General features: G+C 38.9%; 1 protein-coding gene across 4 annotated transcripts; it reads right to left on the reverse strand.

The window, feature by feature from the left end:
• Nucleotides 1–23928: 23928 nt before the first annotated feature.
• On the reverse strand, nt 23929–51413 carry NUAK2 (NUAK family kinase 2). Of its 4 annotated transcripts, none has more exons than XM_039320537.1 (7): nt 51016–51413; nt 34851–34971; nt 33131–33282; nt 30903–30968; nt 29533–29652; nt 29008–29140; nt 23929–27173 (listed from the first exon to the last, which is right to left on the reverse strand). In XM_039320537.1, exons 1-7 carry the CDS (start codon nt 51223–51225, stop codon nt 26038–26040), a joined length of 1938 nt encoding a protein of 645 aa, XP_039176471.1. In that variant the 5' UTR covers nt 51226–51413; the 3' UTR covers nt 23929–26037. The 4 variants fall into 4 exon arrangements, with proteins under 4 accessions (XP_039176471.1, XP_039176481.1, XP_039176490.1 ...); XM_039320547.1 differs by lacking the exon at nt 51016–51413 and adding an exon at nt 50104–50366; XM_039320556.1 differs by lacking the exon at nt 51016–51413 and adding an exon at nt 38964–39018.
• Nucleotides 51414–51643: the final 230 nt, after the last annotated feature.

Here is a 51643-nt window from a genome sequence, read left to right on the forward strand (position 1 = left end):
GAGGAGAAATTGAAAAGTGGCTAACAACTGGGAAAACCTACCTAATAATAAAAAATCCAGCAAAAGGGGCAACACCAGGCAACTACAGGCCAATTACCTGCTTACCAACAACTTTCAAATTACTAACTGGTGTGGTAGCTGATGCAGTACAACAGCATCTAGTTGAAAACAATCTCTTTCCACCTGAGCAGAAAGGAAACCGCCCCAATAGCAGAGGAACAAAAGATCAACTCCTAATAGACAAAATGATCTTGGAAAACTGCAAGAGAAGGAAGACCAACCTGAATGTGGCATGGATTGACTACAAAAAGGCATTTGACTCTCTGCCACATGACTGGATAATAAAGTGCCTAGAAATAACAGGAGTCAGTAGAAACATCAGAAAATTTGTGCAAAGATCGATGGCACAATGGAAGACACAGTTGCAGATCAATGGTGAGAGGCTGGGAGAGGTTAATATCAAGAGAGGAATATTTCAAGGAGATTCATTATCACCATTACTATTTGTCATTGCACTGTTTCCTCTGTCAACAATACTGAATAACTCAGGACATGGCTATCAAACATCAAAAACATCTGCCAGACTATCCTACCTCCTTTACATGGATGATCTGAAGCTGTATGGAAAAACATCATCTGAAATAGAATCGCTGCTCAACACTGTCCGTATATATAGCCAAGATATTGTAATGGAGTTTGGCTTGGACAAATGTGCCACACTTACTATCAAACAAGGAAAAATAGTGAAAACTGAAGGAATCAAGATGCCCCACGAAAATAACATTAAGAGTCTGGATGAGGAAGAGTACTACAAATACTTGGGTATCCTTCAAGCTGACAACATCAAGCACACTGAAGTCAAGAAAAAGATTAGAGGTGAATACATCAAGAGAGTGAAGAAGATCTTAAAGTCCAAACTCAATGGAGGAAATACCATAAAGGCAATCAACACCTGGGCAATCCCAGTCATTAGGTACACAGCTGGAATAGTGGACTGGACTCAAGCAGAACTAAAAGCAATGGATAGGCAGACCAGAAAAATAATGACAATGAATCATGCCCTTCATCCACGCAGTGACATTGATAGACTTTATCTACCAAGGCAAATAGGTGGGCGTGGAATGCTACAAGTACATCAGATGGTTGAAGAAGAAAAAATGGCTTTGGAAGAATATCTGAAGAACAATGATGAAGATGCACTGAAATTAGTATATCAGGAAGGCTTACTAACTACTGGAGAGACCAAACTGGCCTACAAGAAAGACCAAATGAAGAACAGAATAGAGGCATGGGAAGACAAAGCACTACATGGCCAATACATTAAAAAAATAGCTGGGAAAGCAGATAATAATAAAACCTGGCAATGGCTAAGAGCAGGAAAATTGAAGAAAGAGACCGAGGGATAATTCTAGCTGCACAAGACCAAGCCTTAAGGACAAATGCATACAAAGTCAAAATTGAGAAGACAGCAAAAGACAGTAAGTGCCGCCTATGCAAAGAAGCTGAAGAAACAGTGGACCACTTGGTAAGCTGTTGCAAGAAGATTGCACAGACTGACTACAAGCAGTGGCATGACAAAGTAGCAACAATGGTGCATTGGAAGATCTGCAAAAAATATCATTTGCCTGTAAGCAAAAACTGGTGGGATCATAAAATAGAGAAAGTCATAGAAAATGATAAAATTAAACTGCTCTGGGACTTCAGAATTCAAACAGACAAGCACCTGCAACATAACACCCCAGACTTAACAATTGTCGATAAGAAAGACAAAAAAGTCTGGATAGTGGACGTGGCAGTGCCTGGAGATAGCAGAATAGAAGAAAAAGAACTGGAGAAGATAACAAAGTACAAAGACCTACAAATAGAAATAGAAAGACTGTGGCAAAAGCAAGCAAGGGTAGTACCAATAGTAATAGGCTCCTTGGGTGCAATCCCAAAACAACTGGAGCACCACTTGAACACCATTGGCATTGACAAATTCGCTATTAGTCAATTGCAAAAGGCGGCCTTACTAGGAACTGCTTCCATCCTGCGACGATATCTGTAATACCATCAAACATCCACATCTGCCTATCCCAGGTCCTGGGTAAGGACTCGATAGGTAGACAAAATGCCAAATCCAGTCTGAACATCTGGCTGACTGTGCGATGATCCATAATAATAATAATAATAATAATAATAATAATAATAATAATAATAATAATAAAGTTGGAAGGGACCTTGGAGGTCATCTAGTCCAACCCCCTGCTCAGGCAGGAAACCCTACACCATTTCGGACAAATGGCTGTCCAGTCTCTTCTTAAAAACTTCCAGTGTTGGAGCATTTACTGCTTCTGGAGGCAGGTTGTTCCACTGATTAATTGTTCTCACTGTCAGGAAGTTTCTCCTTAGTTCTAGGTTGCTTCTCTCCTTGATTAGTTTCCATCCGTTGCTTCTTGTCCTGCCTTCAGGCGCCTTGGAGAATAGTTTGACTCCCTCTTCTTTGTGGCAGCACCTGAGATATTGGAACACTGCTATCATGTAACCCCTCGTCCTTCTCTTCATTAAACTAGACATGCCTAATTCCAACAGCCCTTCCTTATATGCTTTAGCCTCCAGTCCCCCAATCATCTTTGTTGCTCTTCTCTGTACTCTTTCTAGAGTCTCAACATCTTTTTTACATCGTGGTGACTAAAACTGGATGCAGTATTCCAAGTGTGGCCTTAGGAGAAACTTTCTGACAGTGAGAACAATCAACCGATGGAACAGTTTGCCTTCAGATGTTGTGAAAGCTTCAACCCTGGAAGCTTTCAAGAAGAGACTGGACTGCCATCTGTCAGAAATGGTGTAGGGCTACTGCTTTTAGATGACCTACAAGGTCCCTTCCAACTCTGTTATTCTGATTCTAATTTTAATGTAGTAGAGCCTGAACATTTGCTGTTTGATGATAGTGCCATCGTAATATGTTTGTGTTGGTGGGCTGTACTCATGCATACACTCACCTACACTACACACAGACACACCCAATCCTTTCCCCCTAAAATCCTCAATTTGATTTACCTAATCTATTGAGCTTCAGAATAAGAGGAAGCACAAGAAGACCAAAATCTGACAGGGATTTATAAAATCTGTAACACAACAATTCAAGTCTTGCTATTTATTCTTCATTTGGCATTTTACCTTAGAATAGTTTTCCCCAAACTTCATGATACTCTCCATAAGGGATAAAATAGAGCTTCTATGATTTTTAATTACTGTAACTGGAGATGATAGTTACTAGGTGAGGAATGAGTGACTTTGAGCTTCATGGTATGATTTTTTTTGTTGCTATAGGGTTTAAACTTCCAAATAACCATGAAGGTTCTTCTTTTTCAAGTGGATTAAACTGAAACCTGAAACCTACGAAAATACTGTGGGTCTGCCAACACAATGTAGAAATTATCAATATAAACAAACAAAGAACATTGTGAAATGTGACTCACCTTGACTTAGCACATATGCCAACACAAAACAAAGTTCAAGAAAGCATATTTATACTCAAACACACTCTTCTTTTAGAGATCAAAGCGAATGAAATCACAGTAGTCAGTATCAGGTGACTGAATATTCCCTCACTTTCTCTCTGGATAGTTGACACCAACTTTTACTTATCCCTTTCCTACATGAACTGGCTTTTCTTCAGGATTATTTTCTTTATCAGTGGAATTCACTTACCTACCCATAATTTTACTTCACACTCCTTCCAGAGAATGGTTGACCTATTTTCAATGGATTGGTCTCCCTTGCAGAAGACAAGATGTTAAACTGAGACTGAGAAGGTCCAGATTAAGTCCCCGCTGCACCATAGATGGTGGCTTTGGGTCAATCATTCTCTTTCAGCCCAACCTAGGTCAGGGGACTGTTGCAGTGGGAATAAGACAAGAAAGCAACTCTCTCTCTCTCTCTCTCTCTCTCTCTCTCTCTCTCTCTCTCTCTCTCTCTATATATATATATATATATATATATATATATATATATATATATATATATATAGTATGGAAACTCAAGGTGATATATATATATATAGCACATATATATATATATATCACCTTGAGCTTCCATACAAAATATGGAATAGAAATAAAATGAATAAATGAACATACACACACATTGTACCCTGATTCCTTTGCTGTGTTTAATGCCACATGTAGAAATGACAAAAGCATTTACTGATGCTTTAACTAATCTCTCCATTTCTATATCACCTATATACATGCAGGGGGAAAAAAGGTGACAGAAGCCACAAAAACCTGAAGTCAACATTGGATCCGGGCTCTACTTTATCAAAGGTATATGATTCACCTTCCAGTCATTTGCTCAGAGCAGTTAAAGGTTATTTCTCTTTCAACCTTCCAGTCTGGAAATTCCCTTTCTCATTCAAACAAACAGAGTAATTGGCAGGAGTGTCTGAAGGAGGCAGATGGAGCTCTCTTTCATCTATTTTTTTTTCTAACTTCCTGCCCCCATCAAATTATAAGATTGCACAACCCACAGATACTATGGCCAATTAAATTTCCTTCACTTAGAGTGTCAAAAGAGAAATGCTAGCTGTAGCCTTTAAATTATAATAGTGTTATAATACTGTAATGTCCAGATGTTCTGACAGCTATGCAGGATTTACAGAGAGTACATACATATATCAAGAATCAAGGAGTAAGAGAAAGGATTGGGGTGCATTCATGTTCAAGATGGAGGGAAATATATCAAAAAGGCCTTATAGCGTTTGCACTATACAAAAAGTATATGTCTTTTCAGTTTCAATTTTGGTATTAAATGCAAAAGACGTTGATCATAAAAACTGGTACAAAGCAGCAGATGTTTGTTTCTTTCCTGGAACTTTAATCTGCTCTAAATGTAATGATTTAAAATGCTAGTACAAATAAAGATACATGACTCCTGTGGATGTTTGCCATTTTCTGGGCTTTGGCTTTTGTTTTTCATTTCCTTGAAGAAGGAAGTTTTGTTTGAGAAATTACAATGTGTACTTCTGTAACCTTGAATTCTCCTGAGTGTGTTGATACAAATTACTCTTGTTTCTTGGTAATCCTATTTTTAGCTACAGTCCTATTGATGTTTGTCACCTGAATTGGCTATCCGCAAGAGCCATTATGATTGGGTAAGAAAAAAATGATAACAAACTGTTCATCAAGAAGGGCCTAAAGTACTCCTTATTTCTAGGTAAGTGTTGAAGGAATGGCAGCTCTACAACACAATTTTAATTAAGATTACTCAGAATGAGTACCTTTGAGTCAGTTCTAGGGGTTGACATTCCAATATATCTGAAGGACAGCAAGTTGAAGAAGGCTTAACTATATCATGGACTATTCAAGCCTTTGTAAATAAAAGCAAAATCCTCTCACTGACTTCAAAGACTGCTTTGCTGGGATGGACTGAACTTTGGAATAACAAATGGAAAGATGTCTTTTCACTTAGGGTGCTTAAAGGACATGTTGATGAGTTGACTGCACTTTTATCTATTTTCTTTAAGCAATCCTGGAGAATAGATTAAGTGCACCCTTTTCCAAAAGGAAGACTACAAAGTAGTCTGACATCAGTACTTGGAAAGATGCTGGAACAGATCATAAAGCTTTGCTTGAAAAGATCATTAAGTACTTTAAACACAATGTGATTGCCAGTCTTCAGGATGAATTGGTCAAAATTAAGTCTTATCAGATTATCCTTACTCTTTTTTTCAAATATGGTACCTTTAGTATATTATTGGATAATATTGAAATATTTGGATTCAAGAAAAGCATTTGATGAAGTACCCAAGACATTTTGATTAGCAAGCTATTTAAATGTGAGCTAAGGTTGCATAACAATTAAGTGGATCCATAGCATGCTCAAAATTATACTCAAATGGTGCCCATCAAACTGGAAAAAAAGTACTGAATGTCACAAGATTTGACCTTGGACATAAAACTCTTTAGCATTTTTATTAACGATTTGGATGAGGAGTTAGGGAAATACAATATTAACCAAACTCAGATAAGAAACAAAAGTGAATTGGATATGTTATACCTAAGAGGCAGAAATACAATCCAAATGGAATTGATAGATTATAGTAAATTGAAAGCAACAGTCTAAAATTTAATAGCTACAGGTTTCTTTATTTAGTTAGGAAAGAAGAAATCAGCTACAAAACAATGGAATATTAATAGGTTGGCAATAATAATTGTAAAATGGATTTGGAATAAGAAAGATTATAAATATATAATGATTATAAATATATAATTCAATATAATATGGATTCAGATAGTCTTTGACTTACGACCACAATCGAGTCCAACATTTCTGTTGTTAAGTGAGAAATTTGTTAAGTAAGTTTTGTCTCATTTTACAACTTTTCTTGCCACAGTTGTTAAGTGAATCACTGAAGTTGTTAAATTAGTAACATGGTTGTTAAGTGAATCTGGCTTTCCCATTCCCATGTGGCTATGGGGATGCTGCAACAGTCATAAGTGTGAAAAATGGTCATAAGTCACTTTTTTCAATCACAATCCACAAAATAACTCATATTGCTACAAAAATAGTTAAATGCAATTTTAGGCTGCATTAATAGAAAAACAGTTTCTAAAACATAGGGAGTAGCACTTCCACTCTCTTCTACACTACTCAACCTCTTCTTTGAGTCTTCTATTCATTTCTGGGCATCCCTCTTTAAGAGTGTTTATGCAGGTTGGAACAAGTTCAGAGAAGGGCAACAAAAAAGATTGGGGACAAGAAACCAAGAGCAACATTAAGACATTGAAGGATACGGGAATATGTAGTCCTCAAAAAGGTATCTGGCAATGTTTATATGTGTATGAAAACATAGTTCAAATATTGGGAAAGGAAAATACACAAAAGAAAAACCAGACTGGATTTACATACCATAGGAGGACAAATTATGCATTGTAAAGATCGCTTGGAGGTGGGAGATACTTCCAATATAATCTACCAAATCCCCTGCATGGATTGCCCCGTGACTAGGTAGGACAGAGAGGGAGGAAGCTAACCACCGGATTGCAAGAACACAAGCGAACAGTCAGACGAGGAGCCCCTAACACTGCAATGAACAAGGACACACATTCAGTTTTGCAGCTACTAAGATTGTTGGGCAAGCAGGCACAAAAGCAACCAGGAAAGTGATTGAAGCCTGGGAAACAGGCCCCTTGTCAGTCAACAGGAGTGCTGATTTACCACAAGCCTATCAAGTACTTAGAAGGTGAGGGCTGTGCAGCATAAGCAAATGACAGCCAACAACTTAAAAACCAGCCATCAACATACCCCAATCAACATCTAAAAAGCCACATGTAACAGGCACTATAAATACACGGAACAGCTCACACTCTGCTAGAGAGAAGTTCCCTGAGTATGGGCTCCGGCACGAATCCAAAAGCTTGAAAGACAAAACCTCTGAGGTCCCTGTGACCGACCCAGATTGGATCCTGCAACATTATCCTGGGACATGTATATTTGCCTTCATTCATAATGGATTTAGGTCACAGCAAAATAGATTCAATTCAATATTAGGACAAATTTCTTTAATAATGGATAATTTCTTTAATAATGGATAATGAAAGAAACCAGTATCTTAATTAAATTCCCCTTTTCTTGAAGTGTTTAAGCAAAAACCCCCCTCATCCATTTGCTTAGGATGTTTTAATTTGGATTTCTGTACTGAGAGCTGTTAGACTCAGTGGCCTAAATGACTCCTTCCAAATGTATGATTTGATGATTCTATGAGAAAATGACATGCATCTCCTATGTTTGGAGAAGACCACAGGCGATGAAGTAGAGCTCCTTATTAATACAGTGGCTTAGTGACTGCAGGCTGAATTATTTTAAAAACAGTGGTGTGGTAGTGATGATGAAATAATTTATTTCCTGTTCTTGTGTCAGGCTGCAAAAATGAATCATCATCCCACCAGGTGATGCTCCCCCACCCAATTTTTGCAGACAAAATCCCTGATCTAGTTTAACCAGTTGGACTGGGATGAAATACTTAAAAAGTCTGAGATCAATAGATGCTTCAAGGATAATGCACCATCATAGGATATAGCTCATTAAATTGATGAAAAGATACATTATTGTGTTTTCCTCAAATAACAATATTTTTTGTAGATGTCTTTTATTTTTTCTCTCTCAAAGCATTATGTAAGAGCTAGGAAAGATTATTCAGAAATTTATCAATATGCCAACATCCAACTTCTTTTTTACTTGGAAAGTGCTCCTGGATTATTGTGCTTTAAGTAGAAAAATATAGAATTTTGACTTTGGGTTTTGCTGATTATTTAGGTTTGCTGTTGCAGAAATGGCTAGTATATATTAAGTATATAAAGTAAAAAGTTGTGGCTGTAATGTTATTATTTTATTCTATTGCATTGAAAAGAGTGGAAGTCAATGTTTTTCTTTCCTTTTTTCTCCTTTAACACTTCTCTCTCCCCTTTTCCCACTATGTTCAATGCTATTTGTAATTTATATTTTGATAAGCTTAATAAAAATATTTTTAAAATATGTCTGTGATATCCTCTTTTCTTTGCTCTACCACATTTCAGTCTGACTTAGAGCCTGAAAGCAGAGAGCCTGGTCAGTATGTAACTATTGTATTTATTGGGACATTTAGGGAAATTGTAGCTCCTTCAGTAGTTATTGGACCTTTTAGTCTCAATCATAATTATATACCACCTTTCGTAACAATTATCCTTAGAAGTGTTGGACTACAATATCCACCATCCTTGTCTAGCCCTGATTAGATGATGGATATAGTAGTCTAACTTGTCTGGAAACCATAAGCGTGGGGAACTATTGATTGGTGTTGATATATGAATCCCACATCTGGGGAACCTCAAATCCCTCTCTTCATTTACCATAGAAAATTAATTGCTCAATATAGGAACTTTTTGCCAGGGCAGAATAATATGCAAGAAAGCTTTTATTCCTATATTTATACAATAAGGAAAGTCATTGGTAACAATATCAACTGTTCATTATTAACCCACATGGAGCAAAGAAATTTTTTTTTATTCTCATTCTTTGAGGATAAATTAATCCTTTATTTATTTAGCTGTATTTCCATTCCAGTTAGTAGAATGACTAGAAATATATACTGTATGAACACAGGTTATTTTTTTCATCATACCTGGTTGTGCAATGATCATTTTTTCCTTTGTGTGCTGTTTGGAAAAGAAAAGCACAGTCAAACCCTGATAATGACATGAATTGAATAGAACTGCCTACATGAAATATTCCAGCCATAGTTCATAGATGCATGTACCCTTTCTAGCGGTGTTTTCTGTGTTCATTTTTTTTGTGTTTGTGTATAATGATTATTGGCTCAGGGGTTATGCCACAAAAGAATGCTGATCAAAAGGAAAATCTTTGTTATTATACAAACAATGGAGATGCTGGGCAAGTGTCACAGCTGTAATTTTTATTAGTCACTGGCATATATGCTTGTGTTTATCACTTCTGCACATGAGGTCAAATGTCTCCAGGAGTACAAAGTTCATGCTATTTTATCTCTGTCCTTCTGATGAGACCTTCTTTTCTCTCTCCCTTCCCTCTTTTATCTAACAGGTCTGGAAATTTCAACTTGCCATTTAATACAATAAGCTAAAACTTTCTCAACAGACCCGTCCAGTCACAACCAGAAATATTTCACCTCATTTGTAAAATCATTCTCTAAATAAACCAAAATAAATCAGCATATGCAAGGAAGGACCAAATTTTGGAAATGCTAAACAAAAAAAAGAGGGTTTATTGGAGGAGGAGGAGGAGGAGGAGGAGGAGGAGGAGGAGGAGGAGGAGGAGGAGAAGGAAGAAGGTATGTCTCCAAATCAAATAAATGAAAACTAAATGCACACAGTGCCCATGAAAACCTGGCTATTGGATCAGGAAGGATAGACAATTCAGAGGAAAGATGATGGGATGAAACGTTGATGTAATTGACAGGCAGGCAAAGAAAGAATTCCATATTGCATCATTGTACTTCAAATCTCAGTTTGAAATGTGAAGTGATTTACATTGACTCATAGATGACTAGATTAAAAGTTATTATCAGAATATGTCTGGAAGAAAGTGATCTTTCAGAAGTCCTTGAGTAGATCCAGTGTGTAAATCCATGAATACATCAGTTTCTCTTTAAGTCATAACTCTAGCGAGTATCCTGTTCGTTATTCAGCCATTCCAATTCATGCAGGGGAGAATGGATATTTCTTGAATACAGTATTTTACTAATAAAACTCTGAAATTAAACTTATATTTCAGAGAATTATCTGGAATACAAGCAAGTGAATATCCTGAATATCCTGTGCAAAGGGGAAAACATTAAACATACAATGATTAGTAAATAAAAAGATATGTCTCTCTCACATAGGCAAAATATCTAATGATTGCAGGCTCTATTTCACCCTCCCAACCTTAAGAAGGATGGTACAAATCCATATTCTGCCACCTTAAAAAGTGAGTGTGATTTTCAAAATCTATTCCTAGGCCACATAGGTTTAAGAATCAAGATAGAAGCAAAAGGCCTCCAAAAATACAACACTAGCCAAACCGGTGGTGGAATTCAGCCAGTTTGCAGCAGTTCGGCAGAACCGGTAGCTAATTTTTTGTTGCCCAGGCCCAGAATGGACTTCCAGAAATGGCATCCACACAGAGAACCAGTTGTTCACATATTTGAATCCCACCACTGACCCAAACCAATAAAATAAGTTTAACTATCCAGAAAGCAAAACAAGAAAAAAAAATCAAAATTGTGATTTTGAAATGAAACTATTTTGCTACTGAATTTTAGAAGCTGAAATCTCAGGCTTCAATCAAGCTCTCCAAACATTTGACCCCTTACTTGGTTTGATTTGAAATAAGAGTCTGATGTCCTTCACCTAGACCAGGGGTATCAAACTCAATTTCATTGAGGGCCACATCAGCATTGTGGTTGCCCTCGGGGGGCCAGGGGTGTGTGGCCAGGGTGGGTGCGGCCTACTGGATGAGCGTGGATGGAGTGGGTGTGGCTTACTGGGTGGGCATGGCCAGCTCTACATTGTTCGCATCAAGGGTGGCTGTGGGGGCCTGAGCAGGAGTGGGACAGATCTGAGGGTCTCTGGCAGAAGGGGGTGGGACCGGGGCAAGCGCCAAGGCATGATGCATTTCTTCTTCACAAAGGGTGACACCTCCCCAGCATGCACCCAGGGGGCAGGGCCAACACGGCAGGGGCTGGTTCCTCGCTGTTTCTAGACGGCCTTGTGGAGCTAAGACTGAATGGGTTTCAGCATAGATGGCCACCACAAAATTGTACATTGGCTCCTGTCCGGCCGGCCTGGGCCAGGGCCAAGGCAACGGGGACCATTCCCTCACTGTTTCCAGGATGGCTTCGCGGGCCATATGAAACCACTTCATGGGCCACATCCGCCCCCCGGGCCTTGTGTTTGACATGTCTGACCTAGACTAAAATCTTTAGTATAGACAAGAATGAAGGCTTAACACAACCGTGATTATGCCCTGCAGTTAAAAAAGTCAGAGTGTATGCATATAATTTGTGTGTGTATATGAGTGTCTGTCTTTCTATCTGTGTGCATTTCCTCTTGTCCATCTGAGAAAGTGAATATTTGCTTGTTCTCTTGCCGTTCTTGAGAGGCAGCTAAAATTTATCAATACAATATTCTCTTTAGCCAGGAATCACCGTTTCCCAATTCCCAAGATCCAATCCTTATACTGGAGAGCCATAAATTGTATTCTGAGGGCTACAGGTGGCAGCAGAGTTGTCTCAGCTTGTAGTAATCTGTAAGATGCAACAAATTGTGTTTTGTTTTGGAAATATGATTTTCATTCTAAAATATTCACTCAAGAAAAGAAGTTGTGAGTCCAATTGTGTGTCCTGCTTTTTGAATAGACAAGGTCTTGGAAGAACAACTTTTATAGTCATTGTTTGGCATTTCATTACATTTTTTCCGTCTGTGGCATCATCCCAGTTTACAGCATGTTGTTCTTATTCTTTCCCAAACAATAATTTCCTAGACAATAGCAATATTTCTCTGTGATAAATCATAGATTGCACTGAATAAATAGTAAGCCCTTTCTTGTGAAGAGTGCTGTAGAGCATTGGAAGAAAGAGCAGTACCAGAAGCTATTGCCCTTGAATGAAAGGTGTTTTCAAAGACAAAATAGAGAATCCTGGGATGTCACCTTTAACTGCATTTGCTTATTTCCCACTTCTTTTTATCTTGAACAGATGTGTCTTAAGCTAGGAAATGTAAGACATTTAATGGTTTTGGAATAATTGCAGTAATTAGATTGGGCAGCAATAAGCAGAACCAGGATCCACTATGTAGATTTTTTAAAATATTACTGCCATAAATTTACAGACTCTTTGGGTCAGACTGGGAATGTACCAAGACCTCAGCCATCCTGACATTAGCATAGGAAGAAATTAGTAGTAGACCATCTATCAATTAACAAATTACCTTTCTGTGTTTGTTTGTTTATTAAATTTATATAACCACCTTCTCATGAAGTGAGATTCTGGGCAGTGTACAACAATAAAGTGTTATCGTAGTTAACATTTTTGCATTGAATACAGACCAGTTCTATACATTGTTATGCATACATTTGCCCTGGTGATTTTAGTATAATTTAGTGTAATTTCAAATACATTGGCATTAGATGGGCATTAGGTTTTTATCTCCTGATTATTCATTATAAAAGAAAGCTGGATTTTGGAACAGTTAAACTGAATTCTTCTCTCCCCATATCCTTATTGAGTTCACTGAGCCTAAGTACTTTGGGCAGCTTTACAGAAATACTGAATTTGTATATTGTACTCAAGAATCAACTCAGAGGAAGGGCTACTACAATTTTCTATGTATTCCAGATCTTGCTAACAAAATATCAGAGTCCCCTACACAATTGAGGTCCTGGTTACATGATGCCACTTTAAGCATAATTAGCCTCATTGATTCCTACCTGTTTAAATTCTCTTTAAGATTGTTTTTAACCATGTGTTAGCTCGATGATCTGCAGAAAAATATGCTATTACTTTAGTCTTTTTGCCATTTTGCAAAGGAAAAAAAGGAAGAAATTAATCCATTTGAAGATAGCAAATGGAAGACAAGATAGAAAACCATGTGGGAATAATCGGATCACCATCACTAATGCTAGCAATCATCCTCTTCCTCCTCCTCTTCTTCCTTTTCCTCTTTTACTGCTCCAGGTGCTGAGAGAGATACAAAGTTTTGGTTCTTACTCTTGTGGCTTGCCTCATCCATTGTTAATTGATGCTGTTGTAGTGTGTCTTTGATGTTGTCTCTCCATCTGCTAGCATTTATTCACTTATCTATAACAACAAACCACAAAAGAATTGATGAAAGATGGACTGATGGCCATAGTACACACTTTGATCAGGCACTGGCAGGAAATAGCATATATTTTTGCACTTGTTGCATGGATCACATTTTAGTCAAGTCAGTAAGAAATAATGGAAGAATTCAGGCAACTATAAACATTATGGGGAACTAGCCTATGTCTTAGCATGCTTTGGCCCCAAAGGCATATTCAGTTGAAAAGATACTTGGGCAAGAAGAATGATACTTGGTGGAGTATATGAATATGAATGGTGAATGGTTTACTGACACTGTTTTAAAAAGTTCAACCTATCTTTTCAGATAAAGCTAAATGATAATAGATTCATTGAATATGTGTCAAACATTATGATCGAGATCCCAAAAATGATTTTAAGTGCATTTATGTCATATCTTTTGGTTTTTAAAAAACCTTTAAAGAGCAAATTTCTGGGTCATTTCATGAACTTGGATTTACATATAATTTGAAATGTTCCCTTTGCAGTTCAGTGGCATTGAGTAGGAAAGCAAGCCTGGTTCATCCTTGGGATACTGTCTGGGTCTTTGAATTGTACACATTTATGTGACATGCAATGATATATGCAGTGACTTTGTTTGCCCCTCTCTAATATCTAATATCTAATATGTATGGTTCATATCTTACTGTACTTTGATAGGAGTTTTCAGAGAAACTGATAGAATAAACCATAATTAAAAAAATAAGGGAAACTAGCATTGTACATTTGCACTGGATATGTTATAGCTTTGCCAATGGATAAGACTGCAGAATGAAATATAGAGGATCATTCATGGTAATTGTCAAGTGGCATGGTGGCCTAGTGGTGAAGATGCTCACCTCCCACTTGGAAGGTTGAGACTTCAATCCTAGGTAGCGGCAGATGTTCCTCTCCTAGGGTGCAAAGAAAAAATATCTGCTGTGAACTCCGTGTAGGTGTCAGGAAGAGCATCTGGCCAGTAAATGGTCAGCCACATCCAGTCACCCTGAGTCTACTCCAAATTAAGGGTTTACAGCAGGAGTCTCCAACCTTGGCAACTTTAAGACTTGTGGACTTCAACTCTCAGAATTCCTCACCCAGCTTGGCTGGCTGAGGAATTCTGGGAGTTGAAGTCCACAAGTCTTAAAGTTCCAAGGTTGGGGACCTCTGGGTTACAGGTTAAAAAAAAGGAATTATTCATGATAGTTGTTAGCTATTAAAGGAAAAATATAATTTTTAAGCTAATTTGTTTTCTTTTATTGGCCAATATATATAAATACCTATTTTATTATCTATAAATACAGCCTTTACTGGTACATGATTGCAACAGGATTAAAAAAAAAAAAATCTGGATTTTTCTGTGTAAGCTGCTATTGTGCTATTGGAAAGAAATCTGGTTTTGTTGACCAGGCAGTTGTTCTGGGTACACATATACTTTTTTACTAAGAACGTTTTGTGGGAAGTCAAGGCACACAGCACTTTTTGGATTATTTAGAAGAAATGACTTCATGAATTGGAAAAAAGCATAAGGAAACAGTTATGATAAGCTAGCAGTACTGTAGTGATGATATCATTTTAGGTATAAAAATAAATATATTGGAGAAAGGGATATTTGGACTTCAAAATGGGATAAATGTTAACACTCAGTGAAGACCTATGTAGTACTCTGATTATATTACTGGGCCAGAGAGACAAGGTTCAAGCCCATTCATAACCATGAAAACTCAGTGAGTGGCTTTGGACCACTTATTTTTGACATCCCAGAGTTTGTTGTCATGAGAAGACTAAGAATAAAACTCTAATGGGTAGCTCTTCAAATTACAGGAGCATTTATGAAGAGGCAATGACATAAAAGGTTAAGATGAGTTTCTTTCTTAAAATCAGTTTGGACTCAACTCTGATTTGGACCCAAAAGGAATTTAAAATATTACATACTATTATTGCCCGTAATAGATAATGGTAAGTATCCACTTCCTCACAGAGACATGGCATCAGTTTGCAAATCAAACAAATCAATTTATATTTTTCTCTTCTGGTATGGAATAGCTTCTGAAAAGATTGACTGTTGGCAGAGACACAAAATTTGATGAAAGTGTTTTCTTGGCAAACCCAACTACGGCCTTGTCCTTTGCCATTTTTTTTTTTGATAGAGTGGCTTTGGGATAACGAGAATTATGAAATTTAAAATTAGTGTGGGGTAAACTCGTTCAAAAGTGTGTACTTGAGCAATGATAATAGGTACTGAGTTTGGGGTGTTATATTATGCTCTTCCTTTTCAAAAGGTTGGTGTGGATGATTTAGTAATTGATACACATATTTTAATACTGGATTGTGCCTTGATATATTGTTGTTTTCTTTTTTATTTTAAGAATTGGCAATCTCCTGTAACCACCAGTCCTATGACAAAGTTCTGGGGACTGGGTGCTGTTGACTAGCCAACCTTAGCCACCTGCTATTGATTTAGGAGATAACTGTGAGATTAATGCTATCTCTGTTGTTTGCATAAAACTCAAGTATGACGTTAGAACAGGATTCTCATTGCTTTGGTGAACTTCCTTTTCAGGTTGCTTCTTCTCCAAAAAAGAAGCCTTGCACTAAATTGCCAAACCACAAATGAAGGTCCTGTTTGTGTAATCCATCTGAAGAATGACACTAGAATTACGCTAGTGGCTGGGTATATAATTAGAAAGAGAATTTGGCTATATCATTGCTTGCTTACATTTAAAAAACCCAAGGAGAAGTATTTCATGATAGACAAAGACAACTCCTCAGAAAGGCTTCTCTACCCAGCAACTCAAGAGAATTGTGGCCTGGCTTGTATTTTATTACCCCTTTTCTGAGCCAGCCACAAACAATTTGTATTAGGAGAGGGAATTTCCCCCCCTCCCCCTTTTGGTTTCACAGTCATATAATGGTGGTTTAGCAATCAATCAACAATGCAAGGTAAGATTTTCTAGGAGTGAGCAGAATGGAACAGCCAGGCCTCAGCCACAACATTCCTGCCTTTCCTCTGTTCCTTCTTCCAGAAAGAAAATAAGAAGAAACCACAGTCCTTTGTTTCCAGCTGCTTGATCAGCCACACTCCTTAGGCTACAGACCTAGCATAGAGGTCAGCACTAGTTCACTGGAAACCACCTAAGGCTGACTAGGAAACACCTTCTCTGTGACACAGAATTTGCCTGTGAACCCAGATAGAGCAAGGTTAATGGTCTGGCCTGAGATTTTTCAGCTTTTACCTAATATGCACAAGAGAGAGGGGGAGTTTATAGTAAAAACATGCTAATAGCTGCTTTACTTAAAATTGCCAGACAGCAGAATTGCATCCACTGGCCAAATTTAATTGCATGAAACCCCAAGTCAAATCCTGCTTCTAAGTAACAATGTTAATGTCAGATCCCAGTCTTCATTGTTTTTAACCTTTATTTAATTGCACAAAAATCTTATATGAAGTTGAATACACATCAACAGAATCTTTTTGCTGATCAAGCTTTTATTTAAGTGATTATTTAGTCAATTTATATCGCTGCCCATCTTGCAAGAGAAATTCTGAGAGTCTAAGATACTTTTTAAAAAAATCAGTATAAACAACAAACCACCAACAATAATCAAGAACTATAATAATAAATATACAGAGAATGACTGGCAAGGTCAACACCAGTTCTGCCTCCTTCACTTCTCTTCCCATGCCTGGAGATACAGCCATGTTTATAAGACTTTCTGGAAAACCAGCAGAGTTGGGACTTACTATATATGATCACTTTTGTAGCTGTGTATCCATTTTTGTTTATAGAGAACCAGAGTAGTTTTGTTTGACTATAAACTATGTTTTGTGGAGACTGGTTTTGGTTGTGCATGTAGCCATGAAGCTTACAGAGAGCCCCTTACTCATTAAAATATATTTAAGGATTGCTGGGAAGATAAAACGGGTTTCCTCTAATCTACTTGGATGAAAGAGAAGGTTAAACGATTATCAATAACATAGGGATTGAAATATAACCTGGCTCTGAAACAGTGTACTGAGGTCAAGAAAAAGGCAAGTTTAGAAATCATCTCTGCTTTGTCATTTCCTCTCAAGTCTTCCTGAACCAGTCTTACTACATGCTGTGTTTTGTAATTTCTGTTGTACAACTTAAGCATAGAGACAGATTTTTCTTTTGTTTTTATTTGTGCCCATAATCATCTGCATACTCTAAACATCATTGGCACTATTCTGTTAACTGACTTTTTCACCTCTACTTTTCTGGCTTCTAAGCAATCCACTGAAGACTCAGAGTACCTGTATTAATTGCATAATTTTGGTGTGACTGTTCTTGTCATCTTTTTCATCTTATAAATGTAGTGGGTTTTTTTTTTGGTGCAATAATGATAAGAACCCCACACCATATGACAGAATATGATGAAAGTTGGAACTCAACATATCTGAAGGAAATATGTTTAAGGAATGCTGATGAAAACACAGCCAGCAATATTACTAGTTATTTTCCTAGTGTTATTGGTCATGCACTGAACCTTATATATGGTGGAGTATCCTTAAAAAGAAATGTATAAATACACTTCTGCTATCATCTAATTTTATTAGGATTCTTTGAAGTTTGCACGCACATTATATATAATCTTGTAGAGGAAAAGATGCAGATGTATTCTTACACTGAACTCCAGACTGCATCAAATCCTGAACAAAACATCACTTCTGTTCACCAAAGGGACAGAGCTGTTAAAAAGAAACACACTGTATATAATTTAAAATATATTAAAAGGAACATGCACTTCCTTAAGCATCCCTTTGCCCATTTTTAATGAACCTGTTTTCCTTCCTTTGTTTCATTCTTATCCTTTCTCTAGATAAATTAATATTGTGACCTAAATGCTAAATGCTGAGAGCAAAAATGTACCTCAATTCTTATTGAGCAGGAAATCAAGAAGGAGACTTGGTGTCTGCAAACTTTGAGTTAAAAGTTCCCAAGAATGTAATGATAATGATCTGTTTGGCATTTATGGAGACATCTTCCTACCTCCACTATGTACACCTCCTTAAAGGATGGTACCAGCTGTAGCAGTATGAGAGAAAATTCCAGGGACCACAGAGGGAAAGAGTAATCAGGAAGATTTCCATACTTTCACTTTCCTCAAACAGAATGGATCCCCATTTATTCCATAGATGGAAGGAAAGAAGGAAAGAAATTTGGGTGATAAAATTAATTGGAAAAAAGAAAACTTTGGAGCTTTACTGGGGAGTTCACCACTAAGCACACTTTGAAATTATGCTGGTGCAAAAGGAGATGCTGATCTATTTCCCTGTCTCAAGTTTTTTTCCAATTCTTGCAATAATAAATCCTTGTGCAGTATCACCTAGGGGATAAAGCAAGGGGGAGATGGCATGATCTCAGGTGTGGGGAAAGTTCAAAGGCAGATGGGGGAGGATCTGACAGAAAAACTTCTTGCTTTGAAAGGACACCCTGCTAATCCTTGGTGCACACAGTGCAAACACATTTCTCCCTTTACACTCTATCAAGGCCAGGATCCACTCTATTAACATTCCTGTCCCAGATGAAAGCAGTAGATATACAAATCTGAGAGTAGAAACCCCACCTGCTACAGTGTGTGTGTTTGGTCTACTTTGCAAAATAGAAATTTGGGATTGGGAGGGGGATTCTTACAGATTCTTACAGAATTTCATTGTTTTGTAAAATACCTGGATCAGCATTGTGGCCCCTTTTTAATTTCTCCATCCTTGAGCCACTAAGGAAGGATGAAGCTGACATTCTAGAGTCATATCTATTCTTCGTCAATGTATACCAGGGGTAGCATGGCTGGCTCAGGAATTCTGGGAGTTGAAGCCCACGAGTCATAAAAGAGCCAAGGTTGACTAGCCCTGTATATAATGTTCTTTTCCATGAACAACCATTACCTAAATCTTTTTGAGTTGGTGGAGGATGCAAATAGTCTTCAAAGCAATCCTATTTCTATTCCATCAGTATGGTTACCTGTAAAAAAAAAAACCCTCTCAGCATAGGCTACAGGAAATAATGTTCTCAAATTTAGATAATTCAGATAGGCTTGATTACAACTAATGTCACTGTCATCACTATAAGGTAGACCAGACTAGGAAACAAGTGCCATACTGGTCTAAAACTACTTGTATTAAAATATCTGTAGACTCTAGCAAGTTTGACTTTTCTTCCTCTCATATTTTATCTTTGTGCAAATTAGGAAGATGAGGTGTTTTCTGAAGTTTGTTTCTTGGTATGGGCTCAAGCTGTATTTGCATAATCATTCCCTCAGAAACAGTTCTTCCCACTGTTCTTCAAGGTCATTTTCTAGTCTTTGCATAATTATCCCCATTCAACAAGTTTTGTTGTCATTGAGGGGCAAAGGACATAAGATGGTGAAAAGATCACTCTGGTGGAAAGCTCACTTGGAGAACAACTCTGAAGTTCACCTCCCTTCTGTGGGATGGTGTCTGCTGATTTGGCAGTGAGCAACATTTCTGTGCTCTCCCTACCTTGAGATTCTTAGGACTTTGGACTGGCCAATCAGTTTGTTCTCCCAAAATGGTTTTAATACTCCCAGGTTTTCTTAATGGATTTGGAAGCATGTGGGGAATTCTCTGCAGGGAGGCAAATTGCACAATGACCTTGATAATTTCATCTGAATCTGAAAGTGGAGGGAGGGGGTGAATTCCAGCCCTGCATTCTTTTCATTTCAGTCTCAGTTTAATAGCTACCAGTAGGTTAAATGTAGGCGATTTTGTCAAGGCATTTAAAAAGAATTAGTATTAACCAAATGGAAATAGAAGAAAATATTACAGCATTTTATAGTGTTTGGGTACAATTTCAGAAACTTAAATGAGCACAAGAAGACTGGCCTGGAGAGAGCATATAGTTCATTTCTTCACAGTTCATAAATTGGTCACAATACAAAATAACAGAATTAAAAGAGGCCCTGGAGATCTTCTAGTCCAATCCCCTGCTCAAGCAAATGACCCTATACCATTCTGGACAAATGACTGTCCAATCTCTTCCTAAAAGCTCCAGTGATGGAGCATCCACAACTCCTGGAGGCAAGCCATTCCACTGATTAATTTTGTCACTGTCAGGAAATGTCTCCTTAGTTCTGGGTTGCTTCTCTCCTTGATCAATTTTCATCCATTACTTCTTATCCTGCCCTCAGGTGCTTTGGAGAATAAGTCAACTTCCTTTTTTTCTGTGGCAGCCCCTCAATATTGGAAGACTACTATCTTGTCTAATCCTTCTCTTCATTAGACTAGACAACCCAGTTCCTGCAATCATTCCCTAATCAATTTTGTTGCTCATCTCTGTATTTTTAAAGAGCCTGGCTAGTCCTGGCTTTTATTACATTTGAGATACAACCACCCCCCCCCCAGAAGCAAATGCACACATCACATCGATTTTCTAATGGGCTAAATGTTGACCTTCACAGACTGTTACAAACTCATTCTCATTCTCCTGTAACTTGCCAAATGTATGGTCTGACTTGCAGACTTAATACGGTAGATAGCCATGCAATCATTCTTAATCTGAATCAAGTCATTCTGTTGCCCTGGGAGACAGCAAAGATTGCACTGTCTCCTCTCAGAAAGGAAATTCACTCACAAGTTGATTCCTATTTCAAGGTAGTGCTGGCATCATTTTTCAAGAGGACAGTTGGCCACTTTAGGGTTGTAAGACATATTATGGCACATACACTCCAGCAACATACAATCATACATTCCAACAATACAACAGATGGCTGCTATCTAAAGGGTATTTCCTCATTCTGATTAGCAGCAGGGTTGATTCTGGTTTGGATTGCCTCTGACAAATATTGGGGTCATGAAGCACAATAGATTTTGATGCAGTCTTTATTATGTACGTTTGCCTCATTCCTATGCACTATTGCTGAAATGAAACACTCCAGAAAAAAATCAAATATTTCCATAATTAGGATCAATAACTACCAGGAAAATGCAACAATTGTTGAAGTCATTAAAATCAGATGGAGTCAGAAAGTTCCTTTTCTCTAAGAAATGTTATTGAAATGAACTACAGCTCATTTTATCAAACTATCTAAAATGCTGGAGTTATGTGTATGCATGTGAGTATTTGTGTGAGAGCAAGAGACAGAGACAGACAGAATGAATATACAGTACGTGGTAATGGTAAATGTCAACAGATATCTCAAATTATAATAGTTGCATGTGGAATTTTGCAAAATATTATTCCATTAGTTTGATGTTCCAAGCTTGTAAAAATAAATGTCAACTGACTTGACAAAAATATTATGTGTTAGTGTGAAATATTCCAAACATAAATGTGAGAAAAGCAAGGTGAATGGACTATAAAGAATAAAATGAAATCCATGCTATATATGTTTAATGATGCTTTGCAGTTGGGAAAAGATAGGAAGGATAATTAATTGTAATTGCAGCTTCCCACCTTCATATCAATACTTAGGAATTTAAAGACACAGCATCTAATTTGACGAAGTAAAGAGGATCAAACAAATGCCTTGGCCCCTATACCAATATCTTTTGTACTTATTTTTGCAGATTTGGGATTGACTTAGTTCAGAGTTCCACATAGTAGGTTCATGAGTTTCCATAAATTGACACTTCAGATTGTATTAAAGAGTTGGGGATTATTACTTTTCTCTTTCTTTCTCTTTTTCTTTCTTTTCTTTTTTTTTTTGGAGCAGTTACTCAGAGACCATGTACTTATGGTTTAGAGCAGGGTTTCTATATTTCTCCTCCAAGCAATTTGTTAAAAATATGTATTATTCTTTTCTGTGATATTATTAATATAACATCTTTTCTTTGGTAGCTTAAGTGGTAAAAAGTTACAATTTGAAGAAAAAGCAGTATGGTTCTGCTTTTTGTTATTGTTGCTGTTTTAGCCTGACATAGAATATATGCCTCCCCAGTTTGGGACTTAGGAGTGAGCAATGAGGTGACAAAATTTGCTGGTAACACCAACTTATTTCAGATAATAAAAAAGTGTAAGAAAGCTCTCCAAAGTGAAGTGAGTAAACATTAAAACTGCAGGTACAACACTTAGTGCTGGGAAAACTTCGATTTACAGTATTTATATGGCATTTTTTAAAGATTTCATTTCATTTCATTTTTAAAAAATGCCTCTTGAGAATTGCCTATATAAAAGTCTATAATGTAACCACAATTGGTATGCTGTTAATACCTGTGATTGCCACACCTCAGAGTATACATTACTGTAATTCTGGGAAAAGTTCAGAAAAGAGAATCTAAAAATATTATGGAGCTTGAATGCCTCTGTGTCGAAAGGTTACAGTATTTGCATCTTTCTAGTTTAGTAAACAGAGACACCTGACAGAAATGTGGCGATTTGTGTTTGTTGAAAGCGAAGTAGATAAAGTCAGGTTTTCCCCTCATTTTCATATAACTCAGCCCTAGATTCATCTAATGAAGCTGACGGAGGAAAAAGGCTGCACTTCATTTTCTAAATGCAGTTACTGTACAATGGTTCAAAAAATAAGATATTTGGAAAATTCTTTGACTATTTCTTGTTAAGAGTGGATAATATTGAAATTACAGAATTGTGGATAACGGGGTCACAATGATAATCTGAAATGATTCTCAAAATCATTTTATATATTTTATGTACCTGAACATTAATATTTTTCCTGAATCTTTTCTTCAGACACCTCACATTCCTTTAGCCTCACAGATCATGTTCACATGTCCCTATGGAGTAATTTTTGTTACCTTTAACTTTCTGCCTAAAATTCCTTTCTGGAGCTGGTTAGCTAGCTGCCATTCAAATATAGGTAGTTTTCAACTTACGACCACAAATGAACCCAAATTTCTGTTGTTAAGTGAGACATTGGTTAAGTGAGTTTTGCCCCATTTTACAACATTTCTTGCCACAATTGTTAACCTGGTTGTTAAGCGAATCTGGTTTCCTTATTGACTTTGCTTATCAGATCGCAAATGGTGATAACATGATCCTGGGACTGGAACCGTCATAAATATGAACCAGTTGCCAAGCATCCAAATTTTGATCACGTGACCATAGGTAGATGCAAAGGTTGTTATTGTGGAAAAAAGGCCATAAATCACTTTATTCAGTGCTGTTATAACTTTGAATGGTCATTAAATGAACGGTTGTAAGTCAAGGGCTACCTGGATGTTCTTTCTCTTTCCTGAACTTCCTTCTCTACAAATCAGCCTCTTCTCTCGAAATCTGTATTGCACTTTTGTCAAAATGACAATAACAGCATTGGGCTAGTGATCATGGCATAAGTTCATCATAATGCATATGCAAGGGGGGTAGGTGGAGCTTCTGTTATGGTAGTATAATACTTTTATTATTTGTCCCCCTTATCCACACTGTGGATACCTCTGAACAACAGCACAAATATGTCAAAATAGATGTAACAGGCAGGTCCCTCCTCTACATGTGTGATAAGAGCATGAGCAAACAAAAGGATGAGGGGATTGTACCAAAATATTATATTTGCTATCTTTCCTCTTTGAACCCTGCCCCCTTCACAGGTACGTCTGAAGAGACTGGCCTGGGCAGGAAACAATGGAAACAGTAACTGTCAACATAAGCACACAATTCCTTATTATTGTTTATTATTATTTCTTGTGTAACCATTGCATCAATTTATGAGCAGACAAAAAGTTCTGGTCCCACTTTTCTAGAAATGTATCTTCTTTGGATGGAAGAACAATACTTTATAACACAGTACTTTGAAGTTTAATCCAGAAAATACATGGCAAGATACGGCAACTGGTACTTAGAATCCAAATGCTACAATATGGACATGTTTTGCAGCTCACCTTCTGATTATGAATTCACTATATTGCCTTTAAAAAAATACCTTATTTATTTTTTAAAAATTTCTGTCAAGTACATATTGGTCAAAAAGGCAGTATTTTTTTAAAAAAAACAAAACAAAACTTAAAAACAATGATTTCACTATTTTGACAACAGAACCAGATTTATCCTTCCACTAAAATCCAGAAATAATTAGAAAATAAAGACATTTGTTTTCCTGTTTTTCCAATGTCATTTAGCAATCATACTGATTTTTTCAACCCAGATATAGAAGGCACAGGCATTCAGAGAAAATATAAGGACTGGATTTCTAAAATAGGCTAATTTTTAGGAGACAACCCCTCCCCCAGAATGAGACTTTCTGCCCTTTCCTTCTTTCCAGTAACTCTCAGGAGGGCCACTTGAACAACAAAAAGACCCTCTGGGACATGTGGAGAACATCAGGAAGTTCAAAGAAAGGTGTCTTCCTATGTTAAGTAAGCATCTTTTGAGCTTCAAATCATAGCCTAACATCTTTTCAAAGGCAACTGTACTTATTGTATTTGGAAGGACTTGATACTCACTTATTAAAAAACTTGCTATGCTTTACTATTCACAAACATCTATTTCCCCATTAAACAATTTTCATCTGGCCCTCATTATCTTGACCTTTTAGATTGCATATTCTCCTTCAGTCCTAATTAGCTATACATGTACACATTTCTGGAAACACAAGTGTCTATTTGAAAGCTACAGGAAAATTCACTTTACAACATAGTTGGGTTACAGCAGTTATATTTTGCATTCTTTTTTGGCAGGAATGAAAAATGTGCCATATTTTAGTTACTTTTTAAATCAAGGTCAAAACAAAGGGTCTTTCTAGTATTCTAAAAAGTAAAACAAAACAAAAATGAGAATAGAATTTTGAACTTTTCTGTTCCTTTACTATATCCAGACTTTACCAGAACATCTAACTTCTAACAAGTCAGTCTTTCCTGCATGATTCCCTCCATATATGTTGGGCCTTCACTTCCATTTTCCTCAGCCAGAATGTCTATATTGATTGAAGATTATGGGAATTGTAGTCTAACAAGAGGAAGCTACTGGAGAAAACTGTTCTACATTTTATCAAATGTTTTGTTTCTTAACTGAATGTTTTTAGTGAGCCCATTTTCTCTGCCTTTTCAATCCAAGTATATTGGAATTCTAAATAATATGTAGTGCAGATACCCTCCAATAAGCCAGAAGTTGAATCCTTAGTTGATCCTTTCCAAGTACCTTGCTTTAATCTTTTTTCCCTTCAGAGGCATTTCTAACACATTCTCTTCTTTGTGCAATTAAAGAAACACAGTGCAAATAAAATCATTACTCCAGTCACTAAGATTAGAGATGATCATCAAGGTCTATTTGGAGAGATAAAGGCTGTTCAGGAGAATGTTATAGAATTAGCTGCTCGTGATTCCAGTTCAGTATTTCTTTGTTGATGGTATTGAGAGAATAAAAAAGTGCATCCCTTTTAGCCCATTATTCTGTAGAGAACAGATGCCTTCTCATTCTCCCCTCCCCCTATTATTCGAGGCCCATTACACTGTTTTACTTTTTTACTACAGCTACTGCCCTTCTATCAACATATTTTTTTCTCTCCAAACACACATCCATACCCTGTTGCACCATTTTACAGGCAATGATAAGAATGTAAATGCTCCTTTACATCATCAAAGAAACAAGGAATATGTAAAAATAAATAGCCTCCCAACCCTGTCAGGGTGAAGACAAAGACTGCTCCTTTAGTTCTTTATCTATCTGAATGGGAAGTGCAAATTGTTTGGAGAATGCCAGAATCTCGGCTGTATAACATGTTTGCCACGATTAGCAAACATGTGTCAGTGGTCCTTATTGGCAATGAGTCCATCAACTTAGTTTCATGCTGATAGTCACAGCCCGTTTGTAGACTTCAGTAACATTATCACAGTCTGCCAGAGAGAAACAACTGTCTGCAAGGGGTTTTTGGCACTGAGTCACTGTCCAGCGTCGGAGTCGGCGGCCTTTGGTTTCCCCATCTCCCTCCTCCAGCTGCAAGAGGTCATCTGCAGAGACAGAGCCACGCATGGAGACCCCTCCACTTCCTGGCATTCGATCAGGCAAATCAAGCTGGTCAAAGGATTCTGTGGAAAGGATGCTATCTTCACTCACAGCGCTGGATGGGCAAATGCGAGAGGCTAGGGACAGCTTGGGCAAGATCACCTCAGGGAATGTTGGGAGGACTTTGTCAGGCACATCGTCTGACTCGGTGCTGCTGGAGGAATACTTGCCATTATGTTTCAAAATACCTTTCCGTCTGGCCTGATTGCCACTGGAGTTCTGAGAGGAGGAGGGAGTGCCCACAAAGACACTGGAATTGAGGTCTATGTTTTCAGAGTCTAAAACATCTACAAATTCACTACGCTCTGAAGATGAGTAATAGCCAGACTCTCTCTTCGGTGTCTTTTTCAGAATTCCTTTCTTGGGCACTGGAGGGACAGCTACAACATCCTCTGTATTGCAGGCCAAGGATCTGGAAGACAGGACACAAGCTAGCTCAACTGCAGGTCTAGTATTGTCTTCTTTCTGCATATCAAGAGGAGCTACCACAGTTGAAGGACCCTGGGACTTCTCACAAGAGTTTCTCTTTTTCAATATGCCTTTAGGTCTCTTTAGGATTGATTTGGATTGGTTCTCTGGTGCTAAGCCTGTTTCTTGCACAGCATGAGACACGTCATTCTCCTTTTTGGACTTTTTGAGTGAACGCTGCTTTTCCAACGTGACACCAGGGATATGTTGTTTAAAGAAGCAGCGCATCTTGGAGCCATTTTCAAACAAAGGCCTGGAGGAGCGGCGAAGCCAATCTGCAACAGTAGCCAATGGAGATTCATCCTCTCGCAAGGACTCCTGTTCCCCAACTGGTACTTTGTAACCCCAGTTGATCCACCAATGGCTGGCTATGTCCTCAACGGTAGCTCGGCGTTCTGGATTCACCATTAGCATCCATCGGATCAAGCCACAGGCATCTGCAAACCAAAGAAATCATATGAGTTGTACATGCTTCATTTTGCAGAACTTTCTAATTTTAGTACAAGAGGAAAAGGTCTTATTTCAGTTAATGACCTGGATCTGATATCCATCAGTTACTCTAAAGCTGCAAATATAAGAATATATTTTTATAGACCTCACATTCACAGAAAGGGGTAATTCAGGACATCAAGCCTAGCCTTCTGCTCAGTGCAAGAATTCAAATTAAAGCCTCCCAAACATGGCTGTCCAGTCCATGCCTCCCTTAAAACTGTTTTACTGTTAACCTACTATGCAAAATTTTTCTTAGAAGAAATGACAAATTAGAAATTGCTCTGAGCTAAAGCAGAGCTGATGATTATGATGGAATGATATATTTTCAAAGGAAGCTTGCTAAAGCTTTGAAGAATTTTGTTAGAAGGAACAATAAAATGGAAACAAATCAAGTTCTAGAATATAATTTGAAGAGGCTAAAATCAAGATTATTAAAAGTAAAAGGAAGGAATATAATGTTGGTTTGTTTGATCAAGATTAAAATTGATATGTTATCTCTGGTAACCTTTAATCAACTTTTGCTGATCACAACTGAATGGTGAGGTTTTAAGGATTTGTTTCTAGATAAGATAGGATATAGGAAGAAGAGATCATTTGTTGTAGTTTAAGAAAAGGTGATAATCAGTTTGCACAATCGGCAATTATAAGTAAAATAAGAATGCACAGATTTTTGTCTTGGAACTCTCTCCTTATTCATCAAATTAAAACTTAGATATTAAAGCCTTCGTAAAGAGAAAATCACTCTGAATATTATACAAGCCTATATGTAGAATTACAATTCAGAAATATCTGTTTTTTAGATATGAGATTTTTTTACCCTGATGCCTATTCCTACTACTTAATTTGCCATAACATTACCAGTTCTATGGAAGGAATTATAATTGATTTCCAGTGGAAAGCATAAAACATCCTGGCAGCTATCTTTTATAAAACCGACTTGATATATTTTGTGAGATTACATGGTTTGCTAATGTTTAGCAAAGAAATAAATGATTGGCAAGTAATTTCAACCTTTACATTTTTTCCCCCAACGTACATAAAATCAGCTTCCAGGACTCTTGGGTTTTACAGTGTGGGCATCAAATATGAAAAATTGTCTGACCTGATTATTGCATTTACAATATTTTTTAGAAAATGAGTTAGCTATTTTAACAATCAGTACTACACCATCAATATAATATCTTGTACTAATTTTCACTAAATGGAATATTCTTGGTGAACTTAGTATTTATTTGCCCCTGTGATCCCCACAGCAGCATGTCAATTATTCTATTTAAATTCAGTCATACAGTATTTCATCAGCAGTTTGTAAATAAGTCCCAACAAATGTTCTGAATTTTGTGTTTTTCAAATTCAGTCAAGTCTTTGAGTATTCTAATTTGTTTTTGTAATTCCTCTAGGATGATATTTATGCAAAGCATCTGAAGAGCTACCCCTTCCACATAAGCAATCCAGCCATAAAATGGCAAAAACTAATCTGTAATCCAAGTTAAGCAGCTGGCTGGATAATACAGTTTGAAAGGTGGTACTGCCAATCTACCTCATTTTTTTATTACACTTAATCCTTGGCCTTTTTGAATCATAAAGTTTTCTCTGCCAACTATTTTAATATCTTGTTTTCAGTTCTTCCTAGAATTATATGAAATAGAAATGTAAGACTTGGAAAAATATTCAATTTTATTACTGCAATAAAAACAGTACTCAAAGTGGTGAGTGATTAATAAAAATAGAGTGGAAATATTCCCTAGGGAGAATACCCCTCATCCAGTTTCCACTTACCTGAAAGTTTGGTGGGCTCTTTATAATCTCCTCTTGTAATCTGTTTTACCAGTGTCTTATAATCATGGCTATCAAATGGCATTGTGCCATGGATCAAAATATAGAGAAGAACACCAAGAGACCAGCTGTCAACCTGCAGATATAAAAGCCAACTGTTAACTTGCAATCTGTCTACCCAAGGAATAAAACTCTTCCTTGATCTTTATGTTGGCAACAGCTATAAGCATCAGGAAGTGCAAATAAGAATGTCTTGGCCTAATCACTGTCAATAAAACAACAATGTCATTCTCTCAGAGTGTACGTTGGCTGTAAACTGCACAGTAGTTTCTGGCCATCAGTTTGCTCTTAAAACATCCGAGGCTTAATAAACACAATATGCACAACCAGGTGCATAATCTAGCAACAATTAAGTATTCAATAGGAAAAGCCAGGAATTTTTGCTATGTGTTTTGCGGTCGGACTATTATTAATAGTCCAAATGCTTCTCTAGTACTGGAAAAAAATGTATTTTATCAGTTCTCTTACCTCAGGTCCTTTGTAAGGCCTTCCGTTAACTATCTCAGGAGATGCATAGAGGGGACTGCCACAGAATGTTTGAAGAAGCCTATCTTGTTGGAAAACATTGGAAAGGCCAAAGTCTGCAATCTATGATAAAAAAGAATAATCTCAGATTAATGCTGTTTAATACTACCAGAAAACAAATAGCAAGGACTTCCTTTAGAACAAGTTTTATTTTTCAACCCCAAATCAATTGTACTTTTACAGAAAGTCTTTTAGTTTCCTGCATTGTTCACATAAACACAAGCTCTCTGGCCCTAGATTTAGAGTTGTCCAAATGCTAAATTCGGCAACAGAACAAGCACCTTGTACTTACAGTTTACCTAGTACAAGCACCTTGTACTTAGAGTTTACCTTGGTAAATATGTATGGTGGTCTTTTAGTCAGGCTTGAAAATATTTGTCACAAATGTCTAGCTACTCCTTTTCCCTTCAGATAAATAGCAAAGATAGGTGGATCACACTAGCTCTCCTTCCCTCGACAATGAGAAAGCAAGATGGATGGAGTATAAATTTGATAAATAAAATCATCTGCTTTTCATAATTGAATGGCAGCAAAAATAAAATAAGGTCACTTTAGTGTTTTCCCCCACTAAAAAAATGTTTTCAAAGGCTCCTTTCATTGTCCCACAAATGTTGCTTCCTTTTTCTTAAACAAATCACATCATTTTCTTTTTGTATTCTGTTTTGCCAAGAATATTTTAATTCTTCATTATCAATCTTCTTGTTTAGCAGAACAGAAGATAAGCTAAACTTTTTGGCAACTAGTTGTTTTTAACTGTCTTTTTCTTGTTAAAGGAGCCAGGTAACCCACACACAAGGGTTTAGATAACAGCATCTTTTAGTTTTTTGACGATATTAAAAAAGGCAGGACTCATATTTCCCTTCTGAAACTCTGAAATCTAATAGATGTCAGTGGATAAAGTGGCTGAAGCTTGAAGGCAGAGAATGTATCAACCTTGCTGAAAGTAGCCACTTCTAAAGCTGACTGCTTGTGAAACTTAGTCATGTTTTGAATTCCACAAAATAAGGGAACTTAAATGTTCAGTCTTGTTGCCTAACTAGCCTAATCTGCAATGATGTCATGCAAACTCTAAGATGATTTAAAACATTTTCACACTGGAAGCCTTAACATACCAACATTTCCACTAAAATTCATTCTGCCAATATAATTACCTGCATTTGTGGAGGGGGATGGGAAGGATGGAAATTCATCACATACTATCCAAACATTTCAAAATTGCTACTTCAAATTGCCCTTGATCGTGTTTTAAGTTCTCCAATAATTACCATAGGAAAGAAGTGCTCAAATGCTATTTCATGCCAATTCCAACTTACCTTGATGTTTCCATTTGTATCCAAAAGAATATTTTCTAATTTCAGATCTCTATGAACAATTCCATTCTGTTGGGAAAAAAACAGAAGCTTGTTTATTTTTTCCTGTTAAAAGAGGAAACAAAGACATGCTGGAAAGCTATCTCAGTTCATCCCATCTAGCTGTGTGTCATATATTAGTAATTTGCTTAAAGATTTATTTATTTATGAAGCAAAATATTAAACCAGATAGAGGTAGAGATGTAAGTGAAACATAGACACGTTGTATGCATGCTAAGTAAAGAAGGCAGAGTAATATGGAATTCCTGCAGTCTTAGTAGCACAACTCACACATGACAACTAAAGCACCAGAAGCCTCCTGCTAAGAACTATTTTGTACCACTAAATAAAGATGTTTGAATTCAAATCTATGGTTTTCTGTGCAAAAAATATGTGTTGAAGGTGTAATTGTGTGGAAGTAGTGGGAGTAGAACCTTCTGCACATTTGTTGCTAGATAATGCAGATGAAATCACAACAAAGGAAAACCCTCCCTCTATAATCCCTGTACGATGCTTTGGTGACATATTTCCTTTTGCTGCTGAGAATTCCCCTAATAGGGTGATATGGCAAAATGCAAATTTCCTAACTTGTACATTTTGTTGCAAAGAGCAAGTTGTTATCAGTTTCTAACTATATCCTAAGACAATGGAATTAGTTGCAAAGGAATGCAGTATGTTCCCACCGACTCTGCCCATCTACAGCCCTTAACATTCCTAAAGCCCCAGCATTATTTCCCGAGATAGAGAAAGGACTCTAAAACCTACATTTCTTCCCTCTCTTCCAAGAACAAAGCTTGCAAAATAAGACCAGTAAATGTCTAGAATTCCAGACTGACAAGCTGTATTTGTAGCAGGTTGTTCAAATTGTACCTTAGTCTGTTACATTAAGCTTTCCCCTTGACTTTCAAGTGCCATAAGCTTTGAATATAAAATGAATGGAAGCAGGTGCTTCCCAATATAACAAGTGACTTATTTTGGGCATGTAATTTGAAAGTAAAGGAATTAATGTGATTGTTGCAAGGTTACTCTTTCTAAGGAAGATTGCTCAGGCTCCATTATCCTGAAGAGAGCTCATTCTCAATGATGGAAAGGTTTGCTATCTGCTCTCTTTCTCTTTGTAAGTAAAGTAAAGGAAGAGTCAAGACTTACATTATCGGTTTGGAGAAGATGGATAGATTATATTCAGAATAAATATGGGATTAAAAAGTTTCATTTAGCTTATGAGTAAATTTTAGATTAGTACTGATAGTATAACTCATTTTAGATTTGGTATTATTATGGTTTAATTAATATTGACGTGTTTATATTATTCTTTTTGTTTTAATTTGCTTATATTTATCTTAAATGGGAGTTAAAGTATTTTAAGGATTTGGTTACTTATATAGTTGGGTAATGTTAATTAGAATTTGATTATTAATTTGTAACCTTGTACTCAGCTCTGGGAAGTGGGGGGAGGATTAGGGGTAGGTGGGTTTGGGGATATTGAATACTGTATAAAACTTTTCAATAAAAAAAAAGACTTACATTATCAAGTTTTAATCCACTATAATGTCATGCCAGTATGATTTTCCTGAGGGTAAACTTGAAATTCATACTACTCTAACTATCCTTATTGGGAAAGCCTACTGCTTTAAGTAGTGCCCAAAACCCAGCAGACCAAAATCACCCAACCTAATAATTTTGACTGTTAGATATGTGTTTCCTAATGTAGCATCTCACAGTTGCATCCCTAGGACCAGATGGGACATTTCAGCAATCACTACAATCAACTCAGTTTGTACATTTATTGTATGTAACAGGAATCTTAATACACAATTTATTTTCCACTTTGAGGTAAACATTCATCCTCTAATGTTTACATCCTCCATAATGGAATGAGAAAACTCATTCTATGAAAGCTAGGGATGAGAAAAAAGTTCAATTATGTTGTCCATATACATAAAACGATATTAATTAGTCCACAGAGATGTGTTCCATATTAAATTAATATAGCATTACAATGCTATAAGAGAAAACTGAAAAAAAAATCCTTATTGTACTTTTGATAGATTGCAGGAAACTCATGCATCCCCACTGTGATAATATTTAAACCAGGCAATTATATTTTGGCTTCCAACCATCTTAAATAACTAGATGTAAAACATGGATTTGAAAATATAAATTGAAATATTTAGAAATTTTTTTCCACTAACCTTATGACAATAATAGATTGCCGACACCACTTGCCTGAAGAAGTGCCGAGCTTCCTGCTCCGTCAATCTCTGGCGCTCACTAATGTAATCATAAAGATCTCCCTTGCTGGCATATTCCATCACAATGACAATCTTGCTACTGTTTTCAAATACTATACAAACAAAAACAGAGAAAAGGTTAGGAACAGTTGTAAAGAAGAATTCTAGATATTTAATGCCAAATTCTTCTAATAATAAAACTGGCACTTTAATTCCTGTTCTGACCTGCAAATTTGTATATTTGTGAAAATGTATGGCCAGATAGTTTAACCGTTTTAAATGGTGCAGTATGTACTGTAGCAGGTAAAATTTAAGTTTAATGAATTTCTCCTCTTAGGAAACATCATGAGTTGTAACTAAAACAAAATTTTAGTCACAGACCACACCACCTGCCAAAGATGTGCAGGGATCAGTACATGGATACAATCACTTTTCATCACTGAATATAATAATGGTTTAACTTTAGACCAGGATCAGGCTATTTCTTTTACCAATTCTTATGTTGCCTTTGTTGATTCTGAATTACAATACTAGCAATAATAGTTAAGAAGTTAAGATGCCCTGCCCAGTTTTCATGTCTGACAGTTGCAATGCATGTAAAAAATGAGTGAAGCTTTGATGGCAGAATCATGGCCACCCACCATGATTTTTTGATCACATCCTCAGACACCCCTGCAATAATCAGAATGATACTTTTGAAATGTTAACTTTTCTATTTCTTGTTTAACATACAACACTTCCAAGATCTTTCACCTAGTCATGCCTTCATGATATGGTACACAGTACCTATATAATGAACAATACAACGAACAAGGAAGCTACCCAGACTCAAAGTCTCAAAATCAAAAGAATCAACTGATGTTCAGAACATGTACAAGCTGTTTTGTACACACACCAAAAGAAGGAAAGAGAGAAAAGAAAGAAAGAAAAAACAAGGAGCAAATATAGAGAGTCCTGAAAAGTGCAATGGGAAATTTTCAGTGTTGCCGTGTTTTGCTTATCCAGCTGTACTTCAAGCAGAATCTCATGAGCCTTTTCCCTTGTGTTTAAATAGCAAAGAACAGCATTTATTTATGTGTAAAAACTGAAAATATGGCCAGCACTGCTTGAAGAGAAAATCTTGATATTTCTTTTCCTCCCCATACTATATAATTGGCCTCCTAATCAAAAGTGACCAAACCAGTTTAAACTCTTCCTGGGCATTGCCCTGAGATATTTTCTTACTTTATACTGCCACATTTTCAGCTTGTGCCAATATGCAACAGCTAAAAAAAAGAAAAGAAAAGAAAGAAAGTTCTTTGCCAAGTGTCTCTTTTAGAACTTTCCACCATCATAAATGCAAGAGACCATGGCAGTCTTATTAAGCCACAGATCAGATGAGTCAATCTTTAATGCTCTGCTTCAATAAATTATAATCTGCCTAGAAATTTTGGCAATTGGGCCTGTTCAAAGTAAAGCATGTATAAATAAATTATTCCACTAAAATATCTTGATTTAGCTACCTAATCATACTCTACAAATGCTGCATTAAGCAGCTTTGAACTATAGAGCTAGAAATAGCTACCCTGTCCTAAAAACAGCTACAATTTCTAGAATTCCATTTCCTCCCTTTCTGAATAGTGAAAGGCCTGAAAAACAAGTAGATAAATTTAAACTGAGTCTGCACACAAACAATTCTTACCTTCATGAACAGCAATGATGTGGGGATGATTGAGAGAAGACATGATTTCAATTTCCCTTCGGATGTGGAGAAGATCCTGCTCATCCTTGATTTTATCTTTCCGGATAGACTTGATAGCAACCTGGAAATGCAGTTTTCCCCAAATTAAGAGCGAACCAAACTTTCTGAATGTAAAACATATCAATACACTTGATTTTTTTAAAAAAAATATTAGATTTGTATCCCACCTTTAGTGTGTACAGCTCCAAGTAGTGCACACAGTAATGCTTTTCCCTTCTATTTTGCCCACTATAACAATTCTGTGAGGTGAGTTTGGCTGAGAAAAGAGCGTTGTCTTACCTGAACGCTTTTTCTCAGCAGGATGGTGTAGACTCCACTGATTGGGTAATTTAATCCCACCTGCTCAGACTAAGACAAAAAAACTCTGCCACGCCTCCTTCTGGGTGTGACTTCCCAGTTTTTGTCGAGGCGAAGCTACCAGACGCAAGGCTCCAAACAAAAAAGGAAGACACAGGCCTAGACTAACACTAACAGGGTGGGTGTGGAGTCTACACCATCCTGCTGAGAAAAAGCGTTCAGGTAAGACAACGCTCTTTTCTCCATCAGGATGGATGTAGACTCCACTGATTGGGACATACCAAAGCTGCTCATGTCCCTATAGGGAGGGAGTCTAGGCTTGTGACCCCTGAGAACCCACTATTTGCTGTAGGACTCTCCTACCGAAAGCAGCCTCAGCTGCTGCAAATTGATCTATCCTATAATGTTTTATGAATGAGGAAGGAGAGGACCATGTCGCAGCCCTGCAAATCTCCTCGAGTGATGCCTGGGTAGACCAAGCTGCTGAGACAGCAGCACTACGTGTAGAGTGAGCAGTAATATGTGAAGGTACCGGAAGGGACTGGGAAATATAAGCCCTGGAAATACACATCCTTATCCACCGCCCAATGGTGGAAGAAGAGACCTTCCGACCCATAGTTGAGGGTTGAAAGGACACGAATAATGCCTCGGACTTCCTGAAGGTCGAGGTTCGTTTAATGTAATGGCGCAGAGCCCTGCGCACATCCAACATATGCCACCGTCTCTCCAGATGATGGGAAGGGTTAGGACAGAAGTTAGGAAGGACTAGTTCCTGCGAGCGGTGAAACCCTGTATTGATCTTTGGAACAAATGCAGGATCCAACCTGAGGACCACTCTATCCTCATGGAACATGCACAAGTCCTCCCTGACCGACAGGGCCGCCAATTCTGAAATCCTCCTGGCCGACGTGATGGCCACTAGGAAGGCTACCTTCAATGTAAGGAAGTGAAGGGAGCAAACTTTCAGAGGTTCAAATGGAGAGGACGTTAAAGCCTGTAACACCTTAGAGAGGTCCCAGGATGGATAACGATGAACCGTGGGGGGCCCTACATTGGCCGCACCCTTGAGAAAGGCACTGACTGCTGGGTGTTGGGACAGGGAAACCTGGTTGTCACAGGTGAGAACTGTCGACAAGGCTGCTATCTGCCTACGTATGGTGCTGGTTGACAGACCTCTAGTTAACCCCTCAAGTAAGTAATCTAATATGTCTGGGATGGAGACAGCAAGCGGTGAAAGCCGCTTTTTGGTACACCAAGAGCAAAAACTTCTCCAAGTGGCGTCATAGATTCTGTTCGTTGAGGGACGCCTCGAGGCCTGGATGATGGAAATAACCCCAGAGGAGAAAGACTGTTTGGTCAGACTCTCCCGCTCAAGTGCCAAGCAGCTAATTGGAGCCACTGTGGATCCGGATGTTGGAGTTCCCCTGGCTGAGAGCTACTCGGTCCGGGGGAATCTTCCATGGAGGTGAAATTGACAGGTCCACCAGGTCGGCAAACCACGGGCGTCTTGGCCAAAATGGAGCCACTAAGATTAGCTCTGCCTGTTCCTGGATGAGCTTGCGAATGGTCGCTTGTATTAGTGGAAGAGGAGGGAATGCATAAAGTACGCCCTCCGGCCATCTGCTCCGGAGGGCGTCCGTTCCCTCCGCCCCCCTCGCCGGAAACCTGGTAAAAAATCTGGGGAGCTGTGCATTGATCGGAGAGGCAAAGAGATCTAGAATGGGCTGTCTGAACCTGCGTGATATTTCCTGGAATAGGATTGAGTCTAGCTTCCACTCTGAGTGATCCACTGTGACCCTGCTCAGGGAGTCTGCCTGTTGATTCGCCTCCCCCGATATGTGCTCTGCCCTGATGGACCTCAGGTTGGACTCTGCCCACAGCCCTATGGCCTGTGCTTCCTGCATGAGTGCCCAAGAGTGGGTGCCCCCTTGTTTGTTTACGTGAGCTTTGGCCGCAATGTTGTCTGTCAGGATTAATACGTGTTTCCCTGATACCAGGGGGGAGAATCTTTGGAGAGCCAGGTGGATGGCCCTGAGCTCCAGCCAATTTATATTGTGAGCCAGGTCTGAACTGGACCACTGACCCTGGGCTAAGTGGTTCAGAATATGACCGCCCCAACTGAACAGACTGGCGTCTGTGGTGAGGGTGATCCTGGTGGGTTCCTTGAACAGAGTGCCCTTGGACAAGGCGGACGAGGTCCACCATAGGAGGGAGGACAGAGTGTGATGGGGAACCCTGACCTTCCTGTTGGAGGCGCTGATGTTGCGTTTCTGAAAAGGAAGAAGGAACCACTGGAGGTTCCTGGAGTGCAGTCTGGCCCAAGGAACGATGCCCAGGCAAGAGACCATCTTCCCCAGGAGTTGGGATAATTGTACCAGGGGTACTCTTTTTTCCCCTCGGATCTGCAGTGTCAGCTTCCGGATGCTGACTTGTCGCTCCTGGGAGAGATATACCTTGCATAGGCTGGAATCTATCAGAGCTCCTAGATGGAGCAGACGTCTTGTGGGTGTGATGTGACTCTTTTTGAAATTCACGGAGAACCCGTGATCCTGAAGTGTTTGAATAGTGATTGCCAGGTCCGACTGCCCTGATTGGAAAGATTTGGACTGTATCAGTATGTCGTCCAGGTAGCACTGTACCCGTACGGGTATCATCCTTAGATGAGCCGCCAGCACGGCCAAGATTTTTGTGAAGACCCTCGGGGCCGAGGATAGGCCGAAGGGAAGAGCCCGGTACTGGTAGTGTTTGTGTGCGTAACAGAACCGCAGGAACCTGCGGTGTTCCTGGATGATCGGAATGTGTAAGTAAGCCTCTGTCAGGTCGATGGAGGAAAGGAAATCCCCCTTCCTGATACTTGCCAAGATGGACTTTAGGGTCTGCATCTTGAACCTCCTGTAAATGAGGAAGAAATTTAGACCCTTTAGGTCCAGTATCGCCCTCCAACCGCCTGAGGCTTTGGGAACTACAAACAGGATGGAGTAGAACCCTTCCCCGATCTGTTCCTGAGGAACCCTTTCTATGGCTCTGATCTCTAATAAATGAGCGATGGCTGTTGTGATTAGTTGTGTTTTTGATGTATTGTTTGAAACCGGGCACTGTATAAAACGATCTGGGGGAGAAGATCGAAACTCTAGGGAGAGACCCTGTCTTATGGTCTCTCTGACCCAGGCGTCTGTGGTTGTGTTTTCCCAAACGTCGTAAAACAGTGCCAGTCGACCCCCAATGGGGTAGTCCTCCTTGGCGTCACTTGGACCGCCTGTAAGGACGACTGCCTGATCCCCTGAAGGGACGCTTGGTCTGGAACTGACCCCTGGCTGCACTACTCTGGCGGTCCTGTTGCCGATCCTGTCTGAAAGAATAGGATCGCGAGCCTCTGGGCCAATCCCAGGACTGCCCTGCCCGAAAGGGCTGTCTCCAATCCCAGGAACCGCTGGGACGGAATGATGGCCTACGGAAGTCCTGTTGGGGCCGTCTATCTGGTTTTTTAGAGGGATGGGCCAGCGCCTTGCGCTTGTCCTTGCCCTCAATGATATGAGGCTCTAGGACCGGACCAAAAAGGTGGGTGCCACTGTACCTAGATGTTGCTAAGCGCCACTTTGCCTTTAAATCCGTGCGCCATTGCTTCAACCAGAGCAGCCTACGTGATGCCACTGAGGCTGCAATGGATCTGGCTGAACATCTAGCCGAGTGTAAGGATGCATCCGCAATGTATTCGGATGCTGCCACTATTTTCCCTATTGTTTGGTGCGCTCTGACCTGATCCGGCGGAATGAGCGTCTGGAGTTCCTGCAACCACATAATTGCCGAGCGTGCAAAGAAGGAGGATGAGGTTGCCGCCCTTATGGCCCAAGCCGAAGATTGGTGAGCTCTACGAAAAGAGAACTCGAACTTTTTGTCCTCTGCCTTCAAGAATTCAGCCATGTCCCCCGGGACGGCGGTATTGGAGAACAGAGAGGTCAGCGGAGCGTCTACAGATGGGACTTCTAGAAGAGAAGCGAAAGAAGAAGATACATTGTAAAGTTTCTTGTCTAAACTGCTCTGTGAAGGAGTGGTAGCAAGGGATGCCCACTGCTTTTCCACCGTAGACCTGAAGACTAGTGGGCATGGAATCTGCGGTTCCTCCTTGACCTTTTCCGCAAACAGAGGGTTGGCTTCCCGGTTGGATGAGGAAGAAGGAGTCTCCTCCTGGGCTGAGGTAAGTTTTACCGTGTCAATAGCCCTTACGAGGAGTGACCGAAAAATGGCCGGATCGAAAAGCCCGGAAGAGGTCACCTGTTCAGGAGCTGGATCCTCCTCCTCAGACAAGGGAGTGTCTGCAACTCCCAGTTCCACTGATCCCTCCTCCCCTAATTGTGAGGATGTCTCCGAAACAGCAGAGCTAGGTCTAGTATCACGCTCCACCAGAGGTGGGGGAATAGATGCGGGAGGAGTAGGATGGGACTGCACCTGGCTACTCTCAGTTGATGACATAAACTGCCTGAATGCTTGGTGCATGAAGGCCTGGAATTGAGCCTGGGACCACATTTCCCCTTGGTCCCTGGAACTGACCCCAACCTCCGTTGAGGCACACCTGGTCTCAGGTGGTTGGTGTGCTGATGAAGGAGAGGAGCGAGGAGGACCTACCTGCTCGGTTTCCCCCCGAGGAGACCAAGGTCTTGGGGCATCCTGAGATGATTCAAATTGAGGTTCTGTCAAAGGAGTATCCAGTGGGGCGGGGGAAACCGTTTCAGTCCCACTGGATCTGAGCCTTTGTGCCTTGGAGAATTCTCTCTCCAATGCTAAGTGTCTCCTTGTGGCCTCTCGCCCGGCTGATTTGGAAGTATCTTTGGAAGACAGATGTTTGGTTTTAGCTTTTTTCTTCCCCCCCCATGTCCAATTCTTCAGATCTGCGCTTTGCTTGAGCGGGGGGGACACTAGATTGAGAAGCCTGGGGCGAGGAGCTGTCTGCCATTGCTGTCTAGGTATTCCTGGACAGTAGTACCTAGAAATGGGGGGAGGAACCCAACACGCAGATCACAGTCAGAGATGGAAAACCGATCCTCGCTCTGAACAGAAGGCAATGGCAAGAACAGCCAGACAGTGTTCTAATGCTGCCTGTACAGGCCTTGTGACAAAAGGTCACGGGCTAAACTGAGAAACAGGTGGACAATAAAGGAATCTCTTCGCTCTTCTCTTCTAGGCCTTAGGACCAGTTAATAACACCTTGGTCTGCTCAAATGCAGCCAAGGCTCACACCTGAAGTAGCCCCCTCAAGTTTGACCACAACTCCTGTGGATACAAAAATATCTTCCCCCCTGAACAGGTCTGCTCACAGACCAAGTGACACAGGCAACAACTATGCGTCTGCAATAATGCAGGAATAACTGCCAATGATTATGCAAAAATTTCAATTAGGCCTCCAAAATGGCGTCCGCCACGTGGGACCTCTAGAAGCAGCCGCGCTAGACCATGCGGTCAAAATGGCGGCCGCCAGGCCTTAAGGCCTGGAGAAGCAAAACCCTGTTGTATTTTAAACAGGAGAATCAATTACACAGCAGGGGAATACAAGGCTGATTTGGGATTCCTCCCCCAGTCCCCAAGCACTTGCGATTAGTAGCGCAGCCCCTGCTGCGATCCAGATAAAGCTGCAGTCAGGAATTCTCCCTCAAGGCCTCGAGGCAAGTAAATCACTCAGGAGGTCTCCGAGTTGAAAAGCCGACCTCCGCTACCCAGCTGAATTGGCGGAATCGCAAAGAGGCTACAGATCGTCAGAACGGGAGCTCCCTAAAGAACGAAGCCTGCAGCCTCCTTTTCAAAGCCCAAAGGGCTGCAGGGGAGGGAGGATAGAGTCCCTATCCCCCCCAACGCAATCCTCTTAATTTGGAAGTGAAGCCAAATTAATCTAATTGTTAATCAATTTGAATTTAAAGTATCCAATTTTAATTTGAATAGCCTAAAAGAAAAAAGGAAAGAATCAAACTTAGCTAGGAGCCTTCTGAAAAGCGTCTTGCTGAGCACGAGACTAAGACAAAAACTGGGAAGTCACACCCAGAAGGAGGCGTGGCAGAGTTTTTTTGTCTTAGTCTGAGCAGGTGGGATTAAATTACCCAATCAGTGGAGTCTACATCCATCCTGATGGAGAAAGAGTGATTGGCCCAAATTTACTTAGCAGGCTTTCATGCCCAAAGGAGTAGAGTAGAGTAGAGTAGAGTAGAGTAGAGTAGAGTAGAGTAGAATCTGGAAGGGACCTTGGAGGTCTTCTAGTCCAGCCCCTTGCTCAAGCAGGAGAACCCATACCATCTCAGAGAAGTGACTGTTTAGTCTCTTCTTAAAAATCTCCAGTGATGGAGTGCCCATGATTTCTGGAGATAGGTTGTTCCACTGGTCAATTGTCCTCACTATCAGGAAGTTTCTCCTTAATTCCAGGTTGCTTCTCTCTATGATCAGTTTCCAACCATTGTTTCTTGTCCTTCCCTCTAGTGCTTTGAAGAATAACGTGACCCCCTCTTCTTTGTGGCAGCCCCTCAAATACTGGAATACTGCTATGGTATCATGTCTCCCCTATTTCTTCTTTTATTTAGACTATCCAAACCTAGAACTCATGGTCTCTCAGTTTCTAGTCAAGCATCTTAACCATTATCCAAAACTGTTTCTTACTTTGCTTTTATTTTGAGACCTAACATTAAGTAAAAGAACAAGGGAGCAAATATATATATATATGATGTCAGTACATTGTCAGAATAACTAACATCCCCCATCTGGAAGCATACATTTTGAGAATTCTATGATGTTATTATTTTTTATTTTATTTATTTATGTGATTTATCCCTGCCTCAATCTGAAGGTTTTCTAGGTCATTTTTATTGAATTGGTTCAGTGCTTAGAAATGTGTATAGTGTTAAATTCCTGCTTTTCTTAACCCCTTTTAAAAACGTATCTGCTAACCACAAAGATGTCAGCACACTGGCACTTGAAACATTTTGGTTAAAGATCCTCTTAGAAAAAGGACTTTTCATTTTTAAATTAAACATCTTTTGTTTCTCTTTAAACAAAGTATCTGTTTGATTCTTTTCAAAGCAGCAACTTTGCAAAAGCTTAATACAGAGCAAGAATTGGTGTTTTGGTAGAGTTCTTGTAATAAAACAGCTAGTGAATGGAACTGAGCAAAGCACATGGCTCTAAATGTTTTATTTGCTGCAAATGAAAACATTGTTATTCTCAGCCATCCATATGGCTGAAAATAAGTCACTTGGTCAGATTAAAAAAAAAAGAGTTTGGTACTGAAATAAAGCCATAAAGTTCCAGGTAATATTTTCTCTTCTGGACAAATATTTTTTAAAAAGTAATGAACACAGAAATTCTTCCAACATAGCCAGCTAGTCAAAATTCTGCAAATCTGAAACAGCAGAAGCAAACTTTATAAAAGACTGCTTAGATTGCTTTATTATGAAAATTCTTTTCCAAGTAAAAGAAGGAGAGGAGAGGGAAAGTGAGCACGCTAAAGAATATATATAGTTAATCCTCTTTCAAAGAGATTGTGAAGACAATGCATGTCTTGGGTTGAATTTTCAACAGAATCCGGCACAACCTCCATATCCTCCCTCAGACAAGAATGCGGAACAGCATTAATCCTGTAAAAGGATCCTGGAAGACACATAATACTAAGTATCCTGGCAACAAGGAAAGGGAGGCCTAGTCTTGCATCTCAAAGGCAGAAATGTTAGAGCTCTCCTATCCAGCCACAATGAACTCAAATTCGTTCTTTGCTATAAAGAGAGAGAAAGAGAAAGAGGGCAGAGAGCATTCAACTCTTCCCAAAGATGGTGTATTTAAGGCATATCCTGCAGTTGGGAGTCCAAAATCATTTGGACTCCCAACTAGTGGTAGAATGGAAGAGATGGTTAATCTGCTAAGCTGAAACTTAACTTGGAATTCTAAAAAGCAAATTCATTTCCTCTTCTTGCTAAAGAATAAATAGTTTTATCAGTCACCTGAGATTCAGTTTACTCAGATATAATTTATTTTTGTTTCAATATAAGCAAAACAGAACTATATGACTTTGCCCTGGTACTAATATGAATATTATTCTTCATGTGAAGTTATTTTCAGAAAATGCTAAGTAGTGAGGAGATATATTCATCTAATACTTACACATTAATGTTGGCCACTTTTCCACTGGGAGAAAAAAAATCTTTCGATTCCTTCTTTGGAAGAAAAGCTAATTAGATAATCGGAATACTGGTCTGATTTAGGAATAAAATGTTACTCTGATACAGAATTTAATCCTAACTGAAAACTGTTGCTGATTATGTTATATATAAATTTATGCTACATGCAAAATTCAGCTTCTGTTACAGAAAGTATGATGTCTTCATTTGATCTATAACTTTCAGTATTTATCTAATGTATTACTTACTGTTTTATAGCTTTTTTAGTGATTTGAATTGCCTTAACAGAGTATGTTCATTTGAAAATTCAATAAGAATAATGATTGGTATCCTATTTCCCAATATGTTTTATATCTTTCTTATATCCTTTTCATGTATATTCTTTCAATTATTTTTAAACTAAAAAAGAGGTTGGCCATTCGCCACACATGCATCATCACACCGGGATTGCGGCCACAGCCTTGAACTGTCTGATCCCTCATTGTATCATCACCATTTCCTTCCTGTTTAGGATGTGCTGTTGCTTTTTAAAGGAAAGGATATATCTCAAAAATATAAACCAGTTATATGAACTCAAGAGATATATTTATCTTTCATGAATAATCTCTTGCAACAAAACGTTCAAAGAGGTTAGTAGCAGGCCTGCCTGTGCAAGGAATAAACTTCCTTCCCCCCCCCCCCTGCAAATTGAGGACCACACCTAGCGTGAGTGGTAAGTAAGGATCCATACTTTCAAGAACTGAGATGAACTCTCCCCAATATCTGAAATGTAATTAAGGAATATAAATTCTAGAGCATGATTATTTCCTACTTCATAATTTATTTTCTTTCTTGCAAAAAAAAATATATAACACTGTACACTCTGTGAAAGAGATGGGCAGTTCCAAATGTGATAGACAGACAGACAGACAGACAATCTGCCAACAAAACATTTGAAAGAACTCTGGGTGCTTTGAAAGAAAAAAAAAATTATGCTGGCAACTCCCAAAAGATAATAAAAAAAGAGAAAAAAAACTGGAGAAAAAGCTTTCTACCTACAGATTTTGTTTCATTCACAATTTGTCAATCTTTCCCAATCTCATGTCTTCTAGATTAAATGTTCTATTTAATTAACATGTCTTATTTAAAAATGTTTTAAAAACTATAGGAGTCAATTTATTTCCCAGGGGAATGGGGCAGAGACACACACAAATGAAAAACTAGTGCAAGAGAAGTCTGGAAATAGCATCCTGCAAAGGTTTTGATTCACAACACCAATAAGCACATGGGCAATGAACTGCATCACTGTAGCATCTCCAGTGTCAGAGATTCTGAGAATGTGGTCCAAAATATTTGTAGATCAGCAACTCTTCTCTCTGTGGTTTATATCGTGCAGAACTACAATATAAGTCATTAAATGGCCTTTGTCCTAGGTTCACGGGTTCAATCTTCAGTTCTTCCCACTTCATTGCCTCATCATTTGGATAAGTTTCTGGAATGTGCGTCACTAGTGGGCAAAGCCTTTCTTAGTAAACAAGTAGCTGCCTTCTCTAACCTTTAAAAGTCCTCATCCCATCCTAAACCCCAACTGCACTCCTAACTGATCCAGAGGCATGTGTCTGAAATGTTTCTTCAAAGCTAGGCAGAATCGCCCTTGAAATTTAGAAAGAATGCCTAAAGTGGTTAGAGCTGCTAATGCTGAAGCACCACCATACCTTCATTCTCAGTGCATTTTCCAAGATTCATCCCTCACAATCTGTTCAGAAAAGAGACACATCTATGAAAACTGCCCAGAAAAAAGGACAAATACACTTGAGTTATGCTCTGTGTCTTATTAGGACAATCTTAAAAGCTACAAGCTGCAAAGCCAGTTGTTCATATTTATTGGCTATTCTGATATCTTCAACATGCATTGGGATACAGCTTTCATCAACCTGAGCCAACACAGCTCTAAGGCTGTACTGGTTGCACATTGTGAGAGCTGTAATCTGACATATAAGAGACAATAGTTTAACAAACTGGTTTTTACTTTTCCTATTACAAATTACATATATATATATATATATGTCTTTGGTTGTTCGGGTTTTCTCCCGCGTAAAATTGGAAGTGTCTTGGCGACGTTTCGACGAATGGGACTTCGTCGAAACGTCGCCAAGACACTTCCAATTTTACGCAGGAGAAAACCCGAACAACCAAAGACCTACATACAAATACCCGCGAAAATCTCAGAATATATATATATATATATATATATATATATATATATATATATATATATATATATATATATATATATATATATATATTCCCATGGAGTTTTACTGTTACATACAATATGCTGTTAAGATTCAAATTGTATGCTTTGTATCTATCTCGTTTCCCTGCCTGACATGGTATTTAACTATGCAGTCCTAATCATATGGCTCCTTTTTAACTCTAAATTAAACATATGTTCCTAGAAAAACTCACATACAATAACAAGGATAAAAGCATTGTATTATGTTTGATGATATATATGCAAGAATAATCAATATTAGATACCTTTACTGGTTTTCAATGAATCTACTCTATCTGAATCTAGATGGAGGGTGTGATTACGCACCGCTAGAACATTAGAAAGTGGCCTTAGGACAATCAGCACCATATTCTACATAAAGACTAGCTGGAATATAAAATCATTTTGTAGAATACCACTGCAAATTATGATTGCAGGTGGACAGTCTTTATCACCAGTCAGCTTTTTTTTTACTGTTACAATTTGGTCTCAGCGCTCATTTCAAATCTGACTTTAATTATGCTTTTATTGAGAAAGAGATCTTCAAAAGATAATAAAGGTTTGCCAGGTGTGTTAGAATGATTTCCAATTTCTATACATTGCCATATCCCTAAGAAATCATGGTTTATATCTGATTGTCAAAATCCCCTGTATTTGCTACTATCTTGGGTTTGGGGGGTGGAAGGGAGTGGATTATTTTTTTTTTAAGGAAAATCATCCTCTTTCTTTCTTGCATAGCTCGACCCCTTGATTGTAAGTACTATATTCTGTTAGTAAAACTATAGAAATCCAGACCTACAGTTTGATCTGGCAGAGAGCCAAGGACTAAAAGCTACTCTCCCTAGCTTATAAATACAAAATAATAAACTGAAATAGAAGACAATAAGCTTCACCATAGATGCACTCTGCAGTTTCATATGCCAGTTTCAAACAGAAAAAAAGAAGGCACTCAAATTTCTTTACATAGTATTTCAGGGTCATTACAGCAGTTAATAGCTTTAAAAAAGCAATGGAAAGTAAGAACATTTTTTTAAAAATGAATGTATAAAAGTTGGTTAAATGTTCAAGCTATACCACATTCTATGTTGATTTCAAGTCTTTACTTCTACTCTGCTTTGGTAAGTATAAAATTCATTGTGTTTGATAAGATACATCACTGCGCAAACTTTTTGGGATTTATTTAAAGTCTAACTAGATCTAAACATAGTAAAGGAAAGTAATTCGACAAGACCATTCACCAAGATTAAATTAACTGAACCAGGATAGAGAATTCTGGGAATTATAGTTCCAATACTTCCAAAAGCCTTCAAGTATTATTTATCTGATTAGATTTCAGGACTGCCCATCTCCACACCAACTTTGGAGTGGCTCACAATATAAAAAATAAATAAAAATAAAATAAAATATGAAGATGTAACAAATACATCTAATAAGGAGTTCATCTACCCTACCCCAAGGTCTGAGAAAACAAGCAGGTGTTCAAGGTTTCTGGAATGTCATCATGGTAGGAACCATCTGGATTTTGTGGGGACAAGCTTTCAAGTGCTGTGTCAAAGAATCTACTTTCTGGGTCTTGAAAGATGACACTATTTAATCAAGGAAACCTAGAGAATGCCCACTCTAATGGCTCTTACCAGCCAGGCAGACACCATTGGAGATGGTGAGCCCTTCACATAACATCAGTTCTCCTATGCTATGCAGAGCTTTACAGGTGATAACCAGCACCTTGAATCACACTCAAAAACATACTGGCAACCAGTGTAGCTCATGAAGCAAAGGTGTCATGCGAGCATGCCTAGACAGACCCCCACTGCTTGCGCTATTGTATTCTTGACCAGTTGATGCTTCCAAGTGGTCTTCAAGGGCAGTCCCTTGTGGAACATGTTGCAACAGTTGAATCCTAAAATGACAATAATATGAGTGTTTGAAGAGCTGCCTAATTGAGGAGGGGCACAACTGACTCATCAGATGAAGTGGTGCAAAGGCCCTCCTAGCCATAGTTGCCACTTGTAGGTTGAGGAAAGTTGATCCATACAATAAATAACAAGAAGCATCCTCTAAACAGAGGTGTCAGTTATCATATACACCTTGTTCAACTGAAAGCAGAAGTAACAGTGATATTCAAGCTATGGCTTAAATTAAGATAGGAAATGCATGATTAGGATTAGCAGCACTTATACTGTGCTGCAATATGACTATTTATCAAGATGCTAGCTTTGGAATGAAAGGATAAAGATTCAGTCAAGTCAAGCTAAGCTTCTGGGGATTACTGAGAACTTCCATCTAGTTTTCTTGGCAACAACCCAGAATTGATTTGTCATTGCCTGCTTCAAGAATGTTTGACTTCTAAGTCTAGGTTAAAGCACTAGAATAGATCTCTAGTGTCTCCATTCAAGTGCTTACCAGATCCAAGTGCTTAGGTTTTTTTCCAAGATGACTTCAGAGAACACATATAATTCAAAACAGACCTTGTTTCTTTTAATGGGATTTATTCTTAAGTACCAAAGCTGGACTCTGGTCTGATCTAGATTTGTTTAAACTGACAGTGTTTCAAGTTTGCAAATTGTAATAAGAATGTCACACATTTTAGAAGTTTACATTTGGTTACAGCTTGTTTTTTTTTAAAGTAACATGAAAAGAAAGAAAAGGTGACCCATACTACGAGTACAATTTTATCAAACTGGTTGTTAAGAAAAACTAAAACTAAAACAGCACATTATCCATAAATATAATCAATGTTGTTTAGATCAAGAAACTGGAAACTTAGTGGATCTTAAAGACTTGAATGTGCAAGTAGCAATAGAATTCCTAGTGGTAGTAACAAAACAAGCAAGCTTCTGAACTTATGAATACTTTTCAGGAAAGGTTGATATTAATAAATGAAAAAGAAAGAGATAAAAGTAGCTTACTAGGATGAAATTGAGTATGCGGACTTAAGTTTGACTAACCTGGGCATGGTAAAAAAAAGGGGTCAAGTTGTATTACCTGCTATTTTTGTTGGTAAGCTTATAATATTTATTCTTTCAGGCTAGTATAAACATGTAATCTCTTCTTTCACAGAGAAACAAGATCTGTGACTTCAGTCAGCATGACTCGAACTGTTTATCTATTCCCCACATCAGCCCAGCTTACTAATGTTCCAAACCAATGGTGCTGCCACAGATAATTTATTTCCAAACTTTAGGCTTTTGCCAATCCTGCTTAAGCAATGTATCTTATGTAGGGGTTTATGGAGAGACAAACAATACCATTATGATAAGTTCCTTCAACAAACTACAGTATATTCTACTGAACGAAAGCCAAGACATAGGCTTTAGGGCAAATTTACACTGTGCTTACATAACCAGCCAATGCACATTCTTGTAGCAATGCTAATTTACACAGGAAAAACAAGGTTAAAAGGAAGATATCAGAGACCTTTGGATCTTGCTCTTCTGGATACTGTACATTCCCCACCCCTTAACTTCCAGCCAATAAAATTAGCTTTTAGTATTTCAAGAGAGGCAAACAGTACACAGGCAGGCAATTCATGCCAAATCAATGACATTAAAAAGTTGAAGAGTGTGGAGGACATAAAGGAGAAGCACAAGATGGCCATCTTTCCTCATTCTTTTAAAGGGGAAGCACCTACAGCTCTGCCAAAGCCCCCCCCCCCATAATCCCAGTCCACTAAGGCTACTGGCTCACAAACAGTTTCCCACTATCATCAAAAAGAAAAACCATGCAGGGAATTTTGTAGGAGAGCTCTAAACTTATCACCCTTGCTCTGATGTAATTGCCCTTAATCCTATCTCTTTTCCTCACTAGCTAGAATGATTTAAAGGAGGCATGAGAAGTCTTGCAAGACTGCATTTAATTTGCATGGACCTGTCTCACTGCATGTTAATTCACATTGCTAAAGTCTATTTTGATTCAACACACTATGCAATTTTTGTGCTATTTTTTGCACTACTGCATTAACTTAGAATCCAATTCCTTATCCAATAAGCTGGGTCACTTACATAACAAATGCTATAAAGTCCATTGTGGAGATCCAACTTAACAAAAGCTGTATTAATTAATGTGTGTGTCCCTGTGTGCATCTTTAAGTCAGTGTTGACTCCTAAGATTTTAAATGTACCCGAAATTAAGCTTTATCCCCTTCAATAGAAACAGGGAAACATTCACTTAAAGCTACCAGCAGAGACATATTTAACCCAACTGAAATATGTAGACCTCACTCATGGGTCAACAGGGATCTGCATTGATAATATCTGAAATGGAACTGCAGATTAATCTAATACATTGTTGTAAAAAAAGATTAAAAAATCAGGATTTTTTTCTTCTGCCGATAGGATGACAATTAGTGTGCAATATAATTAAAATAATTAAATTAACCATTATGCAATCCCACTTTTCTCTCGCCGGCTTTGCGTTGTTTTTTTTTTTTTTCTTGCTAGACAGCTAGCCTCCCCCTACCATCAGCAAACCCTGCAGGGTGTAGGTTCCTAATTACTTTCACTGTGCAGCAAAACGCCTCCCCTTTTCCAGCCAAAAGCACTCTGCAGTCACTAGCTTTGCCAGTCCAGCTACAGCAGCCAGTCAGCCCTGCGCTGTTTCCCAGGGAAGGGGGAAAAAAAGAACGGAAGGAGGAGAGATCAACCCTCATTACATCAGCTGCAAGGGATCATCAGCCACGGCTGCGAAACCACAACGTTCTGTAATGCTAAGGAAAGGCGCGCACTCGCGCGCGCGCGCGCGGCGGGGGGGGGGAATTGCCGTTACATGGCTAAACAAGCTGGAGGACAATAAAAAGAGAAAGCCAGCAGACTGAAGGTAGCGAGCTTTCCTTCACTTACAAGTACACACGCAGGCAAATGCGGGAAAATTCAAAAGAACGCTTCGCTCGGCAGATTTTCTTAAGGTTACCCGTACCAAAAATAACACAAAACCGTAAGAGGGAGACAAGGAAAGGATTCTGACTCGGGTCAGATGAGAGAGAGAAAAAAGTAAAAGTTGAAAAACATCCGATGTGCCTAGCTTTCTGATTGCTATATTGTTAGCGCGACTTTATGCATGTTTACTGAAAAAGCAAAGTTTCTTAGCCTTGCAAACAAGTCGAACAGCAGCAACCTTACACGCTGGTTCCTGGAATAAAAGGCTAAAACTCAGCAGACGCGAGCATGTATGCACAGATCACACTCGCAGTTTCAATCTCCGGCCGCTTACCCATAGGCGCACACGAATATACCGTAGTCCAATAAAACCAGTCGCCTTCTCTAACCTGGCGCATTAAAGCTATGCTTGGACCTCACGACCCACCATCCCCTGCCAACACGACCCCCGGACGGGGAAGCCGGGCCGATGACCCGGCCGAAAGGCAGCAGGTGAGAGAAAGTGGGAAGGAAACCATGTGTGCTCCCCTTACCAGCTTGCCGGATCGCTCCCTCGCCTTCTTCACTTTGCCGTAGGTGCCTTTGCCCAACGTCTCCAGGAATTCGTAGCGATGCCGCAGATTGTGCTTGTGGTAGTGCCGCTTTACCGCTTGCTTTTTCATCGGCGCTTTAGGGAACTGGAAAAGCCCATCTCTGAACGGGGAGACCACCGCCGGAGCATCGGAAGGCGGGACATGCTCCATGGCCACCTCCGCCTCCCCGCGGAGCCGAAACGCCAGTTCAACGATCGCCGGCCGACTAGAAACCTAGAGCCGGCCGGCCAACCCAGTGCCAATAAATGCTACAAACCTGCCCGCTTCTGACCCTCCCTCCTGCAGCTATTGGTTACGCAGCCCCACGTGGGTGCCCGTCTATTTCGCAAGGTGTCGCTGCGCGCCTGAGGGAGTGGGGGAGCCGCGGAGGTGGTAAGGCTGCTGGGGATAGTTTTGCAGAGGAGACAATGGGGCAAAATTAGGAAGGTGCATTCTTTTCTAGACACCTCTACGTGAGAGACATAAAAAAAAAGAGATGGAATTCAGTGAGGCCTATTTCCTGGCACGCATATCATCAGGTATGTTAATGCGCACAAGACGTAAAAAGAAAGAGGAGAATTTGATGGTC

The sequence above is a fragment of the Crotalus tigris genome, unplaced genomic scaffold (assembly GCF_016545835.1).
Source record: "Crotalus tigris isolate CLP2741 ecotype Arizona unplaced genomic scaffold, ASM1654583v1 scf7180000017605.3043972, whole genome shotgun sequence".
Taxonomy (NCBI): domain Eukaryota; kingdom Metazoa; phylum Chordata; class Lepidosauria; order Squamata; family Viperidae; genus Crotalus; species Crotalus tigris.

What these genes read in the sequence shown, in the direction of transcription:
- NUAK2 (XM_039320537.1), bottom strand. Translation starts at nt 51,225, where the DNA reads ATGGAGCATGTCCCGCCTTCCGATGCTCCGGCGGTGGTCTCCCCGTTC. An exon ending in CATCATTGCTGTTCATGAAG is followed by an intron (nt 33,283 to 34,850) that starts GTAAGAATTGTT and finishes TTGTTTGTATAG; the next exon opens with TATTTGAAAACAGTAGCAAG. An exon ending in GGCCTTACAAAGGACCTGAG is followed by an intron (nt 29,141 to 29,532) that starts GTAAGAGAACTG and finishes TTATATCTGCAG; the next exon opens with GTTGACAGCTGGTCTCTTGG.